Source organism: Tenrec ecaudatus, chromosome 12 (genome assembly GCF_050624435.1).
Source record: "Tenrec ecaudatus isolate mTenEca1 chromosome 12, mTenEca1.hap1, whole genome shotgun sequence".
Lineage (NCBI taxonomy): Eukaryota > Metazoa > Chordata > Mammalia > Afrosoricida > Tenrecidae > Tenrec > Tenrec ecaudatus.
Genome location: NC_134541.1, coordinates 30,374,091 through 30,427,654, shown reverse-complemented (window position 1 = coordinate 30,427,654; position 53,564 = coordinate 30,374,091). Strand labels below are relative to the sequence as shown.

The 53,564-nt window shown below is 53.0% G+C and overlaps 1 protein-coding gene across 1 annotated transcript; it reads left to right on the top strand.

Moving 5' to 3' along the window:
* The first annotated feature begins 21,529 nt into the window (after window positions 1-21,529).
* XKR7 (XK related 7) lies at window positions 21,530-43,772 on the top strand. Its single transcript, XM_075528517.1, has 3 exons — window positions 21,530-22,119; window positions 41,721-41,947; window positions 42,817-43,772. Exons 1-3 carry the CDS (start codon window positions 21,530-21,532, stop codon window positions 43,770-43,772), a joined length of 1,773 nt encoding a protein of 590 aa, XP_075384632.1.
* The last annotated feature ends 9,792 nt before the right edge of the window (window positions 43,773-53,564 follow it).

The following is a 53,564-nucleotide window of genomic DNA, read 5'->3' as shown; positions in this document are numbered from 1 at the left end:
TTGAAAACCTTAGGGGGCTGGGTTCTATGCTGACACACACGGGTCACCATGAGTCAGAACGGACTCCGGAACAACTTTTTTCATTTTTTATCGGCTTGCTTGTATGAAAACTAAGGAATGATAAGAGGCTTGGAGGCACAGAAATCATTCTTCCCCAGTTTGAGGACCACAAGGAGGCCCGTGTGAGCTTGTGCTTTCTATTTCACCTCTGGCGCCTTCAGTGTAGACAATGAAAATGAATAAAAGCATCCACAGGACAAGAAGCAGGAAAGAATCATTTTTCATTTGACTTTAACCAGGGTTCACTGAGTTCCTGCATCAGGCACAAAGAAGGGCTTGGGAAGTCATGGGCAGTGAGCAATGAAGTACCAGCGCAGAAGGAAGAGCTGTGAGTGCTGGATAGAGGGGGTGGCAGTGACATCATTTCCTGTCAACTTGAGGAAGGGTTGGAGTCTAGCCTGTCAATCAGGTCATAGCCAGTGAAGCCTCTGTGTGGGCATGGCCTTCTCCTGAGGATTCTGAACTCTTGTCTTCCTCCCTGGAGGGGGGACACACAGTCTCTCTACTTGACATTCCTGAAGGCAAGCCAGATGGAGCTATGCTGATGGAGCCAGAGCCCTGGAGCTGGAGAAGCCATGTGGAGACCCCTGGCAAGTGCTGAGATGCTTCCACCACCACTAGATCCACAAAACTTTCCACTCATTGGTCTGTGATCTTCCTGCATTTGGTGTCATTGTATGTGTTGCATATGTCTGAAGAGGAATTTATAGACTGATATAGGACATATGGGCTAATATCAGACTTATGGACTTGATCTGGAGTTGGCTGGGATGTTTTCTCAATATACAATTGCTCTTTTACATAGAGCTCTTTCTTATACACATATGAGTGTGTGTTAGTACGGGCAGGCTAGAGAAATAAATCCTAGACACACATATGTGTATAAGAGAGAGTTTTATATAAAGGGTAATTGTACATTAAGAAAGCATCCCAACCCAATCCAGTCCAAGTCCATAAGTCTGATATTAGCTCATATGTCTGATACCAATCTATAAAGTCCTCTTCAGACTTACAAAACACATGCAATGATGCTAAATGCAGGATGATTCCATGGCTGTAGGTAGAAAGTCTTTGGATCCAGTGGCGTTGTAAGTATCTCAGTGCTGGCAGGAGTCTCCATGTGGCTTCTCCAGTTCCCAGGACACGGGGTCTATAAATATAGTGCCATGTGTCTTTTCAGGTCTTGTCAGTAGAGCATCGTCTCAGGGAGTGAGCAGAGAGAGAATGTGTCTTCTGCCTCCAAGGAAGAAATACCGGAGTTCCCAGAATTCTCAGAAGTCCATGCCCACACAGAGGTCTCATTGGCTATCTCAGATGGACAGGCTAGACTCCACCTCTTCACTCGTAATCCTCTCAAATTGACACCAGAATATATAACTACCACAGAGTGTCTATGAATTTGTTTCTCTAGTCAACCCAGACTAACACAGGGGTTGATCTGGGCTGTGGGATTCAGGAGAACTGCCCAGAAGAGGGGAGCTGTCCATTAGGACCAGAACATTCCTTAGAAATCGTCAGGTTGAGTGCCTCATGTCACCATTGTGTAGCTGGGAAACAGGTCCAGAGGGAGGTGAGAACTTTCTAATTCAACTGCAAACTTGATACTAGAAGCCTCCTGTTGCCCTAATTCCAATTACGTATGCTCTACTTTTGGCTCCTTTTAAAAATCATTTTATCGGAAGCTCTTACAGCTCTTATAACAATCCATACATCAATTGCATCAAGTATATTTATACATCTGTTTCCATCATCAATATCAAAATATTTTCTTTCTGTTTACGCCCTTGGTATCAGCTCCTCTTTTTTTCCCTCCCACCCTCACGGACCCCTGGTAAATTATAAATTATTATTATTTTCATATTTTATGCCACCCGCTGTCTCCTTTCATCCATGTTACTGTTGTTCGTCCCCCTGAGAAGTGGGAGGAGTTATACGTCATTTCAGTCAGTTCCCCACTTCTCCCCCTTCTTACCTGCCTTCCCCTCACCCTCATGGTATCACTACTCCCATTATTGTTACTGGGTGGTTTATCTGTCCTGGATTCCAAGAGCTCTGACAAGAGCTCCTATCTGTACCTGTGTACCTGGTGGGGTAGGGGGAGGAACATCAAAGAACCAGAGGAATGTTGTGTGTTCCTTGTTTCGTCGGTGCTATGCTGCATCCTGGCTGTCTAGTTCGTTCCTTGTAACCTTTCTGTGAGGGAATGTCCAATTATCTACAGGTGGTCTTCGGGTCACCACTCCTACCCCCATCATTTGTTTCAATATATTTGTTTGTTTGGTGTCTTCTGATGTCTGATACCTTATCCTGTTGACACCTCGTGGCCACACGGGCTGGTGTGCTTCTTCCATGTGGGCTTTGTTGCTTTCCTGCTAGATGGCTGCTTGTTTAGCTTCAAGCCTTTAAGACAGCGGTTCTCAACCTGTGGGTCATGACCCCTTTGGGGGTTGAACGACCCTTTCACAGGGGTTGCCCAATTCATAAAAGTAGCAAAATTACAGTGATGAAGTAGCAACGGAAATAATTTTATGGTTGGGGGGTCACCACCACATGAGGAACTGTATGAAAGGGTCGTGGCACTAGGAAGGTAAAGGACCACTGCTTTAAGACTTTTGGCTCCCTGTAGTCACAGCCCTTCCCATCATGCCTTACTTGAATCCTGGAGCAATCATTGTATAGATGAGGGTCATGTGGTCCTATTGTCAGTGGAAGACTGAAGTCGGAGGGCCGTGTGTTGTCAGCCAGTCAGGAACAAATGTGAATCTGGATTTCTTGGTTTCCCACCCTTAAGCTGTCTCTGTCCCCTGAAAAACATCCTGCCGCAAAGTGTAGCATCAGTGGCGCACCCTCGTGGCCTGGCCTTGGCTGTCTTCAATGGCCACCACAGGGCTGGTTCTCCCTGTAGCCGCCTGCTGAGACGAAGGAGGGAGACTCATTAAGAATTCCTCATTGGGGGTGAATTTGTCGCCAAACCCAGGATGTTTTGTGTAAACACCTTCTGGTTCAGAAACGCACGCACAAGCCTTGTGAAAAAAAGAGGGACATTTGCCAAAGGAGAAATGGGACTCATAAGGCATCCCTGGGCCCCTGGCTCCAGAGCTGGTCTCCCCACCTTGGGCTCCAACCAGGCCAACCTTGATCCCTACCAGATGGGCCGGAGTGGGAGGGCTTGAGGGAGACTCCCACATGGCAGCTTCTGGAATATGACTGGCCCTCAGAAGACACCACACTCAGAGCCGTAGGAGGCCTGGAGACCCTAGGAGGGCTAAAGAAGAAGGCCAGATCCAAGATGTGATAGGTAGGTTTGTTGTGCCAACCTGGCCAATAGGAGCATGTGGGATTAATCAGGTCGCAGTTTGATTGGAGGGCAAAGAGATAAATGGCTCTGCAAGGCCCGCCCCCCTATCTTGCTCTGGTGGTTGGAGCATGCTGCTGCTGTAGCTAGTTCTCTGTCTCAACTTGTGAGCTTCACAACCTGTGGGCCAGGCCAACCCGTGGATCATGTAGGTAGAGCTTGGGACTCCTTTGAGACCTGCTTCATCACGCTGCTGGTGTGAGCATCGTTTGAGCTTGAGGCTGGTGGATTCTGTAGCCTTGCATTGCTTGTGTTTGATAGCCCATTCTGGCCTGCTTCACTAAGCTCCTGAGCTACTGACTGTTGGTGACACACCCTGATGTCTGCTGCTTGTTGGCTGTGGGCAGACTCTGCTTGCCTTGCTCCAGGGAGGACTCTGCTGTCTGCTTCCTTGACCTTGGACCTGGAAGCCCACGTGAGTTGAGGGACTTCCAGTAGATTAACTGTTCCACGGAAGTGAGTTGAACTGAACCCCCTGTACTGCTGTGTGGACTAATTAGCTGTTATGTTCCTTCTCACTGTATAAACCTACCTTCATATGTATATATATATATATATATATATATACACATACACACACACACACACACACAAAATCATAGGTGTCCTGGTTTTGTTTCTCTAGAAAACCCTGCCTAACACACAAGATTTCCAGATGGTCAGAGCAAGGAGGACTCCTGCCACAACATCACACATCTTCCAGAACCACTTATTTCATGAATGTGCATTGATGTCCCAGATCCTGTGACAGAGATTTGGTCAGGAGCCAAACCAGACACGGTCTGTGCCCTCAGAGAAGGTCCAGGCTGGTGGCAGAGGCAGACAATAACCCCAGTGAATGCTCTACCTTAGGGGGTGATGGTGCTATGGAGAGAAACTGAGCTGGGAGGAGATGGGGGGAGGTGATGGGGGGCTTCTTGAAGGGGGTGGCATTTGAGTAGAGATGCAGAAGAGATGAGCGGGGAGAGGGTGGATGTGTGGGGCAGGAGTGCTCCAGGCAGAGGGAGCAGAATGTGCAAAGGCCCTGAGATCAGCCTGTGTTTGGTCAGATCAAAGAACAGAATGGAGGCCAGTGTAGGTGGAACAGAATGAAGCTGGGGCAAGAGATGAGGTCAGAGGGTGGGATGCATGGCCTTCACAGGACCCTGGACTGAGAAGCCTTCCACCACCCCCGCCCGGAGACCTTCAGCAGGCACTCATGCACATGCCCTATGTCCTGTTTCTCATCTGCTCCTTCGTGCACGGGACTGCCATCAGTCAGGACACAATTGAATGGCACCAGTAACGAAAGTCTGACGCAGGGATCCCTCAACAACTCATCATCACCCCTAAACAACATGCCAACTTGTCCTCCATTTAGCACCGTCCAGCTAACCTCTAACCCACTGCCACCAAGTCACTTCTGGCTCATAGTGACCTTCCGTAGGGTTTCCGGTCCTGTAGATCTTTGTGGGAACAGGCAGCTCCATCTTTCTCCCGAGGAGCAGCTCCTGGGTTTGCAGAGCGGACCTGGTCAGCCAGCCCACACTTTCACGCAATCTCGACTCACAATGAGTTCTGCTTCACAAGCCCCTCCCTGGCTGCATCCATGACTTTAAATCTTTGAGAGGCATCAAGACTGTTTTTGGGGTGTGTGTGTGTGTGTGTGTAAGGAAGGCTAAAGAGGGACCTGGTAGCACTATGGCCACTCATGGGGCTGTGAACCTCAAGGTCAGCAGCTTGAAGCCACCAGCGGCTCGGCGGGAGAAAGACGAGGCTTTCTCCTCCCTTTAAGAGTTACAGTACCGACACCCACAGTAGCAGTTCTCTAGTTATATCCCGTCCTATACGGTCCCCATGAGTCAGACACGACTCGATGGCAGTGACTCTGGTTTTAAATAAGAGCCGCCCACCACTTGTCTGTCAGTTTGTCACACGGTGGTGGCTTGGGTGTTTTGATGATGCTGGAAGTTATGTCGCTGGCATTTCAAATGCCAGCAGGATCACCCAAAATGAACAGGTCTTGGTAGGCTTCCAGACGAAGAGCAGACTACGAAGAAGCAATCGGCTGCCCACTTTCGAGGAAGTGGCCACTGAAAACCTTACACCTGTCTTCGAAACATTATCAGATACCGATGGCCTAATGAATGGAGGCAGAATATTGGAGTGCCAGAGGACAGGCCCGTCAGGTCAAAGGGCAGGTCGAAAAGTGACACAGGAGAAGCTGCCTTCTCGAAGTAGAGCCGACCCTGGTGACGTGAATGGAGTCAAGTCTGTGGGAGGAAGGCCCCAGGGACTTTCCTGTGCTGATGGGGCATGACTCAAAATGAGAAGAGACAGCTGCAGACTCCGACTGATAATCGGATCTTGGAATGTATGAAGTGTGAGTCTGGGAAGATGACAGGTTGTCAACTGTGGAATGGTAAGCACAAAGATCTATATCCTAGATGGGAGTGAGCGGAGACGGACTGGCATTGGCCGTTTTGCACCAGAAAATTGTTTATCGTTGACGATGCCAGGAAGGGCACGTTCAAGGGCACGTTCGAGGGGAGTGGCGTTGCACTCGCTGTCCCAACGGACACGCGCTGTCTGTGATAGGATGATATCTCTCCACCTTCATGGGAATCCAACCAAGGCAACCATTACTCAACATCATGCACCAGCCACCAGCGCTAGCGATGAAGAAATGGAAGACCTACAAAACCAAGCTGCGTTGATAATTATTGGAACGCAAATGCTAGAAACAAGGAGGAAGGAACGGTAGTTGGGAAATATGGTCTTGATGATAGAAACGAAGCTGGCAATTGCATGATAGGATTTTGCAAGACCAACGACTTGTTTGTAGAAAATGTCTTTTTTTTAAATAACACAAATGGTGACTACACATGAACTTGTCCAGCCGGCGTCCACAGAAATCAAACTGACTACATCGGTGGGAAGAAACAGTGGAGAAGCTCCGTGTCTGCAGCTGAATGTAGTCAGGGAGTGACTGTCGAACACACTGCAATTGCTCCTATGTAAGTTGAGGGTGAAGCTGAAGAAAATTAAAACAAGTCCATGGGGGCCAAAATACAGCCTCATGTGTATCCCACCTGACTTTTGAGAACATCCTAGAACAGATTTGATGCACTGAACGCTAATGGCAGAAGACCTGCTGAGCTGTGGGAGGTCATCAAGAACACCGTTCGTGAAGCCAAGGATCGTTAACAAGAGGGGACGGAAAGAAAAGGAGGATTTAAAGCACTTGCTGACGTAGGTCAAGGGTTGCGGCCTTCAAGATGGGTTATAGCTCAGTGTCAAGAAGACCCCAATCCTCACAACTAGACCAACAGGTAACATCATGGTAGAAAAAGAAAAGAGTAAGATAGTCAAGAATGTTATCTTACTTGGATCCACAATCAATGCTCCTGGAAGCAGAAGCCAAGAGATCAAATTGCATTGCATTGGGTAAACCTGCTGCACGAGGCCTCTTTAAAGTGTTGAGACGCAAGGATGTTACTTTGAAGACTAAGATGTCCAAACCATGTGTCCTCAATGGCCTCATAAGCATGTGGACATTGCACATTGAATAAGAAAGACCTAAGAAGAATCTCTGCCTTTGAATTACATTGCTGATGAAAAATAGTGACGGTTCCATGAACTGCCCAAAGAACAAACAAGTCCATCTTGAAAGAAGTCCAACCAGAATGCTCCTTAGAGACAAAGCCAGCAAGACTTCATCTCACATACTTTGGACATGTGCTCAGAGAGACATGAAGAAGGACCTTATGCTTGGTAAAGGAGGGCACATCAGAAAAGAGGCAGACCCTCTGGGGCAGTGGTTCTCAACCTTCCTCAGGCCGCGGCCCTTTCACACAGTGCCTCATGTGGTGGTGACCCCCAACCATAAAATTATTTTCGTTGCTACTTCATCCCTGTCACTTTGCTACTGTGATGAATCAGGCGACCCCTGTGAAAGGGTCATTCGACCCCCAGGCTGAGAACCGCTGCTCTAGATGCTGACTCGACACGGTGGCTCAACGGGCTCACCTATGGGCTCAACCGCAGGAGCAATGGTGAGAATGGGACAGACTGGGTGGTGGTTCTTGCTGCTGTGCGGGGACCACACAATGGCGCCATGACAAATCAGACCCACGTGCACTTGGTCTGGCCTTAAGCGCAAATTAAAGACATTCTTCAAAACGGATATCAGTCGTAACCTGGAAACTGCCTGTATGCATGTATGTACTCCTGTATACATGTATGTACTATGTTTATTGTTCAAGGAAACCCCAGCAGGGCAGGGATCTTTGTCTCATCTGTTCACGGATGTCCCAGATGCCAAGAGCAATGCCTGGGAAAAACCCCAACAAACTGCCATAGAGTCGATCCCGACTTACAGTGATCCTGCGGGACAAAGCCGAACCGCTGCAGAGGGCTTTGGATACTGTGATGTTTATGGAAGCAGACGGCCCTGCTTACCCTTGGCCGGTCCAAACTACTGACCGACACATAGCCAACTTCGCCTCTGTGCTCCAAAGTTGGTGCTGAAGAAAGTGTTGGTTTTTTCCCCATGAACGAATGAGCAAAAGAGGCAGAATTCAAACCAAGACAGGTTTTCTCTGAGGGGCGGCTCTGCTGGGCATCAGCATGGGAGCTTTGAATCGGGGATAGGATTTGGTTCTCAGGTCCTGGAGGGTTCTGAGCAAGCACAGGGCATGGCCAGGTGACCCTAAGTCCTGGCTGGGAGGGTGGTTGACAGCTCCTGGCGGCCTGTGCACAATGGGATCAGGCCTGTGTGCTCCATTGGGCCTTCACTGGCTGACTCTTTGGCAGATCTCCAGGCCTGTCTTCTGGATGGACTCAATTCCCCAACTTCTCAGCAACTGAGCATGTTTGCTCCTGGCAGCACTCTCTGAGTCCCTGGGCTGTGAGGGTCCAACCGAGGCAAACCCACTGCCATCGGGTCCAGTCTGACTCCCAGTGACCCTACGTGGCATTCCCGGGGCAGTGAATCTGGCCTGGAGTAGACAGCATCCTCGTTAGCCCGGGAGCAGCTGGTGGCTTTGAACTGCTGAATGCTCTAGTGAGAATGATGCTGGGGGTTTGGAGAGATGCCAGGTGGAGAGAGAGTGGAGAGAAGCGAGCTTCCTGTCTGATTTTCCACGCAGCCTGGGGGGTTGCCCCCCAGCCCCCCGCTAGTCTTTGACTGGCGACCTGTCCTGACCACACAGCCCAGTTGCTGACCGATGTGTGCGGCTGGAAGGCAGACGGGCTGTTTACTCGCCTGGGTGGTCCCCAGCTCCTCTCTCTCACTTCCTTTGCACCCAGTGGGCTTGGCAGGTGGGACGGAAACCTCCACACCCTCTTCTCTCTAGGGGCAGGCAATAATCCTGAGCATTCATGCGCCCCTCCTTCCACCCTCATCCTCGGACCTCCCCGGGGCAAGGCAGAGATCGCATGGATTCCCATTGGGCAGACAAGGAAGTTGAGTCGGGGAAGGATCCTCCCAAGGTCACACAGCCAGATGGGGATGGCAGGTGGGGTCTCCTTTCCCAATTCACCAGGCCACAGATGGCCCTGGGGCTTCCTCTGAACACTCTTCAGTGACCTCAAAGAGAGGGCAAGTCCTGAACTTCCCCGGTTTCCCCTAGCAGGTCTTTGTTTACGACCTTTAATACTAAACCCATTCATTTCAACTTCCTGGAATAGATTCTTCTTATTGAAAATGAAAACATTATAGCGAAGACTGACCCCTTTGACAAACACCCCCGGCCCCTTCAGAGTCCTGGATATGGGTACCGGAGGTGCCTTTCTCCCCCCCAAAGACACTCTCACTGCCACCCAGGATGTCCAGATTCAAGGGGACAGGCAACACATTTTGTTTATTTTTGCTAAATGCCTCCACATTCCACTCCAGATGGCTCAGCCGTTTACCCTCCGGCTAGTGCGTCTTTTCAGGACCCCGGTGGTGGTGCGGGTTACACGTTGGGCTGTTCACCTCAAGGTCAGCAGTTCGAAACCGCCAGCCGCTCTGTGGGAGAAAGAAGAGCCTTCTGCTCTTGAAAGCCTTGGCATCGGAAGCCGCAGGAGCAGTTCTAGTCTGTCACTCCGAATGGGGGGGTCAAGTTCAAGAACCAACGGGTTTGGCTCTGTGGCTCTTGTGTGTGCGGCCGGGCGGGAGAAAGGCTGGAGGGCACCGGACACTCGCTGCCCCCTCCGCAGCCCCTTGCCTCACGGGGGTCCTTGTTGGTGTGGTTAGCTCCCTCGTTTCTCATTCCTAACAGCCACAAACTATGCTATAGTGCCAGCACAAGGGAGCTCGTTGGTTTATCTCCTTTTCTAAACTCAATTTTACCTAATTTGCAAGGTTCCACTTATTTTTCAGGCACTGCAGTTGAGAGGGTTGAGTTAAGCCTTCTCAGCTCTGAGCTCCAGGTCATGGTTTCGCCTACGCTCGTCCGTCCCTTGCCTTATTTGTGCTTCTTCCTGATGCTCCCAGTGTCCACACTCTGACCTGACCTCGTGTCCCCCCACCCCCCACCCCACTGCCTTTGATGGATGTCCTTAGGGATGCAGAATTCCCTGCCAACTGCAGGTGTTGTCTATGCGTGGAGCGCTTGTGGAAATTCTCATTGCTCCTGTGTATACACATTCAAAGGAGAATTCGCCAGTGCTAAGTACAGCACTTTGGAAACGTGAACACATCCCAGTAGCCAGTCTCTGATGCAGCAACAGGTCATCGGCAGCACCCAGGACACACACACACACACACACACACACACACCACCACCACCCCCTCCCAGAAGCTACCCGAGTAACTCCCCCACACTATGGCTTAGTTTTGCCTGTTTGTAAACGTCACTGAGTTAGTTCATTGTGCCAACCTGGCCGGTAAACACACGTGGGATCAATTGAAGGATAGAGGGATAAATGGCTCGGTGAGCCTCGCCTTTCTAGTTCTCGGGTCTCTTGCTTTGTGATGGTCGGACCAGGGTGCAGCTGTCTTAGCCAGTTTCCTGCTTTACCTGGCAAGGCTGACTTCCTGCAAGGCATCCCTGAGGAGAAGCCACATGAACCTACCCTGATGCAGCCCTGAGTGCTGGAGTAGCCATGTGGAGACTCCTGCCAGTGCTGAGATGCTTACATGCTCACTGATTTGGCTTCCCTTCTGCAGTCGGCATCATAGTGTGTGTTTTGTGAGATGGAGGAGGACTTTGTGGATCGGTGTTGGACATATGGGTTAATGTTGGACTTGTGGGCTTGGGCAGCACTGAGTTGGGATGTTTTCTTGATGTGCACTTAACCTTTATATAAAACTCTTATACATGAGTTTCTATGGATTTGTTTCTCCAAAGTACCCAGACTCACACAACACACAAAAGGAACCCCACAGAACGATCTCTTCTGTGTCTGATGTCTATTACTCTGCTTGGAAGAAATTAAAAGGCCCAATTTCTCTCTCTTCCCTCTGCCTCCATTCACCAGCCCGGCCTCCCAGGAGTAGTTCATCCTCAGTTAAGGAGGTGGAGCAGGGCATCCAGGCTCCAGTGTGCACTCACCAACTCCGCCAAGGAGTTCTTTCCCATCACGGAGCTTCCAACAGGTGGGTGTTCACCCTACCGCCCAAGACAGCTATGTTGGACCACCTACTCTAGGGGCATTGGGCTGCCAACCTCAAGGTCAGCAGTTTGAAAGCACAGCCCCGCCTGGGGGAAAGTGGGGCTTGCTAGTCCTGTAGCGTTCCAGTCGGCATCGACACAATGACAGTGGGTTTGGTTTGGCTTGTTCCATGCCTGCGTCTCTGCGTGATGCAAATGCTTCATGCGCTTCACTGCCGGCTGAAAGGGGGGGAGTTCACGTGCACCTTGAGGTGCCTCAGAAGGAAGCCCTGGTGAATTACTTCCCAGACCACAGCCCTTGCAAACCCTCTGGGCCACCACTCTGCTCTGGCAGTCACAGGGTTGCCACCAGGCAGGATCAACGACACCTGCTCGACCAGCCCCTGGGCTTCTACAGGCCCAGGGGCACAGTGGTGAGCAGGACAGGGCCAGGCTTGCGCCTGAGGAACAAGCCTGCCGTGGATGCACATGCCGTTTCCGGCTGAGATCAGACTCAAGGAAAAGCCCAGAATCCAGGGAGAAGCTACGCAGGGAGTGCTAGCCTAAATTGGGGCATGGGGGTGAAGGAGGCCTCCTCAAGGAAATGACATTGAAGCTGAGATGTAAAGATGGGTAGCAATACACTAAGCAAGTAGGGAGGGGTGGAGCAGAGAGAGGTTGCAGTCAGAGGAAGCAGCAAGTGCAAAGGTACTGTGACAGGAAGGAACCTGAAGGAGCAGGTGGAGGAGGAGGAGGAGACAGGGAAGGAGATTCAGGGTCCCAGTGGAGGGCCTAGTGGGCAGAGTGACTTTGGAAAGCAGATGCATTCGCTTGTAAACATTACAGGGCACCTACCATTAGCTGTGGACTGGGCTGTCACGGTGAACGAGACCGAGTCCCTGTCCACTTTAAGCACAGGAAGAATGCCTGACCTTCACAGAGGCCCAGCCAGGTGCCAGGAAGCAGGCCTAGCACTTTCCCTGCACTGTCGCTGTGATGCTCACCCACCCTCTGGGCTACCATTTTGGTGCTGAGCACACGGAAGCGTAGCGGGTGGGGGTGGGAGACTGGTGGACCACTGACAAGGAGCCGCGTGGTCCATTGGGAAAGACCATTCTGAAGCATGCTCACTCAGCGCTGGTGCCGGGGAAGCACGGGTATTCATGATAGATCCATGATAGATACATAGTCTGGATTCTACAGGTACCCGAACTGGTGTGTCCACAAAGCTGTTCACTGGAGCGTGATTGTCACGGGCAGGAGGCCTCTTAGGGGCCTGAGGAAGTCACTTATGACACAGCCACGCCATGGAGTGCCGTCATGTCCTGGAAAAGGTGGATGTTTGCTCCGCACAGATGGGGAGCAATCGCCAACACGCTCCACTGCTGTCTGGGGAAGCAAGAGACAGACTGCGTGTGATTAAGCCACGACCCGTGCCTGTGTGACAATGACAGCGGGTACTGGTCTCTTAGAGCTGCCGTAACAAAGCCACACATTGGGGGCCTTTGAGAACGGAAATTTATTATCTCCGTTCTGGAGGCCGGGAATCCAAGATCAGGACTGAATCCTTACTGATCCTTCTGAGTTTGGGAAAGAGTCTGGCCCATGATTCTCTCCCTCCTCCTGGTGGCTCCCGCCTTCCTTGGTCTGCAGCTGCAGCATCTCCGGGCAGCCATCCGGTCTTGCCCTCTCTGTGTCCCTTCTCCTTTTTCATAAGGACGCCAGTCCTGGAAGAGGAGGACCCAGCCGACTCGAGGATGACTCCATGGTTACCTAACTGGAAACAAGTCAAAGACCCTGTTTCCAAACTGGGTGGCCTTCACAGGCACAGGGCTAGGACTTCAACGTATCTTTTGGGGGACACAATTCAATCTAAGAGATAGTTAGGTATACAGTAGATAGCTAGATGATAGATACATGATAGCTAGATGATAAATAGATGATGGATAGATAGTAGATAGATGATTGGTAGAAGATAGATAGATAGATAGATAGATAGATAGATAGATAGATAGATAGATAGATAGATAGATAGATAGATGATAGCACAAGACAGTCAGGATCCTGGTAGCACTGGTTGCTTCTGTGAAGGGGAACCGGGTGACTGAGGCAGGAGGGAAATATTTCTATGTGTTTCCTTTGTGTCATGTGAACCTGTTAACAAGTCAATGACCAAATAACAAGCACAGTTAGGTTTGTGTAAAGAGGACGTTCGGATCGTGTCAGGAAGACACATCAGGACCGAGAAGACATGCCCTTGTTTACAAACCAGGCAGCTGAAGCCCAGAGACGTAAGATGTCTTATTCAAGGTTCCCTGAGCACAGCGTGGCAGAGTGAGGGCTGGCTGTCACCTGGATTGCAGGCTTGTGTCCTTTCATGTCACTGAGCATCTGCTCTGGGCCAGGCTCCCTAAGTCCTGGAGATCCCCTGACTCCTGCCCACACAGAGCTGGCGTTCTAGACAATGAGCCCCCAAATGTGTGTTACACTATCAGGTAGTGAACCCGAAAGAAAGCCGAGGAGGAGACAGAGTCAGCAGAGCGGGCAGCCGGTCGGGAGCCCTCTGCAATCGTCACAGGTGAGAAGCTCAAGACGGAGGCTGGGAGAACGGCAGGGGCAACAGGCTGGTGGGAGGAAGAGGGAGGGTGTGTTTGCAAACAGCGAGGAGACCGTGTGACCGGAAAGTGTGGACAAAAGAAAGATGGCAGCAGGTGAGGTTGGCGAGACAGGCAGGAGAGGGGTACATGGAGCAAGAGAAGCTGCAGGACTCTGCTGCCGTAGTCCCATGAGAGGTGACAGGGCTCCCTGTCCGTCCATATGGTGAGGGATGGAACCAGATGACCCCCCCATGGCCTCTCCAGCTCTGCCATGTGGTGACTTGGTGAGTGACCTCAGCACCCACTAAGCCCGGCCCAGCCCCCTTTTCCCTGCTCCCTACAATCTCTAGGTTTCTCCTCTTGGATTCTGGGTCTGCACGGAGCCCGTGATGTGAGGCTCAGAGAGGGGACTGCTGCCCACCCTGTGGCTGTCAGCTCAACTCCTGTCCCCATCTCCCAGGGACAGATGGGTGGGCAGTAGGAGGCAGCTGGACCTCACTGCCGGCAGGGCCCCAGGGGAGGGAATGATCTGAGAGTTCATAACCCCTCTCTGCCTTTCAGCTCGTGAGTTAAAAGCCTCAAATGTCACAGCCCCAACCAAAAGAGGGGCAGGGCAAGGTCATCCTCCCCTGGCAGCTGTCTAGTGGGTGGTGGATGCTGAGGACTGTAGCCCAGGGACCAGAAATCCACAAGTCTGAAACAGCACTGACAGTCTGCAGGCTGTGTCTGACCTACTGACCTATTTATTTGGCCCGTAAAGCTTGAGAAATGGTGAAGCCAAGGTTTTGTGGTGGTTTTTGTTGTTGTTTTTTAAAAATAAAAGCCAAGGTTTTAAAATCACGCGTTTCTCCCTGGAATCCCCAATCCTGGCTTCTCTTTCAAAAATGAGAAAAATCTGACCACAGTGATCCCTGATTCCTAAATGACCCTATTCAGCTGGAGCTGCCCCATTTTTGTGTCATTTTATTGATAGGAAAATACATTCGTAGGATTTCTGCCCCCCCCCTCCAAAAAAATTACAAAGTAGACATCGGCAGGTAAATCGAAAGCACAGCTGCAAAATCATATACACCTTTATGAAACGGAACGATCAAACTGGGAAGCTATTGTCTCTCAAGCTTGCCTCCCCTGGAGGGCAGCCCCTTTGGAAGGTGCCATTTCTCTCTCAGTAACCCTCCTCTGATGGGCGGCACCTCGATTTACACCATCACAACCGCGGTCTGGAAACCCTTGAGGAACTCAAAGCAGGCTCCTTGGGAGTGTTCTCTGGGTTTGGGGCCAGCAAAGGAGCCTGGAGGGCAAGGTCAGGGCTGCAGGGTGGACCGGATAAGGTTTCCCAAGGAACTGCTCTGGGCACAGCCGGGTCCCTTCATGAGTGGGCAGCTACACTGTCCGGGTGGGAAACAATTCCTCAGCCCTCGCGTGGCCTTTCTCTCACCAGTCACTGTTTTTCCATTTTCTTAAAACTTCTGCCGAATAAGCCTCCTGGTCCCTGGAGAACCACACAGGCTTCCTACTGCTGTAAATGGTTACAGTCTCAGAACCTCACAGGGTCACTGAGTCAGCGTCGACTGAGTCAGTGTGGTTTGGGTTTGGTCCCTCGAGAAAGGCTATCATGGTGACCCCTTTGTTGAGCAACTGATTGTACAACAGCACTTGACGTGATTGAACTATGGAATGATATATCTGGGGGGGGGGCGCCCAAATGGATTTTTTTCAGAGCTATGTATTTAATTTTTTTTTTTTACAAAACAGCCTTATCACCTTCAAAGCACTCTTCATGACACTTCATATATTCGTCAAATCTGCGATTCCATTCTTGGAAATATTTTGCAAACTCATCTGTATGGGAAACAGCACCTCCCTCGTTTTCTTCTTCACCTCTACCACGCCATCAATTCGCTGTCATTTCATGTCCCTCTTCAGTCATGGAAACAAAAAGAAGTCACATGGGGTGAAGTCAGGTGAGTCAGGTGCATGGGGCCAAGGAGGCATGCTGTTTTTGCCAAAAACTGGTGCACTGAGATGGCTGCATGAGCAAAACCAGTCCACCATCTGCCACAAATCAGGACTTTTTTTTGCCACACACCGTTACGCACTCTTTTCAGAATCTCTAAATAGAAAGCTGGATTAATAGTCTAACCTGGTGGAATGATCTCCAATGTACCAGAAGTCAATATTTTCACCCTTTAAGGAAGTTGACTGGCTTCCAGAATGAGGTTTGCCATCAGTTGACATTTCACCTTTTTAGAAATGAGAAAACCACTCGGACATGTGAGCTTTTCCCACAGAGCTGTCCATGTAAGCTGTGTCCCACATCACAACAGTTTGTGTGGCATTTTTCCTGAGCAGGAAACAACATTTCACAGCCTCACACTCTTCTCTTAAATGGGCTGTCACAAAAAGACAAGGGTCCAACCAAACTGCTTTTTACATAAAAACTCACTGTGATCAGAGAGAACCCTCCCAGGAGATGCCACTGGGTGCACAAACTTGGAGCAAGTTGCTGATGCTCGCTAAGCGGGAAAAATGTGCACTACAAGGGCTGCACCCGGCAGAGATTTTTTTTCTGGTTTTTTTTGGGGGGGGTACCTCCTTGTATATATTAATTCCCAATTAATAATAAAATTAATATTATTTTAAAAGAGATGCCCCCTTTGAAGTCCCAATAAGAAACTATCAAAACCTTCTGAGCTGACCCTACTGCCTTGAATGTAACAGGTGCACTGATTGGACTTTAAAAAAAATCACTTTATTGGGGCTCGTACAACTCTTATCACAATCCATACATCCATCCATTGTGTCAAGCACATTTGTACATTTGTTGCCATCATCATTCTCAAAACATTTGCTTTCTACTTGAGCCCTTGGTATCAGTTCCTCACTTTTCCTTTCCCTCCCCACCCCCCTCCCTCACAAACCCTTGATAATTTATAAATTATTATTATTTTGTCATGTATTACACTGTCTGCCATCTCCCTTCATCTACTTTTCTGTTGTCTGTCTCCCAGGAAGAGGGTTATATGTAGATCCTTGTGATCTGTTCCCCCTTTCTATCCCACCTTCCCTCCACCCTCCTAGTATCGCCACTCACACCACTGGTCCTGAGGGATAATCTGTCCTGGATTCCCTGTGTTTCCAGTTCCTATCTGTACCAGTGTATACCGTCTGGTGTAGCCAGATTTGTAAGGTAAAATTGGGATCATGATAGTGGGGAAGGAAGCATTAAAGAATAAGAGGAAAGTTGTATGTTTCATCAGTACTATACTGCACCCTGACTGACTCATCTCCTCCCCACGAACCTTCTGTAAGGGGATGTCTAGTTGCCTACAGATGTGCTTTGGGTCCCCTCTCTGTACTCCCCCTCATTCATAATGATATTTTTTTGTTCTTTGATGCCTGATAGCTGATCCCATCGACACCTTGTGATCACAGAGGCTGGTGTGCTTCTTCCATGTGGGCTTTGTTGCTTCTGAGCTAGATAACTGCTTGTTTATCTTCAAGCCTTTAAGACCCCAGAAGCTATATCTTTTGATAGCCAGGCACCATCAGCTTTCTTTACCACATTTGCTTATGCACCTGCTTTGTCTTCAGTGATCATGTTGGGAAGGTGAGGAACCATCAGTCCCATTGTTTTCTCCTCCAGATTGTTTATCCCACCTATCTTACCTAGATAGACCTGCAGAGATAATAGTACACACAAAAACAAGACAGCAAAACAAAGCATAAAACAATACCAACAAACCAATGACAAAAAAGAGAGAAAAGCCTGTAAGGAGTGTTTTCCAGAGTGTTTTGGGAGTATTTTCCAGTCAAGTCTGATGGGGTGCCATGCCCTGACCCTAAAGTCTATTTTTGGTACTCCCTTGGGACTTCCTTGCTCTGCTCCCCTTGCTGTTCTGTTGCACACCCTTAGTGTTTTGCCTCAGTGTAGTGGGGTCAGATTAGGCACGTTTCCCACACGGTGTCTCCAGTGTTGTCCCCCATAGGGCTATGGGTCAGTGAGGGATGTCATGTCTCGTAGGGGGACTGGCAATATGGTCCTCTCTGTGCATTGGCTGCTCTGAGCAGGGATATTGCCCTCAAGGCTTGGTAGACCAGGATGTGCTCCACTCTCTCTTCCTCCCCCTTCATTTGCTCCCATATGCTCTGATCAGACATGTCCCTCTCCCTGAGCTGTAGCTTCTGTGCTGCCCTCTTAACTAAATTTTTCTTGGGGAAGGGGCAGATGTCCACATAGTGGGGGTTGGGGCCGGCCCTTCAGACCTGTCTATTGGTTCCCTGCTTCATGCCGGCATGTTGCATTCAAATCTTGGAGTACCAGTTGAAGTCTGGTCCCTCTTTCCCTGTGGAGATATAAACAATACCCTCCCATTGGGTGGGTTGCACTGACTTGACTTTTATTTTGCCCTGTTGAGACTGGTGGCTTAGTGATTACACATTCAGCTGTGATCTGAAAGGTCAGCAGTTCGAAACCACCAACCACTCTGGGAGGGGTGGGAGCGGGGAGAAAGAAGGGGCTTTCTATTCCTATAAAGAGTTACAGTCTGGGAAACTCACAGGGGGCAGGTTCTACCCTTTAAGGGCTGCTAGGAGTCAGCATTGACTCTATGGCAATGACATTTCTGTGTGTATGTGAGTTTGAGGCCAAGACAAGCGTTTTCCTGAAAGAGCTAGTTTGTAGCCATCCACTGATATGTTTAAACATGTTTTGTTTGGACTAAAGCTTGCATGGATGAACTGAGTCCCATATTTCGTGTGCAATTCTTCCAGTTTCACATAAAAATATGGATTATTAAACCGCCTTACTCTGCCCGCCCCCAGTCTTTTCCCCCTCAGTCCGCCCTTGCTTTTCCCTAGCGTGGTCTTTCCATGTTAGAACATATAGAGAGAGGCCTGCATCTCATCTGCCATCACCGGGCAGTCAATTCCCAGGCAGCTCCATGATTTATTTAGCCAGTCTCCTATTGACATCTGGGTCCTTCCTAAGAGTTTACTGTTAGACACGTTGCTTTATCAATTATTGAGTTTGCCTAGGTGCAAATGTCCAGTAGATAGTGAAGGGATATTATTGGGAATGGGTGCAAAGCAGAGGGTGCAGTATGCATGGCCTGGGCCCTCCAGGGGATCTCTGGGGTGACCCGGAGATATGATTTCTGCCCCTTTGCTCTTGAGAGAGAGAGCTCTTTTCTTAGAAGCAAAGGAAGGAATTACAGGGTAATTTAGGAAATGTGATCTTGATCCCCCTATGGGTGATTCCCAGAAAAGCCCAGACATCAAGCCCTCGGGGGCTTGAGCAAGGGCAAATCTTATAGGTTTGCTTCTGTCACTTGCTAGCTATGAGACTTCTCTCTGGGCCTCAGTGTCCCCTTCTGGAAAATGGGCTAGGAACTTGGGGAGCTCAACGAGATCTCAAAAGGCCTGTCTGGTTCTAACACACCTTCTCCCTCCCTTATCCAGGCTCGTTCTTTTCTGAGCTGTGGAATTCCCCTGGATTCCCTCATCACAAGCTCTTGCCAGAACAGCCCCTAGTCTGAGGCCCTGACTTTGCAGATCACTTCAGAAGATAGGAGTCCAAACTTCCTCGGGGCAGATTCCCCTCTGTCACCCTTGACAGGAGGGTCACTCCAAACCACACTTCAGATGTACCCCTAAATCTTTCTGCTCTCACTGGAGCTCAGAAGCCCGGGCTGGGATGCCAGCTCTGTTGCTTCTGAGCGAATGCTCTCAGAGGCTACCTCCCTGCATCTCAGTGACTGCCCCTGAAAAATGGCCCACTTGAGTCAAGCATGTGGTCATATAGGTAATGTACCTAGCACCGCTGCTGGTACACAGAAGGGCTTGCTGATTCCATAAGTCACTGCCCTTATCTGATTCGGTGACTTTGTTGGTAATCTGCAGAGAGTAATGGGACCTATTGTATAGGGTTGGCCATCCATTCATTCAACTCCAATTTTTATCCACTTGCTGAGGGCCAGGCACCATGCTGGGTGCTGAGGATTTGGTGGTGGAGAAAATAGATCAATTGTCCCCACCTTCATGGGGCTCCCAGGCGCTTCTGGCCAGGCAGACACTAACAACCCTTAGTTCACGTTCCTAGGAAGTTAAGGGAAATCAAGCGACTTACCTAAACCCAGGCAGACAAGAAGGGGGGAGGGTGGATTTCAAAAGCAGGTTTCCTGGCTCCAGAATCGTGCCTTCACTGCCTGTGTAGGCAGGCTGATTCTGGGATATGGAGAGGCATGGGAATTAGAGGGGCTGCCTTTGGGGGACAGGGGCAGTGGACCCCAGAGGTGGGTACCTAACTTCCTGGCCAGGCCTAGGCACTTGTGAAAAGGTACACAGAGGACCTCACCCAGGGCAATAAACCGGGAGCTTTCCCCTGGCTCTGCGCACCTCCAAGTGATATAGGAGAGAAAGAAAAGAAAGACACACCACCCGTGCTTGTGGATAGGGGCTTGTCAGCCTTGAATCCAGCCTGAAATCCCTCTCCCTCCCTTTCTGCTCTCTGGCTTGGGCAACAGCTGGCGCCTCCATCTCTAGAGCATTGTGGGGGCCAAAGTAGTCCCTGGACAGGAAAGGGATGCTGGCCTGCAGATGGCTGCCCCATCCTGCCCTGACCCAGTACAGCTGTCTCTCTTCATCTTTTCTTTCCTGCTACTCAGGGACTGGGTGGTCCACCCACTGGCCTTCTTCTCTCCCCGCTCCTCTCCTTGGGAGTTAGCAAAGCCTCTTTGGGGTCAGATAATGCTTCCAGCACTTCCTGACAGTGTGAGTCTGAACGATGTCATGAACTTCTCTCAGATTCCGTTTCCTCTTCTGTAAAATGGAAGGGGTGTGGAGGAAAGAGTAAGCTATCTCACAGAGAGTCGATCATGAAGAAAAGAGTGAGTTAATCGTTGTGAAGGGCTGGGGGCATCGAAGGACTGTCAGCGCTCCTATAATAAAGGCCCTGCCCTGAGAGCTGGCCAGTAGATCCAGTGTGAAAGGGAGCCAGGGGTGGAATGAGCTGGAGACAGTGTGAGGGGACCCAATCTGCCTTCCTGGGGTCACCACACTGAGGGCGGGGTCTTCTTTCCAAATCCTGACTTACCCACAACCTGGCTCCAGCTCCCTGTCCCCAGCCTGCAGGAAAAAGCCTGTAGGCCCCCATCCCCCCAGGACTCCCGAGTGCTAGCTTTCCCTAACTGTTTCCCACTCCCTGAGCTCTGGTCCAGTCTTCCTGGACACAAGGCCTTCCTCAGACCCCTCTCCCCAAGGTGTAGCCTCCTTCCTACCCCGTAAGCTCCTCTAGGAGGCAGGCGAACAAGACCGGCAGTGTGTGTGTGGGGGGGGGGGGGGGCAAGGGAGAGGGTAAGAGGGGGGTCAGCGGCCCCATCTCCCTGAGCTATGGTTTCCTCCGCTTTCAAAGGGAGACAATGAGAAAAGAGACCTCTCAAGATCAAAGGCGGGAGGGCGGGGAGTAATATCCCAGCACCGGAGAATTGAAGAAGCAGACAGTCCTCAGGACTCCAGTCTCACCCCGCCCCCTAGACCTGGGGACCAGAGGGAAGCCGAGGAGATCAATGGCAGAGGGGCTGGGAGTGGGGGCGCGAAGAAAAGAAGGAAATCGAGTGGAGGGGTGGGGGAGAAGCCGAGGGCGGGTGACTGGGGCCCCACGCCTCGGAGGACGGAGGGCTAGGGTGACCTAGGTGGCTCTCGCGTCCCCTCCTTCTCCCCTCCGCCTTTCCCGGCCCCGGGGAGCTGCTCCCATCTGGTCACCACGCAGGAGGGTGGAGGTGGGTGGGGGAGGGAGGGCGGAGCCGGAGAGGGAGGATGAATAATTGAAGATGAAGGGAGGAGGAAGAGTAGAAGGAGGAAGAGGATCAGGAGGCGGGAGCCGCCCGCCCAGGGTCCTCCCCACCCCGCCACCCCCCTCCGCCGCCCGGAAGTCGCTCCCCGCCTCCTGCTCCGCCAACATGGCCGCGAAGTCGGATGGAGCGGCGGCGGCGGCCGGCCCGGGGCCGGAGGGGGCGGGCGGCGGCGGCGGCGGCCGGGGGGCTGCGGGCGGGCGCGGGGAGGCGGCGGCGGTGGCCGGGGGCTCCGGGGCGGCCGGGCCGGGAGGCTCAGGGCCGCGCTACGAGCTGCGGGACTGCTGCTGGGTGCTGTGCGCGCTGCTCGTGTTCTTCTCCGACGGCGCCACGGACCTGTGGCTGGCGGCCTCCTACTACATCCAGGGCCAGCGCACCTACTTCGGCCTCACGCTGCTCTTCGTGCTCCTGCCCTCGCTGGTCGTGCAGCTGCTCAGCTTCCGCTGGTTCGTCTATGACTACACGGAGCCGGCGGGGGCCCCGGGACCCGTCGTCAGCACCAAGGACAGCGGCGGCGGCTCCGCCATCAGCACCAAGGACAGCGCCAACGCCTTCCGGACCAAAGAAGGCAGCCCCGAGGTGGGCTCCCGGCCCGCGCCCTCCTCCGCGGCCAGCGCCTACCGCCGCCGCTGCTGCCGTCTCTGCGTGTGGCTGCTGCAGACCCTCGTCCACCTTCTGCAGCTCGGCCAGGTCTGGAGGTAGGAGAATCCCAGGTGGAGGGAGCAGAGTTTCGGGGGGGGGGGGGGTGTCCCAGGGCAGCCTGCCCCGCCAGCGGGGCTCCGATCCCTCCAGGTGGTCCTTCTGGACCTCAGCCACGCCCCATCTTATTGCAACTATGAGCTCTTCCCTGCCCGCGCCTCCTTGACCTCTGCCCCCAAGTCCTAACACACCCCTATGCCCTCTCTCCTCCCTGATCTGGCCACTGGAGAGCGGGAGTGGCGTGGAGAGAAAGGAGACCTTAATAAGGTGTGTGTGTGTGTGTGTGTGTGTGTGTGTGTGTGTGTGTGTGTGTGTGTGTGTGTGTGTGAAAGTGAAAGAAGGCGACCTTAATAAGGTGTGTGTGTGTGTGTGTGAGAGAGAGAGAGAGAGAGAGAGAGAGAGAGAGAGAGAGAGAGAGAGAGAGAGAGAGAGAGAGAGAGAGAGAGAGAGAGAAAACCCAGAGTTCAGGGGGGCTGGGGCCTGGAGAGGAGGGTGAGTGCTGGGGGGTGGAGAGGAGGGTGAGTGTATTACTTGAAACTCAGCCTCAGGACTCCCTCTCACCCCTCTCTTTCTGGCTGCGGAGTCTATGTTTAGGAAGGATCTTAGAAGTCCCTTTCTGCTTTCAAAGATTCTCAGTTCCCAACCCCAGCCTGGTTCCAACCTCCCAGGAGAGACATACATTCAAGATCCCACCAAAACTTCTCAGACTTTGGGGAAAGGATGCGTTAAACCCAGCTAAGAAGTTTTCTGGCTCCTTCTGCATCCTGGGATTCCTCCTTGCACAGCTGACAATCCCCCCACCTCTTCTTCCACAGGACCAGGGGGAATTGGGGCTGTTGAAACTAAGATTAAATGGATGCTAGCTGCCCTTTAATCCCAGGCTGGCAAGGCAAAGCCAAGGCTTGGTCAAGGTGGCCATGGTCAGATTTCTTTCTCTGCCAGCACTGAGGGTGCCTGCTGGCAGGGTTAATTCTGGAGAGGGGGGACTCTAGACCTAGGGCTCCCCTTAAACCCAGGTTGCTCTAGCCATTTAGGGTCTCCTGTCCACTGACAGTTAATTTCATGACAAGATGAAGTTGCTTACTGTGTGATCTTGGGACAATCCCTCTCACTCTAAAACTCAGTTCTCTTGCCTATAAAATGAGGGAGAGCAAGTCCCAACTCTTCTCTTTTCATTGGTGGACCATCACATTTTTCTTACCTGTTGGGGTGATCAAGATGGGGCTGTCTACTTCGGTATAGAGTAACAAGCTAGGAAACTCACCGGGGCAATTCTACCCTGTCCTGTAGGGTCGCTATGAGTCAGCATTTGGTTTTGGTTTGGTTGGGATGTTTAGATGAGAGAGAGTCTGCGGGAGGGCCCTGCACCCTGGAGCATATTTTAAGGATGTAATGAGGACAGATGGGTGGAGAGCATAGGGAAGCCACTCTAGAGATGTAAAGGGTGAATGTTGCTGTTCTATTTCTCCACCTACTTATAAATGCCCCTGCCTAGCCCGGAGATTCCCCTCTTGCCTGGGCTTGGGAACAGGACTCCCAGGGCTTGTGCCAGCTGCTCCCTGGCTGTGTCATGCTTGTCCTGTGGCTAAATCTCTCTCTCTCTGCCTTGGTTTCCCCATCTATGCCTGCCACGATGGTGTAGATTCCACTTAGCTTGCCCTGGGGGAAAACAGGAGGGGGGGGAGCTCTCTCCATACAAGGTGCTGCTATTATCACTAGCTTGACACACAAAAATATTCATGTCTACATCCAGGAACTAATCTGCATTGGTTATCCTGTGCCGGAGTGGACAGATGGTGAGAGATATTTTTAGATTCTGAAATGGTAACTTCCTGTTCTTGGTAGCCAAAACTTTGTCCCCTTTTGGCTTCTGTCTAAAGTCAGCTACCCATTGACTTAAAAGCCACCTCAAGTCCCACTTCCTCCCCTTCTTAGGAACTGCTATGTCTTGCCTTTCGTGAACATAAAGTGATTTCTCTTTAAGTGTGGAAAATGATGACCATGGGGCAGGAGGCCTCAGGGATGTGGCTGACCATGGGTCCCCGAACTCCTAGATCTCGTGGATAAAAGGACTAGCTATGTCCGCGCTTCCCTGGGTCAAGTGAGGGAGTTGGGATAAAGTGAGGATAATAAACTCATGGCTGTTGGGTCATTTTTTGTCTACAGAAGTGGTTTGCTTGACTTGCATAGTCTTTCAAAATCCCAGAATTTTAGCTTCTTGAAAAGAAAAGAAAGACTGGGTCTAGCATTTCAACCTGTGACACCCTAGACAGGGGAGGTGGGGGATATGCCCTGAGTGGGTCCATTTCTCTTTTCTTTGATCACACCTGGCCCATTTTCCTTAGGCTTTTATGTTTGAGACTTCTCATTTACAGTGCTATGACCCTTGTTTGATTAAGCACTCACAGTCCACGCCCACTGATTACCTTGTTACCAGCTTGATCTCCTGGATCTCTCCTAAGACGCTTGTGCGGAGGTTAATATAATAATTCCTGCTTAGCAGAGGAGGGCATGAGACATGGAGATGGGGCATCCTTGCCAAGGTCACACAAGGATGGACTGCAAGAGCTGGGGCTCCAGACTCTGCCTTCCAAGTCCAAGTCCAATTGATCCGCTCTCTGCCATCCTGCCACTGATGCGTCCCCAGGCTTGAAGAATTATGAGCCTGAGATCCCAAGATTCCAGGATGATAGAAAGCCAGGGCTTCTGCTGCACTGAGATAAGAAAGTGGGAAGAGACGGAGGGAGTGGAACCATGCTCCTGGGTAAAGATGGGCAGCCCATAGCATCGTGAGAAAAGTGCTGAGCAGGGTGGATGGGGTAGGGTCAGGAGTCCTGCTCTGTAACTCGATTGCTAGGTGACCTTGAGCAAGGCGCTTTTTCCTTCTCCGGGCCTCTGTTTCCCTGGGTGGTCTGGAATTCTGCCTCTGAGACTAGTGACCAAACCTAAAGCCTTCTATCATCCATCTGGACCCCTGTCCCAAGTGCCATTTGACTTTGAATTCTAAAATGGCTGAGAATCGGACTCAGAGGTATGTGTGTGCGTGCGTGCGTGTGTGCGTGTGTGTGTGTTGGGGGAGGGGGCGTCAGGGGCTGGAATTCCTAGAAATGAAACCAGGTTGTCACAGCATGCTTGCTTACACTTGAGGTGTTTCCATGTTGGACAGCTTCACTGTTGAGCGGGGCTAGGTGCAGCTGTTCTGAGCAGTGACTAGGAAGGAGAGGTGCGTCTGAGTCCTCCAGCGTGCAAGCTGGGAAACCGGCCAGTCTCTCCCCTCCTGATCCCATTGTCCCCGGTTCCACAACGGTGGTTTTAATCAAGATAGCACACCGCTCTTCACACCGAAATGCAGTGCTGCATCTAAAGCTCACAGCCTCAGGGGAGCCAGGCAGGTCATAGTGTCCACAAGAAGGGGAAGCAGCGTCCAGTAGGGGGGCACGAGGGGCCATGGGGAAGGTCTCCTAGAGAAAGGGCCTCTACTCTCCAGCTCCAGCTGCCACGAGAAACTGGGGGCCCACATTTCGGCCCGTGCTCACGTCTCGGCTTTTCAAGAGAAGTGGGGGGTTGGGATTGTTGTGTGAACCCTCCCAATATTCCACTCTGCAGCAAGACTTTTGTCAGGGCTCTGAACCACAGAGAACCCAGTTGTGACCCATCCACTTTGAGATCGCTGAGATCAACTCTTCAGAGTTGGCGCACAGCGTCGTCCCACGCTGGATTTTATTCTAGCCTCCAGCAACTCGATGAGAAGCTGCGGGGCTGTTGATAGGATTTCCAGCCTGCAAGGCGGCTCCCAGGGGAGAGAGGAGGAAAAGGAGCAGAAAACCCAGGCTGCTGCACACCCGGTCCTAGCAGGACCCAGGCCAGGTGTTCTAGGCACGGGATCCCCTGTTATCCCTGAATCTTCCCAGTGGGGGGACTATTGATAAACTCATTTATGAGATAAGGAAAGTAAAAGTCACCCACTGAGGAAGTAGGCAAGAGGTGAAGGGGCCAACACAGCATGGTCCAACTCCTTAGCCCAAGCTCTAGTGGTGAATGGTGCTGGGGGGAAGCCCAGAGCAATGTAGGCTGGTTACCCACCTGGCTCAATCCCTCCTGCGCTCTCTCTCTCTCTCTCTCTCTCTCTCTCTCTCACACACACACACACACACACACACACACACATCTAAACCTCTGAGCTGTTAAACCACTCAGGGCTGTTAAGCCAATTACAGACCTAACTCTGTCTCCTCTGACCCTGTGAGCAGCAGAGCAGTAAGCCGTGAACTCTGCTTGCCATAATCTTGAACTCACTGGGTCCCAGCTTGGCCTGGATAAATGTGGTTTGCTAAGCCAATTAGTGGGAGACTATCTGGCATGGAACCACTCCCAGGCAAATCTGGGAGGATCTGGGAACCCCTAAATGAGGAGGAAGGGGGATAAGTCTGACTTTGGGAGCTGTCCTCCACTACCCCCTCTCTGTCCAGGCCCCAGCCCTGCTCTCTCTGCCTCCTGACAAGTCCCACACTCAAGAGAAGCCCTGAAATGAGTAGGTGACCACGTGGTAGATGCTGCACTCTGGGAAAAGATATGCATAGCATAATGGTTAAGAGCATGAAGTCTGGATCCAAATGTCATCAGTTCAAATCCTAACCCTGCCACTTCCTACATGTGACCTTGAAAAGCCACATAACCTCTGTGTGTCTCAGTTCGCTTCCCTGGTAAACTAGCCTTCACACGGATGCTCACCTCCTAGGCTGCTTCAAGGCTGAATGAGATAATGTGTGCAAAGGGCTACATTAAGCATGGAAAACGATTGGCAGTGATTACTGCCATCTACCTGGGCTTGTTCCCTGTGGAGAGAGGTTTGCTCACTGAGCAGGTAGCTGGGTTCAGAAGGGCAGGGATGCTTCACAGAAGTCCTGAAACCACAGGGACAGAAAAATCATTGGATTACTCTGCAGTCATTGACTCACAAGATATTTATGGGATGCCGGCTATGTACTGGACACTGTTCTAAATCTTGGGAACAGAGCGGTGAACCAGACGAAGCCCAGTAAGTCTCAATGGACTTGAACAGTCCTCACAGGAGGGCCCAACGAACTAATAAGAAAGGACCATGTAAAATTCTTCAACAGCTGATAATCTGGCTGTGTGTGTGTGTGTGTGTGTGTGTGTGTGTGTGTGTGTGTGTGTTGGCATGGAGGGGGATCTACAGGGAAGGTAGAGAACTTTTTAAAGCCTCTTCAGATACTGGGTCGGATGGTGGTCGGTGCTGTGGAATGAAAGGACATAGGCAAGGGGGGTACAAGTGCCAGAGAGGAGAGTGGGGCTCTTTGGTCAAGGTGGTCAGGGAAGGCATCCCTGAGGAGGAGGCATGTGGGCAAAGGTCTTGGAAAGAGTGCTCAGGCAAAGGGTGACAAGGGCCAGGTGACAGCCCGTGTGGCAGAAGCAAAGAGTGTGGGGAAGAGTGGAGCTGGGGCTGGACTGTGTGTGAAGCAGGCAAACCCTTGATCAGACAAGTGGTGGGTATTGGCCAGTGGTTGATCATGTCCACGCCGATTGCTGGATAGGATAGAAGACCCTGGAGGGAGGCCTGGGGAAACTTGGGACACAGGTTCAAGAGGATGGGCGCTGATCCCGGGGACAGTCCTCAGGAGCAGAGGAGACCACTTCAGGCAGATCCAACAGTATCTTTTCTCCTCTGGCCCTTGGTTTGCCCTTTGGGGCCAGATAGCACAGTGGTTCAGAACCTACCCTCTGGGATCAGCTACGTATGCTGCGTGCGTCTGCTGCCACTGTCTGTGAGCCAGGGGAAATGGCCTACCTTGCCTGGGCCTTGATTTTCCCATCTGCAAAAGGATGCCTTCCAATGGCCAATGCCACAGTGGTGCCCGAGTGTGGTTTAGCAGTCTACCTAGAGCACAGAGGGGCTCCCTAGCCTTTGTTCTTTATGCTCGTTTCTAAAATGCCTCAGGGACCGGACTGCAGGGTGGCTGTTCTTCCTTTGGATTGTGATTTGGGTGAGAGCTGACACAGAGCAGGTTAGCTCTCTATTGGACGATTCACACACACTGGGATGCCTGGCATTGACTGCAAGCCTCCCCACACGATACTACTCTTTCCCCTTCTCCCCTGGCTTTCGGATTGCCCTTTGTCCTCATGCCTATCCCTGCCTGCCTTCTGAGCCTTAGCCCTGGGCCAGTGCTGCCCTGGGATGATCACCTCCACACACACCTCCCTCTTCCCCCTCCCCCGCCCCCGTTGGTGGTTCTAGGGAGTGCTCACAGTGGTTTCTCAATAGTTTCAAGGCCCTCCCATTTCAACCCAAGGATCTCTCCCCTTCTCTATTTGAAGTTTTGCTGGATCCTCAGCCCCCTGCCTGAACTCCGTGCTAGCCAGCCTCGAGGTTCCTCCCTGCTCTGACTTTGCAGGGATGCTCCAAGCCTGGCCTTACCACCCACCCCCTAGTAGAACACTCTCCTGGATACTGCCCCCCCCTCACCAACCCTCCCCTCCCCAGTCTGGCTGCAACAGGCCATTAGAGCTGCTCTGAGCAGACTCCATGGCGGCAGTGAGGCCCAGTACCCCCCTTCACCCCCCCACTTTGATCTATAAAGACCACACAGGGCGTGGGGTGGATGGACAGGAGGAGGACTGCCAGGAAATGACTTTGAACCTGGCTGCTGGGGTGAGGGTCCCTGGGGAGAGGAAGAAGGATGGGTTGGTATCTACTCCCGGCCTCTCCATTCCCCAACAACTACCCTGTCTTTGTTAGGGCCTGGACATTCCTCCCTCAGGACTTTCCATCAGCCTGTGAGATCCCCACCGCCCCTCCCAGTCCCTCCTCCACCTGCAGCCAGATGGAGCGAAGGCGCTAACGCTCTCTTCTGACCCCATCACTGCTGCAGCCACAGAGCATCCTTGGCTCTCCCTGGCTCCAGAGGAGCTCAGATGCTTTAGCCTGGCACCGAGGCCCTCTGCCCCTGCACTTGCTCCAAAGAAGCCGCACACTTCTTCAGGCCTCTCAGCAGCTGCTTGTTGTCCTTCCGCTACAAAGCCCTCCCCCATCCATCTCCTAGTGAAATTCTGCTTGTCCTTTGGGGGGGGGGGGCGGGGCAGTTCAAATAATGCCACCTCTGCCAAGAAACTTCCCCTGAACAAACCCAGCACCTGCCTTCTGCTGCTCCCAGACCCTGCCCCCCTCTGGCAGCAAAAAGCCATTGTTCTTTTTCAACTTAAAATGGGAGGTGTCTGGTTGCTTAGTTGAAACCTCAGGCAGTAGAAAAAAGGTAAAAAGAAGTAATATTCCCCTCTGCTCATTGTATCAAGAAGTGGAACAGTTAGAAAGAATTTCCACTTGCTAATTAGCTATTGCTTGCATTAAGGGAACCTGAGCTACTAACCCACTCTGGGCTGCTAACCATAAAGTCAGCAGTTCGAAACAACCAGCCACTCCAAGGGAGAAAGATAAGTCTCTCTACTCCCGTGACGAGTTACAGGGGCCGTTCTGCCCTGCCTTAGAGAGTCACAATCAAGTTGGAACTGACATGATGACCGTGAGTTTGTTTGTTTACGTGTTTGCATTATTTGATTGATTGTATTAGTTGAAGATGTACCAATGGGTTTTAATTCATAAAAAATACATACACGTATACATTCACCTGCCTTTAAAAAGTCAGTTGCTATTGAAACTCATAGTGTCCACTTCTTGAGGTGGAGAGTAGCTCATCATGTTCAGAACAGTTCTGCCTGGTAGGGAGCCTGGCAGTCAAGAGTGAAGGCTGTGGCGCCAGATGGCTGGGTCAAAACCCTGGTTTGGCCCCTTTTGAGCTGTGTGACCTTGGGCAAGCCACCTACCCCCTTGGGACCTCAGTTTCCTCATCTGTGAAGTGGGGACAATACCAGTCCCTATGAGAGTGGCCATGGTGGGAGTGGGTTAAACCAGTAGCTGGAGGATCTGTGCCCAGTGCTCAGCATATCAGTAAGTGCCCAGTCACCCTGTTTACCAGATGTGACAGCAGAGGCCCAGAGGGCGGAAAGGCTTGCGATTAGGAAGTGGCAGAGCTGGGCTTTGAGACCATGCAGTCAGGCTTTGAAGCCCTCGTGTGACTTATTCAAAGAAAGAGCGGAAAGAAGGAAGGAATGAGGGAGAACAGGAGGGAGAAAGGAAGGAAGGAAGAAAGGAAAGAAAGAAAAAAATAAATCATATATTGCTTTTGGAGGCAGGAACAATTTTGTTTACTGTTTAAATTTTTTTTAATTTAGTATGAAGTATGCACTGTTAACATTTCTTTTTTTTTAACAATTTATTAGGGGCTCATACAATTCTTATCACAGTTCATACATATACATACACCAATTGTATAAAGCACATCTGTACATTCTTTGCCCTAATCGTTTTTTTTCTCCTCTTTTCTGTTTTTACATTCTACTAGGGACTCATACAACTCCTATCACAATCCATACATATACATACATCAATTGTATAAAGCACATCCATACATTCCCTGCCCCAATCATTCTCAAAGCATTTGCTCTCCACTTAAGCCCCTTGCATCAGGTCCTCTTTTTTATCCCTCCCTCCCCGCTCCCCCCTCCCTCATGTGCCCTTGGTAATTTATACATCGTTATTTTGTCATATCTTGCCCTATCCGGAGTCTCCCTTCCCCCCTTCTCCGCTGTCCCTCTCCCAGGGAAGAGGTCACATGTGGATCCTTGTAATCAGTTCCCCCTTTCCAACCCACTCACCCTCCACTCTCCCAGCATCACCCCTCACACCCTTGGTCCTGAAGGTATCATCCACCCTGGATTCCCTGTGCCTCCAGCCCTCATATGTACCAGTGTACAACCTCTGCCCTATCCAGCCCTGCGAGGTAGAATTCGAATCATGGTAGTTGGGGGGAGGAAGCATCCAGGATCTGGGGGAAAGCTGTGTTCTTCATCGGTACTACCTCGTACCCTAATTAACCCATCTACTCTCCTAAACCCCTCTATGAGGGGATCTCCATTGGCCGACACTTGGGCCCTGGGTCTCCACTCTGCACTTCCCCCTTCATTTAATATGGTATATATATACACACACACATATATATACATATACACACACATATATACATACACACACATATATCTTTTTTTTTGCATGATGCCTTATACCTGGTCCTTTGGCACCTCATGATCGCACTGGCCAGTGTGCTTCTTCCATGTGGGCTTTTCTGCTTCTGAGCTAGATGGCCGCTTGTTCACCTTCAGGCCTTTAAGACCCCAGACACTATCTCTTTTGATAGCCGGGCACCATCAGCTTTCTTCACCACATTTGCTTATGCACCCATTTGCCTTCAGCGATCCTATCATGGAGGTGTGCAGTCAATGATATGCACTGTTAACATTTCATCTCAAACTTTCCATTCAGTTAAAAATCACTCCTTCCCCCCCATGCACCTGATCTCCTTCTGTTCCGATGCTCTGCCCACCTGGTGGCTTTGCTCGTGGGATCGGGAGTCTCTGGGGCTGAGGTCTCATCCCTGCTGTTCTTCACCCACCCCCGGGCTGTGCTGAGATGGAACCAGAGTAGCCCCTCCATTACTGGCGGTGGCCTTGCACCAGCCAGCTGCCTCCAGGTGGGCCAGGAAGCCTGTTGAGGCAGGCTGTGGCTTTGTGGCCAATGTAGTACAGGACGGGGTGCTAAGGCAGTGTGAAGTCGCTGAGCTGCCAGACTGGTGACTCCATCCCACGCAGCGGGGCCTTAGAAGTATGGGCTGACAATCTCCTTCCCAAAGGCCACAGTCTGGAAATCCCTGCAGTCACATGTGAGACTGTCATGGTCCGGAACTGACTGGGCAGGCATGGTGGGAGCCTTGCGGTTGTTGACACAGTCACTGATGAGGTCTCCTAGGCCAATGTCTTCCGCTGGCGAGACCACCAGTGGGCCAAATGGACTAGGGCCATTCAGATCATGTAGCTGGGACAGCCCTGGAGCCGGAGTCCCAGGAAGATACAGGTGTGGCAGAAATAGTCCTTGTACACAGTAGGGGCTCAACAAATGTTGGTGTGAACTGAGTAGCATCTTGGAGATCAGAATCTCAGGCAAGTCATTTCACTGCCTGGGATTCATTTACATCCTCTCCCAAGTCCACATGCAGATGTGGGAATTCTGGAGGTGTTTTTCAAAACCTTGGATGAGAGAGAGTAACTGTGAGCTGAAGACATCCGAGCAGATCACGGCTCCAGAACTCCCTAGCTGTGTGACTGTGGCTAAGCACTCCCCCCTAGCCAGAGTTCTGGGTTTCTCTACAAAAGAGGGATTATAACCCATCCCTAAAAGGTTCTTACAAAAGACCCCTTGAGATCATCTAAATCAGTGGTTCTCAACATTCCTCGTGTCGCGACCCTTTAATACAGTTCCTCATGTTGTGGTAACCCCAACCATTGGAAATAGGTGTTTTCTGATGATCTTGGGTGACCTCTGTGTAAGGGTCATTCGACCCCCTCAAAGGGGTTGTGACCTACAGGTTGAGAACCGCTCATATAAATGCATAGGGCTTGCCACGCAGCACCTGTTTGGAACAAGCTCATATCGACTCGTACTGTGGTTAGCCCAATAGCAGCCACCAACACTGGACTGAACTGGATCAGCACTTGTGAGGGTGGCGTAGTGTTTCCTTCTGCTGTCCGTAGATAGGGTGCCATGGATGGGGGCCAACTTGATGAATTCTAACAACGGAGCCACCCTCTCTGTGTAGCAACCAGGCACGGGGTGGGAGAAGACCCTCGTCCGAAGGCCCTAATGTTCAGTAGCCCTCAGCCATTGGTCCCTGTGGAGGAAAGAGACTTGCGCTGTGGTTCCAGAGCCACCCAAGGTAGAGGACTTCCAAGCAAGGGTGTCCTGGCACTCAAACTGCCCCGGAGCAGAGCGGACTGCTTCTGAGGCCCTGTGCTCCCTGGCGAGCTACAAAAGTGGCCGTCTTTGGCCGGGTTGCTGTCCCAGGGACACTGGGGATCTCCAACGCCCTCCCAGTCTTAAGAGCCTGCAGCTCTAACTCCGGGGTCTCCTGCTGCTCCATCCCATGGCACTTAACTGTCCTGCAGAAGGTCACACCCTGGTGGCCCGGGGACCAAATCTAGACTGAGCCTGAGCTTGACTGGGCCACACAGAATTTTTTATTTTCTGTCTGGCTTTTAAAGGTCAATTTTTTTCATGGAAAACAAATTGAGAGAGAGAGAGCAGGAAGAATGATGCTCCGTGTGCCCAACTCTACAATGGTCCCTCCTGGCCAGTCAGTCCTGTGTGATCGAGACCAGCACCATCCAATGGAACAGTCTGCAAGGATGGAAATACTGCAGGTCTTCATTGGGCCGCCCACCGAGTCCCCTGTCACAGGTGGAGCGTGAGGGCTGGGGATGTAGCCAGGGCAACGGAAGAGCTGGAAGTCATGCTGGATTTCATTGTAATGCATTAAATGTAAATCATCAGGTGTAGCTCGTGACTACAGACAGAACAGGCCTAAACCCCATGCATGCCGTTCACTTCCCAGGTTAGTTTGAAACAAATCCCAGACTTTGTTATCATTAAATCCAGAACTACATCAGCACATCTCTTAGTAAGTGAAAACCCCAAACCCAGACTCACTGTTCTTGAGTCCATTCTGACTCATTGGCGACCCTAGAATCACCGCGTGGACCTGACTTTGGACATTTCCGAGATTGTAACGCTGCCTCATCTTTCTCCTGAGGAGCACCTGGTGGTTTCGAACCACTGACCTTGTGGTAAGGAGCCCAACATGTATACCACCAGGGCTGCTCTGGGGGAAAAAATATATATATACCTTTAAAAAAATCACTAAACTATGTAATACTCTTTTCATACTTTTAAAGGGAATAACTTTCTTAAAAATTCATATGGTATTTTTAATTAGTTGCCATCATTTTCAAAATGAGATTTTTTTTTGCATAAAGTCTAATTTCCAGCTATTTTTGAAAAATTGGAAACTCCAGCCTCCCTGCTCTTACATGTTCCCAGGCAGTACTGCACCAGAACCCAGGGGTGCCTGTCCCTGTAACCAGAGCCCTCACTTGGCCCACTTCCTATCAGCCCCACCCTTCTAAGCATGAACGTTTGAGACCCTGACTCAACTCAGACCCCTCAGGATGTTTTCTTTCTGCCTTGATTACTAGGTACCTTCAAATGCTATTAAGAGCATGGAAGTTACCACCACCCAGCATGCACACCCCTTCACCCGCCTCTGCACGGGCTCATAGCATCTCACCTCCACAGGAGAAGACAGAAGGGGGCTAGATTAGGGGGCCCTGGGTCTTACATCGTATTCGCTCTGCCAGCAGCCCATTTCACACATAGGAACACTGAGGCTCAGAGAGGGTATGAGAGCTGTCTGCACTGGTGCAATGAAGGACATGAAAGACTGGAGCCCGGTCCCTGAAGCTTGCAGGTGATGGGCTACTTGCTTCTCTACTGGTGGAAAGAGCAGTTCTAGGGCTGATAGGGGGTCGGCAGGATGGGAGAGGGTCTCATCTTCAGCCAACCCTACAATCAGTGGCTGGGAAACATTTGGCTGGCTTCAGCTCAGCAAGAGAGGTGCCATGCCTCTCAGGGGGCTGCTAAGGAGGAGAGAGATGCCCAGCCCAGCTCACCAGCACCCCCCAGAATGGGAGGCGAATGTGTTAAAATCACATTCTTTACTGACATTTATGACTCATTTGGCTGCCAACCCCAGGAAGGTCCTAGTTGGCATCCTGCAGGCTCTACTCAGGAGTGGGCAGATGGGGAAGGGGCCTCAGGCCCAATCCTCCCAAGAGCTTCCTGGTTCACATGGCAGGGAAGACGGTAGGGAGCTGGGTATCTTCAGTGTGTCCCAAGACCCCTCGAGCTGAGGCCCGGGTCTCCTGGGTCTAGGCTCAGCCAGCTCTATGGCCCGTAATGAAGCAGGGTGATTGGCTGGCTCTGGCTTGAGATGCTTTTTGGCTGTTTGACCTTGGGTGAGTCACTTCTCCAATGTCTCTGGAAGCCATGACCTTCCAGATGGCCATGCTTACCTCTAGAGACCCTGGCAGCTCTCTTCTGGCTCCCACCCTGGCCCTCCTCTGATCTCTTCTCCCTAACCAAAGTGCTTCCTCTACGATGCAGCAATGGCGCCTCATCCTGTCCCTCCTGTTTAAAACTTGTGACCCTCATAGCAGCGAAGGAGGGTCCTTCCCCTGGCCCACCTCCCCACCCCCTCCTTCTAATGACCGGCAAACATTCTAGGAAGCCCTCACTCCTCCTTGAAAGTGTCCTGTCCCCCTCAGGACCTTTATTTACCCTTGTCCTTTCTGCTGTCAGAAAGGACCTCCGTCCCTGGCCCCACTCCCTTACCCTTCATCTGGCTAACTCCTATGCTTCCTTCAGATGTGGCTCAGTCGGCACCTCCTCCAGAAAGCCTTCCCTGACTACCTCTCCAACAGACCCACCTTTCTCATTGCTGGGGTGGGGGGAGTGGTTGTTCGGAATGGTCTGGGAGCTTGTGGAACTTGAACATGGCTACGTGCTTGTAGGGGTGCTTGATTGATGGCCAGTCTCACCGTACTCCCAGGCCATGAGTCCCAGATGGGCTGGGCTTGTCTTCCAGGATTTGAGCACAATCCCTGGTGAACAGTAGCTGCTCAGAAAGGCTTGTTGAATACGTATTGAGTCGACGGCCCCTTTTCTCGCCCAACCCACGTCATCCCAGGCGAAGCTCTTGGGCCCATCTGCATCCAACATGGACCGCCCAGACAGCTCTGCAGGACAGGCTCTGTGTGGCTGGGTGACTGAAGGAGAGATGTGGTGACTTCTTCCATCCCTTCTCAGGTTCAAGGGGCCATGCTGAATCACAGTTGAGCCTGAGGTGTGGCACAAGCTTGATCTGCGGCCTGAGCTAAGTCCTCCTGCCTTTCTGGCTCTCAACATCGCCTCTAAAATGGGGGTGATCACAGAAGCCACCTCGGATCTTTGAACTTAGACATTTGAGGACTAGATGGATGGAATGCCAAGACTTAGCAGAGCCTGGCCTCTTGCTGGCACTCAGGACACATGAGCTGTTGCCATCAGGAAGGAGCCCTGGTGACCCAGTGGTTACACGTTAGGCTGCATTCCTCAAGGTCGGCAGTTTGAAACCACCAACAGCTGCAAGGGATTAAAACAGGGCTTCTTACTCCATGAGCAGTTGCAGTCTTGAAACTCACAGGAGCAGTTCTGCCCGGTCCTATAGGGGTGCTCTGAGTCGGTCAGCATCAACTCGCTGGGTTTTGGTGGTGGTGGTGGTGGTGGGTTGTCATTAGAAACTCTGCTTACTGTCTGCCTGCCCAGCTGGGGATGGGAGAGGGCCTCAGCTGGTGTGGAAAGTCCCCTTCCCATCAGCCCATCTGCTGCCCACTTCCCCCAACTCCACCTTGTCCACCTATCGAAGGTCCTTGGGGCGGGGGAGCTAGCCAGGGAGGGGGTTGGGGGTGAGTGGGGTGGGGGTTCCTGGATGGAGCCGTGAAGCCACTAGCGGGGGAGCCACTGGAAGCTGCTGTATTCTTGGCCAGGAGCTGTGAGGGGGAGTGAGGAGGGGGGAGAACGCACACGCGGAAATGCCGAGACAGCCAGATGGAGGAGCTAAGGATGTGAGAGACCAGACAGACAGAAAGCCCCGAGTCAGGGAGAGGAGGGGAGGCAGGGGAGGACAGCCTGAAGTCAGCAGGCACACAGAGCCACGAGCTGAGCAGCGGATCAGCAGATGGACCAAGCGACTGACAGACAGACCCACGGGCCAACCAAGCGTCCCAGGGACAGACAGAAAGACAGGAGAGCAGGTCCCAGATCCAAGGGAACAGACAGGCTGCCCCGCAGCCAATGGACTGACCAATGGGTGTTACAGGCCTCTAAGGACAGACAGGCTGACCAACCCAGGATCCCAGGGTCAGGCTGACTAACTGACCAGAGGAGACAGATGGACAGACTGACTTCCACAGTAACTGAGGAATAGATGAACAGACAGGCTGATCTGGCATCCAGGACAGACATGGCAGATATGGGCTGGCTGGACAGACAGAGCAGTGACTCCAGATCTAGGGTTGGGCAGGCCTGGCCAGTCTGAAGAGACACTGAGGTCCAAGCCAGAAACCGGACCCCAAACCAGAGACGCAAGCAGACCAACATGAGGACAAAGAACAGGAGGGAAAGCCAGGTCAGCCGATGACATAGTTGAGAAGTTTCCTGGCTTCTCAAGTTGGAGTGTATGTGGGGGGGGGTGGGGGGCAAGGGGGGATTCCATCATCTTTCTTCCCTCCTCCTGCCCATTAGAGAGGACCCCCAGCTCGGGGCTCCCTCCCACATCTTTTGTGGAGGGATTTCGCAACCCAGCGCTGGCGTCTCTCCTCAACCCAGCGCTGGCGTCTCTCCTCTCGGCTCTGCTTATCTGTTGCCCACAACAATGCACATCCATCCTGGCTTCCTGTTTCTTCTCAGACGCATTTCCCTAAGCTTTAGACTGAGAGTCGGGAAACTAGTTCCAAAGGCCTGAGTGTGTCTGTTTCCTCCTCTGTAAGTTGAGGGTGCCAGATACGGTTAGGGTGGCCTGACTGCAGGCCCTGGCTTCCAACCTGTCTGCAGGAGCATCAGGGAGGACTTCCTGGAGGAGGAAGGCCAGGAATGCATCAAGAGAGGATGAGAGGAGCCTGCAGGTAGCTTGGCTCCACGCAAACCCAGGCAGGTAACCCCCAGGGCTTTCTAAACCAGGAGGGACATGCACGTACACACAGCGTACACTCACACGTTGTTCTACAGATACATTTTTGAGTGCCGCCCGCAGGCAGTGATGCTAGAGGCACAGTGTGGACAGCAAGGTCCCCGCCCTGAGGGAGCCACCTTCAAGTGGTAGAACAGAAAACAGATGCGTCGATCCATAATAAGATTGCTTCCTAGTCCGAGCAGGAAGAAGAAGCAAGAGCGGGGTCATGGGATGGACTAGAGAAGGATTTGTTGAAGGTGAAGGTGCCAGCTCGGCATGGTGACTTGGGAGGCCTCCATTAGGAGGCGACCCTCAACTGACCGGGGAAGCTAGCTGGGGACAGAGCTGGAGAATGAGAGTTCCAGGCAGAGCAATCTGCAAGAGGAGACCTCAGGGACACGCTCGGCCAGGGAGGAGCCAGTGGGACAGGGGCGAGGGAGGAGTGAGAGAAATAGGCAAGGCCAGATGGCTTCAAGCCCTGAAGCCAAGGAGAGAAGTTGGGTTTTCGTCCAAGTGCGCGAGGAGGACCTTGGAAGGTTTGAAGGAGGAGAATGACATGCTTGGACAGCTTTTGTTTCTCTTTTAAACAATATCCCACTGGTTGCCATGTTGGAAACTGGATGGCGGGGTGGGGGGGGAGGGGCAGGAGGAGACACGGGAGTCCAAGCAGGAGGCCCCGTGGGTGGGGGGGCTGTTGTTCAGGCAGGAGATGGTGGTGGCCTGGACCAGCGTACTGACCGTGTAGTCTGGAAAGCTGGGCGTGAGTGGGAGAAAGCAGGTGCCAGGGAGGAGCGTCCAAAAGTCTGTGGGTCAAGTCCATTTTTCCTTCATATCATCCCCCCCCCCCCACGTTGTTGAAGCGCCCTGGTGCATGCCCTCTGCTGAGTCTGGATGGGCTGCTTCTCCTGAGATGGGGCCTTCTCTATAGCTGGTGTTGGTCTCATGCAGGGTGGGGACCAGCTTCTTCCAGCTGCCTTTCCAGGAGAGTAAAATAGGGTGGGCTTCCTGGGGGAGGCTTCCAGGGAGGACACTTGGTCATCAGGAGAGCCAGAGACCTTCCCCCAGGGTGCACCCCACCCCCACCTCTGTGCATCACCCTCTACAGTCTGCAGGCTGTTTACCTCCTCCTTTGGTGATTGCAGTAAGGAGGAAACTGAGGCAGAGAGAGACTGCCCAAGGCCGTACAGTTGCCAGGGAGGCAAATCCACAAGTCCCCAATGTTGCCCTCCTGCCCATCTGCCCCCCCACCCCAGTGGCAGTAACTGCAGGCAGGACAGTGAGTGCCAGCCACATTTTCGAGAAGGGGGAACTGAGGCCGGGCCCAGTTGAATGGCTCTTCCTGGGCCACCCTGTTTGAAGAGCTCTGTGGGCCCTATCTCGATCGTGCACATTAAAATGCAGCAACATCAAACATGAAATGTGAATTCTAGTTAATCAGATAAAAGCCAAATCGCAGTTGACTGGCTGACATCATGTTCTGTTTTGCAGACATTTAATTAAACATTTATTAATTTTGAATCTGCAGTTTTTCCCTGTGTTTTAGAGCCAATTCCCTCCCCCTCCCCGCACCCCTCCCCCTGCAAAGGCTCAAACAGCTTCGGAGGCCCATGAAAATCTCCAAGGTCCCTGGCAGCGAGCCCTCAGCCCCAACGGACAGGCCTGCCATGGGTGCATCTTGCTGCCAGAAGAGGCTGAGAGAGGGCTGACCCCAGGCCTTTCACCCTCAGACTGCCGCAGGGGCTGTCCACACCCCCCACCCCCACCCAGTGTTCTTGAGGCTTGATGGGTACCCCCATCAGGGCTAGGGTCCTGCGAACCCTCTGTCTTTGGAGCTGGTGGAGGAGGGGGCAGAGAGGGCAGGGAGGTGGGCAGCCTGTCAGGTGGTGATGGATGCTGGCTGGCGGGCCTCCCTCATGCTGACCCAGGCCTGAAAACAGATGGTCTTCCAGCCTGAGAGAAACTTCAGGGTGTCGCCCTCCCCACAACTCCCCAGGCCCCTTCACGTTGGACCAGCTGGTCTCTTCTTTCTGTTTGAAGTGGGAGCCACGGAGGATGGAGGGGGCAGGGGGAGGCTTGGGAAAGTGGTCTCTGCTCTGAGGCCCTCAGAAGCTCCAGGAAGAGCAGCTGTGTCTCTCCCCTAGACCCCCACCCACCCACCTCCCCACCTCAGCCCTGCTCTCTGCCCCTCCTCCATCCCTTGCCTGACACATCAGCCTGCTTGTCATCGCAAGCCTGGCCCAGACCCCAGCCACTCCTGGCTCACCTCCAAGACAGCCTCCAGAGCCAGCTTTCCAAGACACCAAGCTGATCACATCACCCCTGATTCTGCGATAACATTCCAATTTGGAATAAAATCGAAACCCCTTAGACTAGAATTTGATGTGCTTCCCGAGTCCAGCTCCCATGCCACTGCCCACTAGCCCTCCCTGCCCCACCACCACCGCCAGGCCCGTCAAACCATACCGCGCCTGGCTCCAAACGGGTCCTGCTCACTTGGCCGTCCCTGCTTTTACCTCAGCTACTGCTCCCACCAAGGACGCCCTCCCACTTCCTGTAAGCCTTCCAATGGCTACCAGGAGCAAGTGCTTCCTCTTCCAGGAAGCCTTCCCCAACACCCCGCCCCCTCAGGTAAAAGTCCGCCGCTGTGAGGAGCATCTGTAAACCTTCCCCCAATTCAGTACAAAATGTTCAAATAATCATAAGTAAAGGAGAAACCCCCAGTGCACGCAATTCTATTCTGACACACCCAAGGTCAGGCAGCTCCACAGCAGCTGTTTTATAGTCTTCTAACAGTGTTGGTGGTGTAGTGGGTCAGCAGTTCAAACCCACCAGCACCGCTGAAGGAGCAAGACGAGGCTTTCCCATTCTCCAAGGATCTACAGTCTTGGAAGCCCTGAGGGCAGGTCTGCTCTGCTCCATCGGTCGCTCTGCGTTGGAATCAACTGACGGCAATGGATTGGGTTTCTCCTTGGTTTATGAAGGGGGGTGGGGATGTCACCCGATAGGAGTCAGTTTAGCTTTTAGTTTTGTTTTGAACATTGTATACTCTGTACATGATAAGAGGTTAAAAAAAAAAGAGGTTAAAAAACAAGCAAACAAACCAAACTGCTCTTGTGGCTTTCTGAGAAGCTAACTTCTTACCTGAGTAGAGAGCCTGGTCTTCTTTCCGGGGGGAGACTGGTGGTTGTGAACTGCTGACCTTGCAGTTAGAAGCTGGATGGTAACCACGATGCCCCCAGGGCTCCTTCCTGTCAGGGGTTAAGAACCTCACTATGATCCAGCACTTAGCAATTCTGACTCATAGCGACCCTATAGGGCAGTGGTTCTCAACCTTCCCAATGCCACGACTCTTTAATACCGTTTCTCATGTTGCGGTGACCCCCTCAACCATAAAATTATTTTTGTTGCTACTTCATCATGATAATTTTGCTACTGTTAGGAATCAGGCAACCCCTGTGAAGGAGTTGTTTGACCCCCCAAAGGGGTCTCGACCCACAGATTGAGAACCACTGCTATAGGACAAGGTAGAGCTGCCCCTGTGAGTTTCTGAGACTAACTCTTAACAGGAGTAGAAAAACCTCATCTTTCTCTGGCTGGTGGTTTTGAACTGCTGACTTTCTGGTTAGCGGGCATAACCACGACACTACCAGGTCTCCTTGTAACGGGTTAGGAATTCTATAAACGAAGTCCCACCCACTCACCCCCATCGGATGAATGATCATGTTATGTGAAGCACTTCTGTGTGCCCGTTCTTTAAGGAGCCCAGTGAGTGGTCCCAGCAGCAGGCCCAGGAGATGATCTTTCCAGGACTCTCGGGCTGCAGAGTAGGATGGCGGGCAGGGAACCTGAGCGCTGCGTGCCTCCTGCAGGTACCTGCACGCGCTGTACCTGGGGCTGCAGAGCCGCTGGCGCGGGGAGCGGCTGCAGCGCCACTTCTACTGGCGGATGCTCTTCGAGAGCGCCGACGTGAGCATGCTGCGGTTGCTGGAGACCTTCCTGCGCAGCGCGCCGCAGCTCGTGCTGCAGCTCAGCCTCCTCTTACATCGCAGCGACATCGACAGCGACGGCCACAGTAACCTGTTCCAACAGCTGCCTGGTGAGCCCCGCCCCTCCGCCTCCCTGCCCCTGGGTCCCCTCCAATGGCCCACTCACCCTCACTGCTTGGGGTCTGGCCCTTCCACCCTTGGCTACCTGGGAGGGAGCTTCCCCACTTTCTGGGCAGACCAAACCCCAATTCTGCCTTGCGCAGAGAAGCCCTCCTGAGAACCCCTGGCCGCTGTCTAGTGCCCTAAGGACCCATCTGGTCCTCATTGCCATGCAGTGACCGGCCCACACCTCACCCCTTCCATAACTGACAGACCAGGCCGACTTCCTTAGTGTCAGGGAAAATACATCCCTCCCTCCCTGGGGTGCCCTTGTCCCTCTCCCCCTCACCACTCAGTGTTCAGGAAGGTCTGCTGGGTCCCAGCCCAAGACATTGGGCAACACTGGAACACTCTTCCACCCCCACCCCACCCCTGTATCTTCTCCCCTTGTCAGCTCAGTTCTTAGAGAGTGCCCCTCTTATCCAGGGCACCCATATTTTCTACAAGTCCTCAATCATCATCCCTCTTCACCTCCTCTCCCACCCCCACAGCCCTGACCCTTAAGTTTCCCTGCCCTCCCCCCAAAAATCCGGAACCCTGTCAGCCTTAAAGAAGAGTCCTAGCCCTGGCCCTTACGGAGATCCAAACCGTCCACCAGCTGCCCTCACACGTCCCCCAAGTCGGTCCACCCTCCCCTCCCCCTTGTTCCTGCAGACCACCTGACCCAGGCCCCCTCCACATCCCTTCCAGCCCAGTCTCTTCTCTCCTCCCACCTCAGAACTCAGCTCCCACCTGGACCTCTCCCCTCTTCCCAGGTCCCAACCTAGACTGCCCCCTCCCCAATAACCCAGCCTGCCCTGCCCCCTCCCTGTCTCCGCAGTCTTCTCCACCTTCGCCTCACTCCTGTCCCTGGCTTGGACGCTGGCCTCCTACCAGAAGGTGCTGCGGGACTCCAGGGACGACAAGAGGCCCCTGTCTTACAAGGGCGCTGTGGCCCAGGTGCTATGGCATCTGTTCACCATCGCGGCGCGCAGCCTGGCCTTCGCCCTCTTTGCCAGCGTCTACAAGCTCTACTTTGGCATCTTCATCGTGGCCCACTGGTGCATCATGACCTTCTGGGTCATCCAGGGGGAGACCGACTTCTGCATGTCCAAGTGGGAGGAGATCATCTACAACATGGTGGTGGGCATCATCTACATCTTCTGCTGGTTCAACGTCAAGGAGGGCCGCAGCCGCCGGCGCATGACCCTCTACTACTGCATCGTCATGCTGGAGAACGCCGCGCTCACCGGCTGCTGGTATTTCAGCCGCAACTTCGCCACCGACTTCCGCTCGCTCATCTTGGTCTGCGTGGTGGCCTCCAGCTTCGCGCTGGGCATCTTCTTCATGTGCGTCTACTACTGCCTTCTGCACCCCAACGGGCCCATGCTGGGCCCCCAGGCCCCTGGCTGCATCTTCCCTGAGACTCCCGGCCCCTGTGGCCCACCGACAGATGCTGTCACCAGCCCACCCAGGTCCCTGCCCAGGACTACAGGCGCGGAGCGGGATGGGGTCTCACTGGGGGGCGAACGGGCTGGGACCCCGACGCCGCCTGTTTTCCAGGTCCGCCCTGGCTTGCCCTCCACGCCAGTGGCCCGCACTTTGCGGACAGAGGGGCCTGTGATTCGGATTGACTTGCCCCGGAAGAAGTACCCAGCGTGGGATGCTCATTTTATTGACCGCCGGCTCCGGAAGACCATTCTGGCGCTGGAGTACACCTCGCCTGCCACGCCCCGGTTGCAGTACCGGAGCATGGGGACCTCCCAGGAGCTGTTGGAGTACGAGACCACCGTGTAGGCCAATCTTCCGCTCAACAGGGCACGGGCTGGGCTGATCCTCAGTGTTGATCCCGAATGCCGGGCTGCCAGGCTGAGGGCGAGTGGATCCGTCGGGCCTCACCACGGGGTCCTGCAGAGGAGGGCAGGAAGCCTGGTTTGCAGAGGCCCCAGGCCTAGGCTCCATTTTCAGCCCTGTGGCCCAGCCCCTAAAGTCCCTGAACTAGGGCCCAGGGAATCAAGTGGTGCTACATTCCCCACCCTCATGGTGGCCTCCACGCCACACGTCTGGTCCTAAGGACCTCATTCCCACCCCTCCTCGGCCTGACATCGCCCACCAGTCAGCCTGGGTGGACTCACTAAAGAAGGGGCACTGTCTGTAGCCCATCACCCAGATCCTGGGCTCCTCGAGGAGGGTGGGTGCTGAAGATAGGCTGCTGCCTCTGGGGTTGGAGGAGACCTCTGGGGCAGATGGAGACGGCCGTGCAAGGGGTGGGGTGAGGTGTGGAGCGCTTGTGGATAGGGTTGGCAGAGTTTCTGTGGGTGCTGAGGTCTGGAGTCTGGGATAGAGGGGAACTGAAGGAGGGAGCTGGGGTGGGTGGGGAGTCGAGGGGGACTGGCAGTGCTGATGGGGATGGACAAGAGAGAGAAGCCTGGGTCATCTGTGGGGTGCGGGCTGGCAGAAGCATGAAGAGGTGGACAATGTGGAGGAGGGAGTTCATGAGCTGGAGCCTCCAGGATGTTTTACAAGTGAGCTCCTGGGAGAGACCACTGGTTCTGGGCTCTGATGTGGGTGAGGCTCCGGACACCTCTGGTGAAATTCCTCCAGGTGGTGAAATGCTCCCAGGAGCTATTCTGTGTTCAAGTTGCACATCATCGGGAACAGGGGTCCCAGGTGAAGGCCTTGAACACCCAACAGATGGAATCTGCTAGGAAGATCCTTCCTCGGGGCTCTCTTCTAGATGAAGATGGAGCACAGTGAGCGGAGGAGGCATGCTAGAACTCATTGCTGGTAACGATGTCCCAGGGGTCACTGTTGGATCTGGAGTCTGTCCTGAAGGGCAGGGACATTGGCACCAGTGTGCTCTGCTTGTGGGGATTCCAGCTCTGGCCACATGGCCGGCTATAGAACCAGAGGATTCTGGGAAAGGGATACGCCAGTTCTAGATTTCTGGGGCTCCATAGCTATCTTCCCAAGAGAAATTTGTCCCCAAAACTCCCGGAGCATTTCAGCTGCCAACTGTTTCCCAGCTGGAAAGAGCTAGCACAAGAGACGTGACTTGAGTCCTGGCTCCGGGCCACCCTGCAGATGTTGCTCCCTGGGGCGGCATGTGGGAAATGAACTTGTTTTGCCTCAAATCCGACAACTGATCCGTTCCCATGGCCCAGACCTCCCAGGGTGCCCATGAGACACTCAGCCGGGGTCCTCCCCTAGTCTGGGATGGGCAGTCCCGAAGGGGGGAGGGCTGTGAAGGCCGAGAAGTCAGCCGTGTCTCTGGGTGAGGGGCTAGAGCCTCTAGACAGAACTTAGAACACCCCCCCCCAGGTGGGGTGAGGTGAGCAATGATGAAAACCTTAGACTATGCAAATTGGAGGGGCACCGATCCCTCTCTTGTTCAGCCTCCCTCAGGCTAAAGATGGGAAACTGAGGCCCAGAGTGGTAGCTGCCCTTCCCAGTCCCACACTCCTGGCTGTGCTGTCCAGTGGTGAGTGAGGGGTAAGGGAGAGATTGCGAGGACGTGGGAGACAGCCGTACTCAGGGTAAGAGGCAACCTGTAAGGCATCGCTCCAGGAGGGAAAGCCACGCCGGGCCCTGCACCGAAACCCACGCAGACGGAGGTGGTGTGTGCACAGAGAAGGCTTTGCTCCTGTGTCCCTCTGCTCCCCGGCTCCCCTCGGCCACATCAAGAGGGATGGGTGGTAGAGGACGCCCCAAGGCTGACTCCGAACCTCCTCCGTGGGCTCACACACCCTCCGTGCCATCTTCCCTAATGTGTCTTCAGAGACCGAATCCCACGACCCCTGTGACACAGTCTGGGCCCCCAGGTCGAGCTGACTTTGTGGCAGGAATTTTCACCCTGTGTTGTTTCACGTCACCTCTCCCCCACCTGAGATAGATGTTCTCGACCCATCTTACGGAGGAGGGAAAGTGGGGCTCAGACAGAGAGGTGATACGAGGGTCACCTTTAACCAGTTATCTTGCTCTCCAGTGTCCTCGGATGGCCTACCTGGCTACCCAGTGTCCAGCCTTCTAGGGGAAAGGGGTCAAAGATCCTACCCTGGAGGAAAGGTCCCTACCCAGCTCAAGAGACCCCAGGGTGTAGGAATGGGTGGCAGTGGTAGGCCTGGCTTGAGGTTTACAGGGAAGCCCTGCAGCATTGTGGGACTTCATCCACTCCCCCACCGCATCTCAAGCTCACACACCCTTCCCTCTGCGTCTTACCAACAGGGACATTTGAGCCCTAGAAAGGGCCATAGTTCTAGAGAGGGCTGTGGGTACCTACACCATCAGGAAAGAGCCAAGCCCTCTGAGGACACCGCACCCTGGAGCTCAAGGCTCCATCCCAGTGGGGCCTGAGGTCTCCCTGCCCTGGGCCTGGCCCCCACACCTCATCCTGTTCCTGTCCACTGCCTTGCTCCCTGGGAGAGAGGAGTCAGGTGCGGGAGGAGCACCAATCAGTCAAGCGGTCCTCTTCTATCCCTTTCTGCGACATGATCTACCTCAGCTGGCCTCTCCCTGCCCCCCCACCCCCCGCAGAACCAGACCCCTGCTTCCCAGCCTCCTGCCTCCCACGCCCCATGCCCACCCCAGCCTGGAGGCTCAGTCCTTCCCAGGATCCCTCCAGGGGCCTGATATTGAGAGAGGGTCCCAACAACCACCACCCAGAGGAGCTGGGATCCCTGGGGCCAACCCCTCTGCACATCCATTAGTAGGATTAGAGAATGTTTTATTGTGCTTTAGGTGAAAGTGTCCACAGCGGATTCGTTTTCTACTCACTATCACCTCTACAGAAATGTTCCTGACAAGGCTTGCAATTGCAACGAGCCTCCTCCCCCCCACTCCCCCACCCCCGCCCCTGTTTTCATCCTTCTGGTTTCCTGGCCCCTCCCTACTGCCTCAGCTGGGCCTTTGGGCAAATGCAGCCCCTTGGGCGTCCGAGAGCTAGCTGTTGCGAGGTTATGGTTCTCGTGCGTGTTATGGTTCCAGCGTGGTATAGGCCACACTCATCTCTGGTTAAGAGGTGACCTCTGGAAGGAGCGTCAGGTCCCCACTCGAGGGGTGACTTAAGGCAATAGTCTTGAAGGTCCCTCCAGGCTCTCTCAGGCCAGCAAATCTGGTCTTTTAAAATGAACCTGCTCACCCCTCGTACAAGAGAAACGGGCCCAGAAGGCTAGAGGGACTTGCCCGGGATGACACAGCAAGACAGTCACAGAGCTGGGAACTTGCTGGGGGTGAGAGGTGATGGGGTCTGTCCCAAGGTCGCCAGGAGCAAAAGAGAACTGGACACTCCGAGCACCAAATAAACCAGGTCCCGCCCTGCTCTGGGGATCTCCACCCCAGAAGACCCCACGCCCGTCGTCCCTACTCCCAGGGCAGACTCCTATCTGCCAACAATTCTCTTAAGCTCCCACCTCTCCAATGTCCCATGAACTACCCCCTCACAGGCTGCTGCTCACTGCTCCCCAAAACCTCTCCAAGCACCGCTCACCCCTCACTGCGTCCCCATACACCAATGTACCACGTGCCTTGTAACTGTGGCCCCAGCTGAATATGGCACAGCCCTCCACACCACACCCCAGCACAGAGGCCTCCATGGCCCCTTCTGCTCATCTGCCTCATCCTGTCTCTCCAAAATCTGCCTTACCCCCACCAGCGCCCTGCTGGCCCACCAAGTCACTGTCCCCATGAGAGCTGGGGACTCAGAAGACAGGGCCAGGGCGAGGCCTGGGAACCCTCCAGGCCTCAGAGTCAGGCTCAAGAGGTTGGGCTTGCCCAGGAAAGGCCTGGGAGCCCCAATGCCCCCTGCAGGTCTCATTTCCTTGGGGGCTGACCCAGGCCTGGGGTCCACAGAAGGCTCAGGCAGTGGAGAGAAGGTGCTCTAGGTCGGGGGAATCAAGGACTGCCAACTCAATGCCTTCAATTGAAGAAAACAAAGGAATGGGGATGCTAGACATTAGGGAACAGTGCGATTCTGGCCAACAGAATACATGACCCAGCCTAAAGGCATGGAAATTCAAATATTGGGAAAACTACTGGCCAAGCTAAACACTGATGTTTAGCCCACAAACCACCAGTTTGAGGTTCAAAATGTCTTGGGGAGCCCTACAGGGTCTGAAAACCCCTCTGGGACAAGGACAGAGTCTGGCTGTCAGGGATAGAGGCCCCAATCCCCTCTGGGACTTTTCTAGTCTAATCCTGAATCTACACTTCCTGACCCCTTGAGGCCTGGCCCCACTGCTTTCTCAGTGAGAAGGGGAGGGAGAGCTAGGTGTCCCCAGAGGTCCTAGTTTGGGGACCATCATCTGATAAAGGCCTAGAGGTCCCTCCAGTGTCTGCGTAGGAGGCAGTTGAGGGTTTGATGTCTGCATTGTGTAGGGAATAAGTCCAACTACAAGATGAGAATTGGGACAGGACCCAACTGCCCCCATCCTCTGTTGCCCTTGCCCCTTCTGGTCCATGACTTCCTCCCAGAATACGCTGTAGGTGAGGCTCTCAGTGGAGGAGCTGTCTCCTTGTGTCACTGAAGTGCTTTGTGGGACTGATGAGCATGAACCCCCGGGGTTACGGGGACAGTGACTGTACCAAGACATTCTGGTTGGGAAGGGGACAAGACATACCTGGCTTCTGAGACCCTGCAGGGAGAGGACCAAGGCTGAGGAAGCTGCTGTAGGGGATTGTGGGAGGGAGTTAGGGCCAGCTGGGGCTGGTACAGGGGTGATCTGCTGCCTGGAGAGTGAAAGCCCTGGGGACAAGGAGGGCGGTCCCCTTGTGGCTAGGCTGTGGCTCACAAGTCTCCATCCTCTCCCCTTCCCGCCAGGAGGGGCTGCTCCCTCCCTAGCCACCCTGGCCTTTATGCACAATCGCTGGAAGCGCACCTGGGACCAGGCTGAAGGTGTGCCTCCCACCTGCAATAATCCTATGTGGAGGGTACTCTGGGGTACATAGGGGTGAGAAAGGTGTCAGGGAAGAAAAGATACTCCTCATCGACAGACCCAGAATACAGACCCGGCCAAATAGAGCCCTCTGAAGGTGTCTTGTAAGCACTACCCATACCCCGTTGATTTTCATTAAGATATTTTCATAAAAATAGCTGGAAGGGACGCGAACATTCCGGCAGCCTCCTTTTATCGCTCTGGCCCTTGGGGATCTCAGGGCTTGGGAGATTTTTCCCTCCAAATAAGCCTCCGTTCCTGTGGAATAATTAATTCTCTCACATGAAATTAATGGAAGCAGAGCTCTGGCTGAAGTCCGTAAATGCTCCAGTTCACTTTAAGGGCTTGAGCAGGTAGGGGTGGGATTACTTGATCAAAGTTCTGGAAAGCATGTGTGGGTCCCCACCTCTCTCTCCCTTGACCCCTGGGGTCTAAGAACCCACCCGAAGTGGATCGGCCAGGATCCTGTTTTACAGGAAGGACGAGACTCAAGCTGAAGGTGACCTGCCCAGGGTCACTTGGGGAGTAGATGGCAGAGGCGGGATCAGAATCCAGGTCCTTCGGGGTGCAACTAGAACACCCCCAATCTTGACAGTACCCCATCCATCTGTGCTCCGAACTCCAGGAACCACGAGCCATGCCGGAGGGGTCGTCTCCCTCCCTCAGCACAATTCTGGGTGATTTTCCCCAACATGGCCTCGCTTCCTTCCCTAAACGTCTCCCCTCCCTCAATGTCTATTTCCTAGTCCCTGTCCCATTTCCTTGTATTTACTGTTTGTGCCATCCCCATCCTTCCCCTGCCCCACCCCACCCCCGTCGCGCTTCCCGCAGGAGCGCAGGGTCCCCAAGTGGGGGCTTCTTTACTGAGACTCTTTTGTACACCACAAACTTTTTGTATATTTTTAATTTTGCTGCGACATGAGATATTAAAAGTCATTTCAGTATGAGTTGCCAGAGTCCCATCATCTTGGCTGTTCTGGGCCTCGGGAAAGAGGAGGGAGGGGGTGATAGAAAGAATACAGTGCCTGCAGCTGCCTGTTGAATGGACAGAGTCATGATCAATCAACCAGAATCCTTGCCCCCAAAGGCATAGGGATTATCTCTAAATTCCTCATTTTACTGATGGAGAAAACTCAAGAATTGGGGGTCCAGTGGGGAGGGCTGTGGTTGGTAGAGACCACAGAGCCCTCAGCAGAACCAGGAACCACACTGAAGTTTCCCACGCCAGTAAAACAAATATTTATTTAGTACCTGCCAGGAGCCCTGGTGGCACGGGAGTTATGCCTGGGGCTGCCAACTGCAGAGTCAGTGGCTCAAACTCCCCCCCCCCCAGTGGTGGTGGTCCAGGAAGGAGGCAAGGTGAGTGAGTCAGCTGGGAAAACCCATGGGGCAGGCCCACTCTGCCCTACAGGTGTTATGATCCTGGGGTGGTTTGCCTCCTTTCTTTGTGATCCAAGTAACTGATGAGGGAAAGGGAAGTTTCGGGTATTCCAGTCTCAGAAAGTACACACTATCCCTGGGAAGTGTGCAAGGCGGCCTGGCGGAAGAGGGTGGGAAAGTTCGAGACTGAAATGGCCACTTCAGGGAAGCACAGAGAAACACGGAAAAGAAGAACCGGAGCAGGAACACAAATCCAGAGGGCAGAGCCAAGGGCAAAGGGGCCTGGCCTGAGGAAGAGCAGTCTTGCTCGAGAGAGAGTTGGAGTCTAGAGAGGGCGCTGGGCCCTGCACGCCCCTGCCCTCCAACCTGCAAGAAAGCACTGGAACCAGAGGGTGGCTTGCCCTCAGTCTGGTATTTATTCCCTCCTATCCCCACTGGCTGGGGACATATGGTTGAGGGTATTGGCCAATCTTATTGGCTGAGTTTAAGCATACCTGTGTGATGTCACATCACTGGTGCCTAGGTGTGGGCCCAGGTTTAGCTTCACCTGCACCCAGGTGGCCTCTGCGTGTGCCCAATTTGGATTTCCCCATAGGTGTCTACTTAGTGTGCCTGATTCCTTTCCAACCCCTTTATTGTGGCCCTGCAAGCCGATTTCCACTAGCACAGGCATTTGGGGGAGCCAACCCCCCTTTATCCCTAATCTAGCTAGCTGTCCCAGGGTCACTATGAGCTGGAATTGACCGAGGGACAGTGGGTTGGCCTGGTTCTGTGGCAAGTCCTGTTCTGGATCCAGAGCACAGAGACACAGGGAAGAGGACCGGTTCCTGCCATCCTAGGACGGACACTCTATCTAGAGGATGGCCTTGTTGTTGGTGACCGTCAAGCCCTGGTGATGTTGTGGTTAGGCAAGGTCAGCAGTTCTAAATTGCCAGCCTCTCCTTGAGAGAAATACAGGGCTTTCTACCCCCATAAGGAGTTATAGTCTCAGAAACTCATAGGGACAGTTCTACCCTGTACTATAGGATCTTGATGAGTTGGCATTGACTCAAAGGCAATGAGTTTGACTTTGGTTTGCTACCAAGTAGGCCTCCTAACTCCTGGAGACTCCATTGAGCCCCCGATGAAATGAAACACTGCCTGGTCCTTCAAAGACCTCATTGTTGGCTGTTGGTGGGACCAATTCTAGAGGTCAATGCCCCTTAAATGTCTCCCTACCACCAGGGTTCCACCCTCCCATCCACTGTTCCCCCAACTTCAAAGTGCTTCAAAAGCACTTGGGGGAGGGCTTGCTTTAAATGCAGAGATGGGGGGGGGGGAATCCACATTCTTAAAGTCCTGAGGGTTTGGAAGCTGTGCCTCAGTGCCTTCTCCCCATATCCATGCCCAGAAATGCCTTCTGAAACGTAGATCTCTTTACGACATTGCTGCATCCAGAGCCCCCATCCCACCCTGCCATGGCTCCCCAGGGTCTTCATTTAAGAGGGAGACCCTTTTTGCCTGATGTTGTCTACACACTAGGCCCCAAACATCTCTTGAGCCTCATCCCCGCCCCATTACCCCCCCACAGCGCCCCATCACCCTTCTGCTTTTGAAGGCTCCTGGCCATCTTGCTGCCACTCCATCCTGCAGGCAGGCAGAAACTCAGTCTCCATCTCCCTCCCCAGTCCCAGAAGGCAAATCATGATTGGCCTCAGACAGTGGTTCTTAGGAAGTTGTTAGAAATGCAGATACTTAGGGTTTCACGTCAGCCCCACTGGACTGCTGGCCCTGTGCTTCCAATGCACACCCAAGTTGAGAACTAGTGGTTGAATTGCCCTGACCAAGGAGTGGTCAGGGTACAGGTGTGCGAGCCAATCCTGGTGGATTGCTAAGGGTCCCCAGGATCCAGGCCTCTCTCCTACAATAGCTGGGCACATGAAACTCCCTGCCGTCGAGTTGATTCCAGCTCATGGTGACCCTACAGGACAGGGTAGACCTGCCCCTCTGGGTTTCCGAGACTGTAACTCTGTGGGACATAGAAAGTCTCATCTTTCTCCCTTAGAGCAACTTCTGGTAGAGAAACAAGACAGAAGGAGCCAGATCCCGCGTCTGTTGATGCCTCTACTGTTAGGTGACGAGAGAGAGAAACGTCTACCATGTTTTGTGACAGCGGGACTATATCCTGGTTGATCTGTATCTGATCCCTAAGGGAAAGCTAGGGAGCTACATATTGGGCAGTTACAGATTGGGCTGCTAACCACAAGGCTGTGTATTCCACAAAGAATCACAGCCTCAGAAACCCAAAGGAGCAGTTCCACCCTGCCCTGTAATAGAGTCACCGTGAGTCAGAATTGGCTGTTTGGTTTGGATTTGGTTTGGAACAGAAGTCTCTGAAGGATTCTCAGAGAAAGGTTCTCATCCAAGACAGAAAAAGACACCCCAAAAGAGGAAACACATCATGTGTGAACAGCCACCTCACCAGCGAAGCAGGCAAGTGGAAGGGACTTGATGACTGTGTTCAACGGCTCCGTAAAAGGGCCCTGAGATCACTTCCCTGTGGACTTCTTGTTTTGGAAGAGCATACGTTTTCCTGATTGTCCCAGCCATCTTTATTAGGCAGGCTTACTTGCAGTTCGAAGCATTACAGCTGGTGCATCCGGTGTTGGCTTCTTCAAGCCGCTACTTCTGCCTAGGACGACTCTCCTTGGATGCCATCAGCTGGGTGAGCAGCCTTCCCCACACAAGTTCATGGCTTGCTTCCCATCAGAACTCTCTGACTATGTCTTTCTCGCTAACCAGACCAGAGTGGGCACACACACTGCTTATCTGCTGCCATGCCCTGCTCCTGCCCCGGGGCTGGCATTGATAAGCAATCACTTTTCTCTGCTGGCAGTAGAACTGGTTTTGACACCTCCTCACAGCTCTCCCGGGAGCCCCTGCGCACCAGCACCAACGGGGTGACTCAGAGCGATGACTCCAATCTGCCACAAGGGTTCAGTCTTTGAAAGCAAGGTCTTTGGTTTCCTCTCTCTCTCCTTTTTTACGTCACAGCTAATTTCCATAGCAAGTATTTTCACTGCCTACTTCTGTCCCCAGTCAGTCCCTGCAGCAGCCCTGCCTTGGAGGCAGCCCCCACCATGACCCTGTTGCTGACGCAGGAAGTCTCTGAGGCTTGGAAAGGTTCGGTCATTGGTTCAAGGTCGTACACTTGGAAGAGTTCATGGCAAATGGAATGAAAAGATCATGGACTGTCCCTACCTATGATTTGAACACCCTCAGCCCACTCTCAGACACATTT

Coding starts and splice junctions, on each gene's coding strand:
- XKR7 (XM_075528517.1), top strand. CDS start 21,530: ATGGCCGCGAAGTCGGATGGAGCGGCGGCGGCGGCCGGCCCGGGGCCG. Junction 22,120..41,720: donor CAGCTCGGCCAGGTCTGGAG/GTAGGAGAATCC, acceptor TGCCTCCTGCAG/GTACCTGCACGCGCTGTACC. Junction 41,948..42,816: donor CCTGTTCCAACAGCTGCCTG/GTGAGCCCCGCC, acceptor CTGTCTCCGCAG/TCTTCTCCACCTTCGCCTCA.